Below are 72,089 nucleotides of genomic sequence, written 5' to 3' on the forward strand. Positions count from 1 at the left end.
GCATGAAGGCCGTCTGTCCATAATGGAGAACAATGGTGGTTCTTATCCGACTGGACAACTGGGAGACTGTTTCTCACAAACGACGCTGTATGTCTGAAAAATATGAAGTTCAAATAAAAAATAGCTCATTTCTGAGCGTGTTTCCTCACATCTACTATTGCATGCGTGATCAATAGGCTCAGCAATTTATTCAGCAGTAATTGTTGTTTGGTTAATTGGTGTAGACAAAATAATGCCTTTTAAATCTCTGAGGCCCTGTATATCAAGTTATGACCGTTTAAAACGAAGTGAACAATTGTTAGAGGACTTTAATACTCTGTGATCATTTTCAGAGTGAAACAGACAGAAAAAGACCCACACACCAGGACACTCCAATTGGTTGATTAATGATTTATTGACATATTCTTTTCTCCAACATGAGTTCTTTTTATACCAATATTATTTACCATAAACTGTATTTTTTTTCATTTTTAAATTACATTTATAATGATTTACTCACATACACGTTATTCAATTTCATCTTATTGCAATAAACAAGAGTAGCCAGAATGAGTCAGGTATTGCTACAGTTCATCATATAAACGCTGTCCATCCGACAATGAAATTCAAAAATAACTTTATTGGCAAGACCAAATTACATCATAGCCTCTCTCTCTCTCTCTCTCTCTCTCTCTGCCCCTGCAGGAGAGACAGAGGGCAGAATAAGGCTAAGGCTAGTAGCCGAAACACAGCTAACATGAAACACCAGCTCCGAAAATAATAATCTATTCATTATTATAATCATCATTTTTTCCATTTGTGAATAATGAACATGAGTCATGAGGATTGCTTTAAATGTCTTGCTTGCAGAACACCAGATCAGGTGATGAAACAGTTCCCAAATGTGCAAGGTTTCTTTTTCCAGTCTAGCTTTAGGCCACTTTTGAACTCTATGTTATGTCTGTATTAGACAAAAGGGAGTGAGCAGGTCCCAGCACACATGAGAACACACACAGTACAGTATGCAACACGTACCAACAGGAAGGAGAGCGCAGACCCTGGAATAGTTCCTCACTGCCAAAAACACATGAAGAACATTTTTGCTTCTGCAACAAAAAGAGCACAACGGTGGACACTGACGACAAGGCCAGCCTCTTCTTTGAGATCACCAGAGATTCCCGCTTCTTAAAATAAAAGAACTAAACACAAAACCACTCTGCCAGTGTTTTGGGTCTACAAGCTTTTGTCTCTAGACCCCTGGTGCTATACCCTGTTCCCAAAGCAGAGATTACCCAAGAAAAAAAAACAAATGAAAAATAAAAAAGGCCCTTTAATATGAAGGGTCAATCACTAAAGCCTCGCTTTCTGTCTCTCTATCTTTCTCTCTTCCCCTCTCCTAGCAAACCCTTTCAGAAACCCTTAGAAGGGCTTGCAATCCTTAGGCAGATGGACTCCGTCTGCCTGCTCCCAGTTTCTATGTACTGTATGACTCCAGACAAAATGTCACAAAGCTAACAATAAAAAAGAAAAAAATGCTCATTGCATTGCAATATTCAGACAAAAAGGTAAGACATTAGAACTCATTGCTTCACAATGAAAGGGCACAGTGTACATCCCGATAGCTCAGTTGCGGCACTGTTCGCTTTGGGGTCTCCTGTACAGTTTGAGTGGGGAGTTATCCTGTACGTGGGTCAACACTTCATAACCACACACCTCCTCCTCTTCATGTTCTTAAATCTTTCTGGACTACAAAATAGAATCGTTGTTTTGCATTTCTTTGTTATTGTTGCCTCTAATAAAATGAGATAAAGTCAATGCAAACAGAGTAAACCCGACAAAGTGCTCACCAATCTTTGTGAAGGAAAACAAATCATGGTGGATTACATGGCTTTTAGTTTCAGGAGGAAAACAAGTGTCTCCATTGCATTGGAGTAGGCTGGGGTTCTGCTTCAACCGTCACTCCAACCCAAGATCATTGCTCTTTTCGTGTATTTGGCTTTCAATAACTCTCTCCTACTTTCTTTCAGCACTCTGATTTCCAAGATTAATGTGCTCACGAGGGGAAGTGGGGGGGATGGGTTAGGTTTTGGAAAGATAAGGGTAATTCCAATTGAACTTGAAGGAGCTTTGGACACAAGGAAAAAAAAAAACTTGCTTGCTTAAGCACGCAGGGTCTAACCTCACCACCCAGTGTGTGAATGCCTGGGTCCAATGAGACGTGATTAAGATGTCTCTTCTTGAACACCCATTGTAAACTCTCGCCAAGAAATCACGGTGAAAAGGCAGCAACTGCAGTACAGCAGGAGGCATCCACGAATCACAAGATGTGGTCTGTCGTGCTCCTAGACGCAATTCCAGCAGTACTTCTCAACCGTATGGATTTGCTAACAAACACCTTGCTCCCTCTCTATTCTGTGACTGTCAGGCATTAAAGTGTGGCAAGTGTTTTTTTTTTTTTTATTATTACCTTCTTTTTACACTTTTAAGCCAGTAAGTAATGTGCAAATGTAACAGTCAACCAGTGCCCCTGACCCAATTACTGCATACCACCACTGGACATCCCAAACTGCTCTGGTTTCTACCCTTTGTGCTGCTCTTCTTTGACTGTGAATGAATTTGGCAGACTTCCTGTGGAAATATTTTTGATGGTACAATCGATTTCAAAAATACAAATTTCTCCACGCTCAACTCATCCAAAAACCTCTGATTACACTCTTCTCATCTTCTTAGGACATCACAAGGGAGCTGCATCTGTCATGTCAGCAGCTATTACATAGTTTCTCGTTACTGCTACAAAAAAGATTTGCAGGGGCATGTGCATTATTACTAACGAACACCCCTACACTTGTTGTGGCGCACAGAAAAAAAAATATTATTTCCGCAGAAGTACCATATTAAACAACATGGTCTTTGTTTTGTTTTTTGTCTTTTTAAGTGCATAGGATGAGAAGAGCACATTTTGCCATGGTGACGGGAGCAAAACAACCGGGGCTCAGAGCATTTATCTAATGATACATGTGGATTTGATGGAGCACATGTGTTTCTTTTGTAGCTATTCAGGCAACCATGACTGACTGGGCCACAGTGTAATGGAGCATGGGAGGACAACCAGGAGGGTTAGGGATGGATAAACTTTACTAGGGAGTCTGATGCATAATGAATGATTATCCCTCCTCTGCCCATTCCATCTGCAGGAAACACAGAAGTCTCTGAAATGGAGGAAGTGTTTCAGGTAAAGGGAAATACGAGAGATTTGCAGTTCGGCTTTTTTTTCTTCTAATATTTAAATACGTTTGGACCAGTTGCTGTCTGTGGATCATGTTTGTGTCTTCACAGTGTGCTTTTGGAGTGGCTCATCCCAACCGGGCCCAAGTCAGCAGGTAATGTATCAGTAAGGGGAGAAGAGGATGGGCCCGTGGGCGGTGCGGATGGGGCCCGGGGCAGGTCTCAAGATGGCGTGGCTGAGGGGCGGTCCTTGCAGAAGGTGGTGATGCGGGTGTGGCGCTGGAGCTGCTGCGCGGAGAGCCAGCGGGTTTGTGGAAGCGGCGGCCGCCATGGCCGCGGCGACAGCTAAGGGGCTGGGTAGCAGGCCGGCCCCCAAAGCTTTGGTGAGATCCTTGGAGAAGGTCAAAGAAGACTGAACACCGCAAGGGGGGACATGAACAGACAGAGGACAAGAGGGAAATGTGAGAAAGTTAGATGAGCTCCAGACTATCAAAATAAACGCTGCTTTTATTTTTTTTGGAGAGTTACAGTTGACTAAGATGAGAGAGACTTTTTTTGGAGGGAGGGGGTTTGGAGACATTGCAGATTATCATATTACATTTGGGTCTGTAAATGAGTGCATTACAGGTAGAGCGAGAATCTAAATCAAAAGTTCAAAATGTTACCGTCAAATCAGCTCCTCTGTGCTTCTTGTGCCGGCTGAGGAGGGGATTTGGCTTGCCTGCCATGCCGTCTCGGTGCCTTCGACTTGATATGTGCTGCAACAAGTTGACATGGAGAAAAAGCAGACACTCCATTATGCCTTCTATTGATGGGGGATGGGGGGGGGGGTTAAGATTAGGGGATGTCATCAATCACTGCCAACTGTGGGCCTCTCGCGACTTTTGAAACTCTTTAAGTTCCATACAAATTAACTTGACTTTTAGAATAACTGAGAATCATATGAAAAATAAAATCAAATACAGTGGTGCCATGAAATAATTTTACAACCATCCATCAATTTTCCATATCACTCATCCTCACAAGGGTCACGGGTGTGCTGGAGCCCATCCCAGACAACTTTGGGCAAGAGACAGAGTGCACCCTGGGTACGTCATATCCACATCCAATTTCGAGTCTTCAATCACCCTAACATTGATGTTTTGGTAATGCGGAAGGAAACGCAGGCACGGAGAGAACATGCAAACTCCACACAGGCAGGGTTGGATTTCAAGCGAGGTCCTCAGAACTGTAAGAGAGATGTGCTCACCAGTTGCCCACTGTGCCGCCTAATTCTTCACATTGTAATTATAGTATTATTACACGTTTTTATAAAGTACAATATTATTGGGTGCTCTTTTGCTTCTGAAAAACAATGCAGTTTTTGGAGCAGATTCATGATGTTTCCATTTATTTTAATTGGAAAAGATAGTCTAGCAGTGTTGTGAGTGTCACTGAAGGATTTATGTAAAACAAAAACAAAACAAAAAAAAACACTAGTGTATCTGTTCCACAATTCACAAAGGTCCTTGGAGACACTAAATGATCTCTTAAATAATCATTCAAGTAGGGGTTAGGCTGGACCTTTATTAGTGAGAACAGTTTGGGGAATACATTTTTTTCTGTTCCCAGTGCACAAATCAAGGCGTTATAAAGATCTATATTGACAAGCTAACTTGACTGTGGAACTCAATTAATCTACTTTTCTCCCACATACCTGTTTGAGTTGCAATTCAGAATTGACCCGCACATTGCAGATCTCACAGTGGAAAGTTCTTTCCTGAGTGTTCGGGTCCACTGGGCCAGTTCCCTGCTCCCCAGTGGGCTTGGGACCCAGGCGTGGGTATGCCTTGATGGGGCCCAACCCACTCCGAGCCTCCAAAATAGTTTTGTGTTTGGTACCTGGACATATACACACACAACACACACACACACACACACACACACACACACACACCACACACACACACACACACGGAAAATAAAAAAAATAAAAAAAAAAAAAAAAAATATATATATATATCATCTTGTAGCAATATAATAACACACACCAGTAACACTGACAATTTTTTTTTGTAATGCTCTACAGTGGAATGAGTGAACAAAATGTATATAGGGCCATAATCTTTTTGGTTCAAAGTTCTGTTTAAGACAGTTGCAGCAACAAATGACAAATGAGTTGTTGATGTAGTACTAAGCCTGTCCACTACGGGAGGCCAGTCATACATACTGCTGTGTAGCAGGTGAGCCCTCATATGAGTTTCTTATTCATGTGATTTTTATTACTTTTGTTCATTGATGTTCATTTGAGTGGAGGTAATTGTATAGAATGTGCCACACGCGTGCCATATGTGCCTGTATACATGTCATTATTGGACTGGACTTTTAAGAAAGACTAATACTGTTACATTTTAGTGCACCTTACTATACGCTCTGAACAAAAGTCTTTAATGTGTTTATTCAGCTCTAAAACACCAATTTTGCCGACGATGTTGCTGGAATAAGTGTGATTAAGGGATTAGGTATGGATATGTGAAAGTGTATATAAATGTAAATGTGAACAATTCCACCATTTAACTGCTAAAATAAAGAAGGTCATGCAAAGGATTCAATTCCATAAACACGAGCATGTAGTAACCTTGCAAGGTGAATTCGGGGATTTGTTTCTAAGTACATTAGCCACATTTGAAGATAATTGTTGAAAACATGTAAAGACTCAGACCTTTGTGGTACTCAATTGTGGAGATAAGCAAACCTTTTTTTTTTTGCTCCCAAAATAAGAACTTAAAAGCGACTTTGTTTGCGTAAGCATTTTTTCTGCCACAACTGCTACATGCAGTAAGGGAGCTAGCTATGGCTACACCCCAAAATTGCCTTTAGCTAGTCCGTTAGTGTGGCTGGTTTAGAATCCCTTGTTGTCAGCCATGAGTGCGCACATGACGCTGAGAAAGATGGAAGAGCTTGGAAGGGTAGGGGTGCATTATTTGGAAAAGTCAAGCTTGACAGCCAGTCAAGCAGGGGTTTGAGCTGATTTGGCCTCGTTGGAGCGAGCACCTCATTGCTGCAATGTGTAAAAGCCCAATGACCCAGTAGGTTGTATTACAGCCACTGGAGGCTTTAAAGCAGATATATATTTTTGTGTCTCAAATGTTTAGTTATGTAACTAGATGAAAAATGCAAAAGGAAGTAGAATCCATATTTGTGTCGGTGTCACTCACTTGATCATGATCAGGCCACACTCCCCATCAACATTTTACATCCACACCCTTTCCACGCTATGCCGCCCTGCCCTTGAAGGACTCAGACTCCACCCCCACAAAGCTCTTTGAACAGAGTTAAGGTTACAGAATGATGAAGGGTGGGGGTTGCGGGGTGAGATGCAGGAAGGCTGCTTTCACTCAAGGGCAGAAATGTTCGGTTGGGGCGTCTCGCCTTTCTTCTATTTTGGTCAGAAAATGAATAGTGCAGTGGGTTTGTTATGCTTGTAAGCTTGACTCAGATGTGTCAACCAACACGTGCAAACACATGCACAAGCACATTTCTGCAAATACAAACTTAGCCTCTGGGTTTGCCTAAATGTTTAACAACATTACACATAATTCTTTTCCCCTCAGTCTCATTTTCTCTTCCCTCTCCGTGGCAGTGCAGCGCATGCTTTTATTTTTAGACCCTTCAAATATGCACTTTTGTTTTGAAGAATGAGCGTCACTGATTCCAGAACATTCCAAGTCAATTGGAAGAGGCTGGACAACATGATTTTGATATGTTTATTTATTTATTTTTGGGCGGATTACTTCTATTCATACTTTTTTTAAACAGTGGATTTGTCATTCCAATCCACTGTTTTGACAAAATGTGTGCATTTATATATTTTGTTCATCTTAATGGTGGATTTTGGGTGTTCTTGTAAAAGTCAACACACAACTGCAACACCAGTAGTGATAAAAGTTGTTCTCATCCTTTTTGTTTCAGCAAAACAGCAGTGAATGCTACAAGGCTCAAGTGGCAAACAATTATTTGGTCACTGCAGAAAATTCTAACTACAAGACAACCTTAACCTATAGACTAAAACAATTAAATGTTGAATTGCACAGAAACGCAAAGGTGCAATAAGATGCGTCTGCAGAACCAAAACACTCCTATTTTGCAGTATAAATGGCAACAGATTTATTGTATCCTGTGCCGCCAAATTGAAGGGTATTTTATTGTTCTTTAACTGTGGTCACCTTCTGGTTTGGACTATTACCCAAATAAAGTTGAATGGGAGGTAGTGTATGTACTGGACTTCGCACTTTTGTATGAGCAGTTGTTGAATAAATACAACACCCACCTTTGTTGTGAGCCTCCAGCTGTGACAAGGAATTGACAGCCACCTTGCATAAAGAGCAGTACAGCAGCTTCTTTGCCTTGTCCTCCTCTGTCTCCGGGCCAGATGGGCTGCCAGAGGCTGAGGGCCCAGTGGATCCTGAGAGCAGGGGCAGCTCTGGGTTGAGCATGATGCCGCCTGGCGAAGAGGACGAAGTGGAGCTCATGGGAGGGATGGGAGTGGTCAGGAGGGGACATACGGAGGGTGGGTCCAAGGGTGGGGTAGGTGGGGTAGTCTGACAGGGAAGAGGTCCTGGGGCAAGCAGGACCCTGTTTAACTGCGAGAATGGCGGTGTTTCATCTGCAGAGAGAGGGGGAAAAAATAAGTTAAATATCTTGGTGAGATGTCATTCATGTTCTTGTAAAAAACGTCAAAATTAAAGTGTTTTACTATGTGGGCTCAGTGTGTTTAAATGTGGTGAAGTGAGTGTCAAGTGAAACCACAATGCTCACCATCTGGGGATCACACAAACCAGCCTAAAACACTTGCAGGTGCAAGCAAAAGTTTCCTCTCCCACTGCGCATGACTAAAGTCATGGAAAAACTATTTCCCTACATTTAAATGTGACATAAAAAAAATGGAAGTACATATTTCTGATAGTCACGGGGATGGTGTTGGGAGGTGTGTGTTTTTCTTGACACAAATGTTTATGTGCGGTAGAAAGCCAATACTGCAGCTTATCCACTTTGATATTTTCCCACACAGCTGTTGCTTTTTTTTCAGTGCTGAAGCCAAAACATGGCACACACTTTGTCATAGGCCAAGGTAGGAAGTAGTATCAAGAAAATGTAATGAAGTGAGACATCCGTGGATACTGACTTTCCCCACTTTAACTTCACTTTTTCTCACGTTATTCTTATGTGTTTCTTTTTTTTGTCTATGGAGGTTTGTGAACCTGTTAAAGCAGATACGTATACACACACATGTTTCAAATCAGCCGACGCCATGCCTGTGGTATTCACCCTGGGTGTTGTTTGAATAAGACGCCCTAAATTTGGGTGGGTTACTAACCCCCACCCCCAACAAGGAGGGAGCATTAGGCCCTTCTCCAAATTCCCCTGGATGTAGTGCCAAATGCCACACCACGGTAACGCCCCCGATGAGATTATGGCATTAAAAAGACATTATGAGATATTTGTGGTAGCAAAGTAAATGCTGATTTAAACAACTCAATTGCCTTTAAAAGATTGCTACATGCTTTGTCATGACAGGGCATAGAGCGCAGATATATTTATGTTCCATGAGCTCATTTGGGAGTTATGTAAAAGGAAACTACATCCACAGTTTCATTACATCACATCTGATGAACATGCCATCGTGAAAGCTTTCCATTCCATGGCTTTCCAAAATCACAATCTTCTCACTTTACACACAGGTTTGGAGGGTTCCAGCCCGTGTCAAACAGATGTTCTTTTGGAGGGAGCTCATTTCTTACTCTCTATTGGTAGAAGTGCAGCCCTCTCATTTTTCCCATGCTGCAAGCCAGTTTGACAGCCTCCACACGACAAATATGAGCAGGCAGCTTGCAAAGCCAAAGTGGTGACTGCAACTCAAGTCAATTAAAGTGTCATCTTGAACGGATTCCAATCTAGAGTTCAGATTATACATGCACACACCCAAATTCTGAAGCCGTAAAATGTGATTATGATTACAATTGGGATGACAATTAATAAAGTGTTCATGGAGCAGATTCATACCAAACCATCACATCTGGTCAAGCACATACTGTAGCATAGCTGAAATCCTCCTTGCATATAAACAAGGTCATCTAAAGGCTAAACTCCTCCCAGCAACACTCACAGAAGTCCTTTTTTTTGTCACTGTCATTGGCTATGCAGTGGATTAACTCAGGATTTGCTATAATTACCGTATGTTTGCTTTAAGTGGGAATGTCATGAAATAGATGATTTTTGGTATATTATTAATGAAAAACCCACAGCCAATATGGTCCCATGTGTTCTTTCACCACAAAACATGAATTTGACGTATACAGTTTTTTTTAACTCCCGCCATGAAAATCCTCTCAGGGATTTGTTTTCGAGAAGAAGCAGGAAGTGAAGTAAAGGACAGTGGCGCCCCCTAGTGGACTTGTCTGTTTCCTTAAGTTTTACCTCCGGGAAGGTAGCTCGTTGTTCCTTCGTGTTAGCCAAAATGCCGGCTCATTGCATTGCTGGACATTGCTTGAGCACTCGGGAGAATGGAATTACCCTTCATAAGTTTGAAAGAGACCCTGTTCGTTGTGAAAAATGGATTGCACAGGTGCAGAGGACGAGAGCTTCGTGGGGTCTAAATAACAGGTATGTGTGTATACAGCTGCTAAAAAAAAATAATAGTTCGGGGCAGACCTTGTAATCGGTCTCAATCATAGCGTAACAAATAATCCGCGTATGAAATGTGTTGATGTGCGCATACAGCTACTAAAAAAAATAATAGTTTGGGGCGGACCATGTAATCGGTCTCTCTCATAACGTAACAAAAGATCCGCGTATGAAATCTGTCGAAGTGCGCATAGCCTAGCCAACAATGTCTCACTGAGCCTCATCTCGATAGTGTTCACCGCGTACTGCGGCGGCTTTGAATATACCCCTAAAAGTAGCATGGCTCGGCTCCACCTCCTCCTTATATACCATTTCACTGAAAATCAGCCACACTGGCTGAGGCACCGCGTTTGGGTCACAGCTTCTGCGAAGGCTGCGTGTTGGGCTTTGCAACGGGGGCGGCTCTGAAGAACCCAGCCGAGAATGTGTTACTCAGTCGCGTGCGCGCACAAAGCGCCCCGGCTCAGTACTGCGGCGTCTGTGAGCACCCCTCTAAAGCAGCACCACTTGGCTCTGTCATAAGCCACACCGGCCGGCTGTGATGAGCCGCGATGGCTCATCTCCGACGAGGAAGTGGATCGGACAGGGATGCGGTTTGGCCGTGATCGCATATTCGATCATCTGAATATGGCTCGAAAAGAGCTTCGGTGTCAGAAGGGGCGTCGGAAAAATCAGAATATCTCTGTTGTTCGGCTTCCATGGTAGCAGGCACTGCGCGTTTTCAACGGCGGAAGTGACGATGATGTCAAGGACAGAGGACGCGACTAATATGGCGAAAACTTGGATGTCGAGGGACACTCATTTGCGCAACTTTGTGCATGGATGACGCGCTCTCCGCTCACTTTTTTTCTCGTATAGCCATTCAAGTGAATACTGTTATATGCATTTTTCATTACAATATCTATTTTAGAATGTTTATAGGGATGACAGTCCCACTTTAAAAATCTGTCAGTGAGTGACTCCATGTTCTCCAGAAAGCACTGATAGTGCGAGTGACAAGTGGCCTTCCTTCCTTTCCTGATAGTCTGCCTCAACTTCTAACGACAGAAACATTCTCCAACGGGGGTGAGTGTGGAGGTCAGCAAAGAGGGTTAACTCAATCCAGATGCTTTATAGTAGTTTGGTATGTCTGCATACTTAATCCATGTCAGGAAATGAAAGTTTTGTATCGAATGCAGTTGCTTTGGTGGTAAAGTCGTGAGATTTTTAAAGAGATCCTTTGCGTTTGAGCCAAAAGAACGTCCCTTGTTTTGCTGAGAGAAAAAGTTGAGCCGGATGCCTGAAGTGTAACATTAGTGTCACACCTTCTTGGAAATGTCAAAACAATGGGATTAGCAAACTAGGGTGTGGAAGGCTCCATCGACAGCGGATACAGTACGTCAAAGTTCAGCATTGAACAGAGAAAGTGTAAATTGTATCAACAAAAAAATAAATAAATTCAGAGATAAGGAAAAAAACGTTTTTTTTTTACCATTCCACTTTTTTTTTCTCCAATTGGAATTTTACCAAGACCATCCCCCGTCAGTTCCTGTGGGCACTCATGTGACAAACTTTAAACATGACTTTCCCATTCTTGGTACAAATGTTGCAATGAGGAGCACATAGCTAACCTTTTTACCTTATGCTGCTAGCAGCAAGGAAATTATCTATCCATCCAAGGCACATATAAACAAACAACCATTCGTACTCACATTCACAGTTACGGGCAATTCAAAGTTTCCAATCAACCTACAATAAATGTTTTCCTGATGGGGGAGGAAACCCACGCAGACACGGGGGAGAATACACAAACTCCACACAGGCGAGGCCGATTTGAACCTGTATCCTCAGAGGTGTGAAGCAGCTGAGCTAACCAGTTACTCGCCACGGTAACACAAGGACAACACTTAATTCTTTATGATGTATACGTTCTGAAACTTGAGAGTGAGTCTCACCTGGTGAGCTGATCCTCATTTAAAATGCAGGCAGGGGCCCTTTGGCCTGCAGACAAACTCTGACTCTGTCATTTAATCCTAGGCATTATACATTCATCCATCCAGCCATCCATTTTCTTAGTCGCTTATCCTCACAAGAGAGTGCCGGACCCTATCCCAGCTGTCAACGGGCAGGAGGAGGAGTACACCCTGAATTGGTTGAAAGGCAATCACAGGGTACATCAAGACAAACAGCTGCACTCACAATCACACCTAGGGGCAATTTAGAGTGTCCAATTAATGTTGCATGTTTTTTATATGTGGGAGAAAACCAGGGTGCTTGGAGGAAGCTCACGCAGGCATGGGTAGAACACGCAAACTCCAAACAGGCGGGACTGGGATTGAACCAGGGACCTCAGAACTGTGAGGCCAACACTTTCCATCTTAGCGACAGGCCGCCAACATTATATATACAGTATATATATTTACATTAATCTTGTTAATTTTGCTCCAAATTCCATGTAAAATATGAAAAATGCTTCTGCAATGATTTTATTACTATATTTTTTTACAGTACAAAAACCTAACCCTAACCCTGCGTAACTTAATACCATGGTCAGACGGTAGTCATGCAACCCGAGCTCTCACATGAAAGTCAGCTCTTTAATTGACCTTGAGTGAATGTGTGAGTGAGTGTGTGTGTGTGTGCCTGGGAGGGGAGTTTGTGGACCAAAGGGCGCAGCAATAACAAGGCCCACCATTTGAGTGGGAGTTTCAGAGAGCAGCAGGAGGAAGAGGTTGAAATTGAGTTTACCTTCCTTCAAGTTAACAGCTGCTGCTGGATCACACGCAGTGTTTTAAAACTCTCAGCTCGCCACACCAAATCCCTCAAAGCAAAGCACCTCCTCACCAAAGGTCTATTCCGATGGCACTCCAGCAAGAACGAGGCAATTATTGGCAATGAAGTTTTACTGTGCTTTGAACTGCTTTTTTGCAACAAACTTAACAACAGAGGGTCACCCCTGTCATTCAAATAAAACACGAGCCAAGATATAAACCACAAGCCTAAAGTCCATAACACAAATCATAACATGTTGTGACTTCGTGGTACCATTTTTGAAGAAATTTTACAAAAGCACAGTACTAATCCACTGACACTACACAATTTGGGATCGAAAAAAAACTTTACTTTATAAAAAGCTTAAAATAAACTCAGCGACTGATCTTTCAGGCAAAACTAAGAATGTGTACTTTGATAGAAACTGCTTCTTTTGAATGCTAAATGCCACTAAGTCAAAAGATTATAACTGCAGCAAGTTATTAGTGATAACACTACTGAGCACTGAACACATACTGGTGAGAAATTAGGAATACAAACACCCTCTGTTGTCTTACTTGAAACCATACCATCCCAAGAGCAGATCCAAATTCTTTGTACCACAGGCAATAAAATCTGTAAATCAATTGAAATAAACTAGATGCCTAGCAGGCCTGCATCAAACCCATGGGAGCATAGTACTGTACTGCATATTGTGGTGTACTGTATATTTGTCACATTACGTCTGTGGGTGTCTGATGTATGGACTATTTTTCATTTCATATGTCTGACATTCTGCCATGAAGTGAGTCACGATTGTACCACAAACTCAGCTGCCCCGCAGGAATGATAAAGTTCTCACCCTTTACAAGTAAGAATGCATTCGTCCATCTGCATGTTTATTTGGCTATGCCGTAAAATTCAATCCGTTCTTTTACACTACTGTTGTGTAATTGTTTACACTACTTGTGTAATTGTTTGTTGTCATTTTTATATAATCCTCCTACTTACTAACTCATCAAACAAACCAATGGTATTCAAAATACAAAGTACAGTTCCCAAGTTGTTCTTGTCCCAGTGGGAGCAACCCTACCGAAACCACAAACAAATGCATCGGACAGGCAAAGCAGGAAGACACGAGGTCACGAGAAGAAGGTTCTTTCACATGTTTCTACTTTGTGATCCCAATAATAGCAGGCTTTTTTATGATTTATTTTTGGCTCACCATCCTGGAATCCTCCCTAATTTCAAATCCCTCTGAGGGATGGAGACGAACCCAGGCGGACCTCTCGCTATGCTGGGATTCAGTGACTCAATAAGCTTCACTTTTAAAGTGATATTATGGGTAAAAAAAAAAGAAAAAAGAGAGAGAGTCAAAAACAGGTAAAAATTTGAGTCTGTGTTTGTCATGATCCTGCCGCTTCAGCACGAGCTGTGTGGGTGTCCGCACAGGTGCGCTGATTGGAAGGTGCACACCTGCGCCTCAGGCAGCCTGATTATGCTGTGGATTTATATGACCGCGATGACAACTGGCCGGGGCCAGTTCGTGTGATCTTCATGTCCTGTTCGTGTGCTCTGGTATCCCTGATCGACAACCCGTGTGTACCGACCTCTGCCTGTTCTCCGACCATCCCCGTAAGCCTGACTCCTTCGTTACTTCTAACTGCTTTGATTGTTCTCCTGTGTGCCGACTCCTGCCTGTCCGCTCACCTGCTCTCTTCGCCCGACGTCCCAACTACCGCTGCTGCACCGGACTGCCTGCTCGATCCCCTACCTCTGCATAAAATAAATGTGTCCCCTTGAACTACCTTGCATCTTTCGAGTCCTGCATTTGGGTCCCACTCTCGTTCCGATGGGACGTGACAGAACGAACTGGCCAATACAGGACCCAGCAGGAAAGACCCGGCGTTGCTGGGACCGACGCAAGGTAGACATTCTGCCGGAGGACCAAGCCTGTCCAATCCGGGTAGGCTCCCTGATGTCCTCCGATTCCGTGTCTTACGCTCCGCCAGCGAGGTATGAATACGTCCGAAAACGACCCGTCCGGCTCCTCATATTCTTCTGCACTCTGACTTTTCGGAATATGAGGAGGACCGTGATTTGCATGACCGGCTGCCTGAGTACGACTCCGATGACTTTGATTTTGAATCTCTTTGCCCAGCTTTTCATCCCAGTCAGTTTGTTTCACCTCCCCGCGTTTCCAGCACCCGAGCGACTTCGCCCTGTAGGTCCAAGTACACCAATCTGTACGAGGGAACCCGCTTGGCCATCTACCCGGGACCTCCGCGTGGCGGCCAGAGGAGACGCCCCGGCCGGGCGCTCCCTTGTGCCTCCCGCTGCGCGGCAACTAAGACACATTCCTCCCACTCCTCGCCAGCAACGGCGAAGCCCGCAGACCCGCAGCTGGTGGCGAAGCTTCCAGCCCAGAGGGAGGAGGAGCCGCCAAATCGCGATCCATTCTACCGTGAAATGCGGGCGGAGATAGAGCGGCAGAGCGCCGAATTGGCGGCTCTCACGGCCCAGGTCCGGCAAGGATTGGCGAACCAGCCGAGCTACTCTGACGTCGCAACGGCGACTGACTCGCTGCTGATGCAGGTTCACATGGCAGTTGGAACTGACCCGCTCCCGAGACACGCCGACATGTCAGTTTCGACTGACTCTCCGCCTGCTCAGGTTCACGTTGCCGTGGAAACAGACCCGCCCCCTTGCCAAGTGCACGCCGCAGTGGGAACGGACTCGCCACCTCGCCAAGTGCACGTCGCAGTGGGAACGGACTCGCCACCTCGGCAAGCGCACGGAGCTGTGGAAACTGACCCGCCTCCTCGCCATTCCCACGTCGAGGTTTTGGCTGTTCCGAGCAGAGTTCACGCGGCAGTTGGAACTGACCCGCTCCCGAGACACGCCCACGTGTCAGTTTCGACTGACTCTCTGCCGACTCTCGTTCACGTTGCCCTGGAAACGGATTCGCCACCGCGCCACGCCCACGTTGCTGTTTCAACGGATGCACTGCAAGCTCACGTGGCAGTGGGGACTCACGTTGCTGTCCAGGAGGTGGTGACGTCTCCACAGCCGCTTCTCGTCCGTGCTCTGGAGTAACAGTGGCGACCGGCCCGCGGACGCTCCACACTCCTGCTTCGTCGGCGACCGGCCCGCGGTCGCTCCCCGTTCCTGCTCTGTCGGCGACGAGCACGCCCATACATTCCCGTCCAGGAGGTGGCGACGGTGACACTGACGCTGCCTTCTCACGTTCCTGTCCAGGAGGCGGCGACTGTTCCACAGCCGCCTCACGTTCCCGCCCAGGAGGAGGTGGAGTTGGTGATGCTGCCTCCACCTTCTCACATTCCTGTCCAGGAGGGGGCGACTGTTCCCCAGCCGCCTTACGTTCCTGTACAGGAGGAGGTGGCACTGTTGCCGCCTTCTCACGTTGTCGTCCAGGAGGGGGCGATGGTGTCGCCGCCTTCTCACGTTGCAGTCCAGGAGGGGGCGATGGTGTCGCCGCCTTCTCACGTTGCCGTCCAGGAGGGGGCGATGGTGTCGCCGCCTTCTCACGTTGCCGTCCAGGAGGGGGCGATGGTGTCGCCGCCTTCTCACGTTCCTGTCCAGGAGGGGGCGATGGTGTCGCTGCCTTCTCACGTTCCTGTCCAGGAGGGGGCGATGGTGTCGCCGCCTTCTCATGTTCCTGTCCAGGAGGAGTTGATGGTGTCGCCGCCTTCTCACGTTCCTGTCCAGGAGGAGCTGGGGAGTTCTGTGGAGCCACCCTGGAGCTGGAGAGACTTCGGGATGGTGGAGGTCATGGCTCTGGTCCTTCTCTCCATCATCCTATTTGCTCCAGATGGCTCCCAGCCGCTTCATGACCTGGCCTCGTTGGCGACCAATCCCTGGTCGTCTTGCAACGACGGCGTGGGAGGTTCTCGTCCGGAGCAGTGGCCTGCCTCGTTCTGGTTCCTGCTTCGCCGTTTGGTTCCTCACAGAGGTCGTCCTCCCGAATCGCCCCTTGGGGACCCTGGTGCTTGGCGTCCGGGTCGTCCTCCTGACCTGTCCACCTGGACGCCTTGTGTTTGGTGGCCTGGATGGCCACCAGACTGGGGTTCGGGGGGGGGGGCGTGCCCTCCTCCGGACACCCCTTCCACCCACCCCTGCCTGTGTTAATTATTGTCTGTTTTTTCGTTTAGGCATGTCTGGGAGCCGTGCCTTTGAGGGGGGGGGGGTACTATCATGATCCTGCCGCTTCAGCACGAGCTGTGCGGGTGTCCGCGCAGGTGCGCTGATTGGAAGGTGCACACTTGCGCCTCATGCAGCCTGATTATGCTGTGGATTTATATGACCGTGATGACAACTGGCCGGCGCCAGTTCTTATGATCTTCATGTCCCGTTCGTGTGCTCCGGTATCCCTGATTGAACCTGTGTGTACCGACCTTCGTCCGTTCTCCGACCAACCTTGTAAGCATGACTCCTTCGTTACTTCTGCCTGCTTTGATTGTTCTCCTGTGTACCGACTCCTGCCTGTCTGCTCACCTGCTCTATTCGCCCAACGTCCCAACTACCGCTGCTGCACCGGACTGGCTGCTCGATCCCCTACCTCTGCATATAATAATCGTGTCTCCTTGAACTACCTCGCATTTTTCGAGTCCTGCATTTGGGTCCCAATCTCGTTCCGATGGGACGTGACAGAGCTATCAAATGCTGCTACATTTTTTGCCTACATCCTTTTTGGCCTTGAGCCGACCTTCACGTTTGCTGTGCACCCTCCACTCTCTAAGGTGTAAATTATTGGTAAACAATGAGCCATGTGCAAGATCCTTTGTAAATGTCTTCAAAACACGGCAGCTCTATTCGGTGCCTGCTGCTTGATCCGGGGACAAAGTGGTGACGCTGAGGGAATGGAAAGAGCAGCACGGAGAGAGCAGCAGAGCGAAGACACCCGGCCTGGAGGTTAAAGCTAGAAATACAAAGCTGAGCTGAGCTGACGGATGAAGATATTCTGAGAAAACTAACACAACTGGATGAGAGAAGCATGGATCATGGCTCTTGTTCCTGTCCAAATATTGCTAATGCTTGCTCAACGTCGCCAGCCTGATTGTCTTGGGTAAGTTGCTTTCAAAATGTAACATGTAACATGGTACATTTTATGTTGTTGCTATTTGTAAGTATACAAAGTCCCATTATTACCGCCTTGAGTTCAATGAAAAAAAGTTGTGAACTTCCAAGAGTGACATTCATCTTTAATGTGCCACATTACAAATGATAATCGTTTCGATAGGCCAACTCTTCATTTAACTTTTGTACTTTGGCATGAAATGGAGTATTATTTTTAAATGGCTTTAGTTGCTTCATTTTCTATCCTCTTTTTAACATCTGACACCAGATAAACATTGAAAACATTTAAATATCAGTTGGAACTGAGCAAGAGCCGATCGGAGGTGATCCTATCATGAGTGACGTAGGATGTTTCCCAATGATGCATCAACAGTTTCTGAAAAGTCAGCCAGTAACAGTGGAGACAGGCGTAAAAGGAGGGGTGGTTCAAACAGAAATAAGTTATAGCATGAAGCGTGCAGTGAGTGGAGTTCACCATTTTATACTACCCATTAAAACTGTCACATATTGCCGAAATGTTATTAGGATTGCATCAAATTTCTGTATGACAGCAATATGAAAAGCAACAAAAGTTACCGTAATCAGTGGTGGTTCTCGCGGGCAGGTCGGGGGCAGTGCAGTCCCTAACATTTTGCTTGACTTCTCTTATGGCTTCCACTATGAATGGATTTGCAACACCAACCAAATTGTTGTTGACTTCACTGTAAAAATTTGCAGCCCCCTTTCCCATCATGCATCCGGATGGTTTGAATTGAATTGATACAACATGCACACAAAATATTACAACAGAGTAAAAAATTAGTAATGTTATGGAAAACGGAGTGGGCACTGCACCCATACACCCAGGTGTTGCTAGTACTGGTCCGACTCTGCGGGACACCATGACATGAAACAGGCTTTGGACTGGATAGAAGAGACTAAAGATTTGCAGAGTCTATCTGACACAGATGCTATTCTGAGCTATATGTGGATCCCAGTACTAATCCTTCACCAAACTTTTTGTTTGAGCATGTAAATAAAAATGCCAATAAAATTGTTAAACTTTTTCCTGATTCTTCAAGAATCACCTCAACCAGATATAAAGTACCAGTAATAGAGGTTTGAAGGGTCATCGGGTTAAATCCAGAGCTCGACCTTTCTTAGTTCTCTTTTTTGTTTTTGTTTTTTTGGAATCCCCACTAGGTGCAATTGCATTGGCGTAGTAATGTATTTCTCCCAAAAAGTATAACAAAATATGAACTATTTGGACCAGACAAACATGCACTATACTCTTTGACGCAATAACAAGGGAATGTCCCGCTGCTCATGTTCAAAACAAATTTACATTTAACAGATGGAGAACATAGTTGTGGTCAGATTTGATTAAAACAAGATATTACTTCTGGCACATTTTACGAGGCGTTTGCTTTGAACATGAACTTACGAATGGGGGCCAGACAGCAACAGAAATAAAATGCCAACTCAGTCTTTTTTTTGTTATTGTGGACAAAGAAAGCAAAATAGCGTATTTGGTGTAATATAATCTGAGGAGTACGAGTGTTGTGATTTTTTCCAGATGCAAAATTTTATCAGAAAATAAATTCTTCAGAATTATACCACAGCTTTTTGCATTGCAGCAGAAAGAGAAAAAACACTTAAAGTTAGATTTTGTTCCTCAAGATAAAATTATTCAACACACGGGTTTGTAGATTTTCAGGGACCAGGGTTGGTACATACACAAGCAGTAAAAGTCAAGGCTATGAGGATAGCATACTGTATGTATGCAGTATATACTCTTTATACGTTTAAAGAAATGGGAGAAAGACAGCTTCCTATGCTTTTAATGTACATAAATTAATTATTAACTGCAATCTACAGCACCATTATATAGCATATACAGTAAGTACTGCATTGATGCAGTCCCCACAGAGTAGTGAACAATTCACCTCGGCAACAGTCAAAGAAGTCTTATTTAATATTTTTGAACAGTCTCAGTTTCATTTTATTTTTGCAGAGACAGACATGGGAATAATGATTAATTTTATTCAACCATGCATACAGGGTAATATTGTATGCTTTCTGGCTGGGAATGTGTGAATCCTTTTCTACTCACTCACCTCGTTTGAGTGTCTCGCTGTCAGAGGCGTTGCCGGCGGCTCCTGGAGGAGATGGAGAGGTGGTGGGGGTCACAGTCTGAGGCTTGTCGCCATCTTGAGAGCGACTCTTAGAGGTCTCGATGCCTTTGACCCTCCTGGCATGGCGGTTTCCTTTGTAGTGGGCTTCAGCTTGGCTCTGTAGCGCAACACACAACAGTAAACGTAGACGGTGAAGATCAATGGTGATAACACTCGCACGTCAACTGCTCGAAATATATTCCCGGGATATACTGATCATATTTTTTGCACCCGAACTCAAATCCAAGCTACTTGAGTTTGAGTATGTATATGACACCAAGTCCTGATCTGATACCTTGCCAATGCATTGAGAATGAATTTGACTGCATTCAAATCATTTCAATTGTCAGTTTTTGCTTTGAATAAAAGCATGCCAACATGACAGCTTTGTACTGTATATGACTTTAAATCTAGTGCAGTCAGCGGTTCAAACCAAAATCTGTGGTGAATGAAAAACAACCTGGCTTTTCTAAATATACTGATGCATGAAAATAAAATACCAGAAATTCCCGAGTGCCGTTACAAAATAAAGATCTTAAACAGTTCATGAATCAATGTGCTAAGCGCCACTTCCACTTTAGAGGCGCTTCACATTCAATCACAAATAAAAACCGACCTCACGATTGGATCGGGGCAGCTCATATATTTGCAAAACACTTTCATACGGGCACAGACCAACTAGGAATCAAACTGACTCTTCGAACAGTCACCACAAATCATCTCCAAAATAATACAACACTCATTATAAAGTCCAAACTTTACTGTGCAAGTATACTATACTATGCTATGCTATACTATACTATACTATACTATACTATACTATACTATACTATACTTTAGATTACAGTCATAACAATATGTGTACACATTCTTCAATTAATATAATAACTAAGCATTATTTGTCATGATCCTTCCGCTCCAGCACGAGCTGTGCGGGTGTCCGCGCAGGTGCGCTGATTGGAAGGTGCACACCTGCGCCTCATGCAGCCTGATTATGCTGTGGATTTATATGACCGCGATGACAACTGGCCGGGGCCAGTTCGAATGATCTTCATGTCCCGTTCGTGTGCGCCGGGATCCCTGATCGAACCTGTGTGTACCGACCTTCGTCCGTTCTCCGACCAACCTTGTAAGCCTAACTCCTTCGTTACTTCTGCCTGCTTTGATTGTTCTCCCGTGTACCGACCCCTGCCTGTCCGCTCATCTGTTCTCTTCGCCCGACGTCACAACTACCGCTGCTGCACCGGACTGCCTGCTCGATCCCCGACCTCGGCATATAGTAAACGCGTCTCTTCTTGAACTACCTTGCGTCTTCCGAGTTCCTGCATTTGGGTCCTACTCTCGTTCCGATGGGACGTGATATTATTTATCTTTGGAAAGGCTTATTGGCCCTTCTCATGTATGAAATAGCATCAGATTGTTCAGGTATACCTAATCATGTGATTGTGAAGTTTTCAGGCAAATGCCTATTACGTATTCTATAAATGCAGTACAGTGGGATTATGCCACAGATGGCAGGCTGGTTTACAAAGAAAGATCAATTACAAGCAGGGGACTAAAACGTTGCAGAGATGGAGACACTTGAGACCATCTTGGCCTCACTCATGACTTGTATTTTTCTCTCAACAGATTTTCCCAATTAAATATAAACATTGCTGAACAGTTGTATGTGCATGCTAGTGAATCATCCGTGCAAAGTTCATACACACAGTAAATACTGTACATCCAAGTCTTTAACTCTCTGCCAGTTAATGGCTCCAGCTTTCATTATTATCTGACTGAAAATTCCAGAGGGAGTTAAACTGTGGGTCGGTCACTGAGATGCTGTTGCACCAATTGGGTCATAAACAACCCCCGGGACCTCTTCTAAACAATCCATACTATCACACAGTATTTAATCAGTAGGTTTCTGAGTTTTATGGGCCCCAAAAAGACAAAGACACCACTTAGTAAAACGGATCCTGAAACTGCATACTTGCTTGTAGATGGAAAACATCCAAGAATATAATATCCATGCACCAAAAAATAAAAATCAAGATGGGATATAAACTGGGATTTAAAAATAAATCAGCCTGTATTATAGGAGACAATGTGTCAGATTTGTTGCAGGAGTTAATCCCTCTGAAATACTTGCCACAAGCTAATGTATTTGCTCAGAGAGTAAACAGGCAAGGTGAACCAGTCATCAGAAGGACATCGGGGGAGGCTTTGTTTGGGTATCTGCAGAGCGGTATGTGAGGTCAGCAAAACATGACGGATGAGACGCAAGCTTGCTATACTGAGCTATCGCCAGCGGTCTGGTGTCGAAGATGTGTGATGAAAACATACCAGCATACAAATCCAGTAGGTTGATGCAGGGCATTTTTACTTACCACATTTTCATTTTAGCTTTCTTTTTTTTTTTTTTTTTTTAAATCTCTGCCCTGAAGGTTTAAATATCTCAACAATTAAAAATGCAAACAAAGCTCATTCTTAATATTTAAATCAGCTTCCAGCGGCTATCTTAAAGTATGCTGAGTGATCAGATGTGCTATGCCGTCTGCCACAGTGGGTAATAAAATTGCATCAAGGGGCAACTCATGAAGTTGAAGTTTTCAAGTGGCCAGCAAGGGGGCGCTGACGGGAGGCTGACAGCTGCCACAAGTGCTGAAAGACTCCGGGAATTTATTTGACATGTAGGCCATTGACCACGGGCCTCAGAGGAGAGAAAGACCAGCTTGGTAAAGGTGGTGATGGGTGGGTGTGTCCACTCGTGTTTGTTTGCTGTATGACAAGCATAATCTGGCACTGCAAACCAAACGACGTGGCCGTACTGATTTAGAAGATCATATTTTTCTTCTCCATTATTCTGGACATTGCGGGCCCTCTGTAACAGAACCCTGGCAACAGTGATGTGTGGCGAGGTTCGTGGTTGACAGTCACATTTACAGATTTATGACACAAACGGAGTGTCATGGCAGCCTGACATTGAAAACGGGTAAACAATTATTTCATCATTTTTTTTCCCACAGATATTTTTGGGGACATAATGAGTGTTGCGCTTCCAGCGGTTTGGAGCCATTGCAATGTCTTACTAATTCAAGAGGCTACTCATAAAAGCAGCATTTGCAATAAAAAATAATAAATCAATTTTTGTTATATTTTTAATACTGTCAGTATAAACCTGACAATCGGAAAATAATATGGGAAGAAAATTCATCTCTCTCTGGTCTCATCTTGTACTGCTATTTAGAGATGGCACAATGTCTGCATGTGTAGAAGATGAATGGAAGCCATGTGAGCCTGTGAAGTCTCGTGTGCTCCCTTCAGTGTGGCAGACTATCGTCTGCCTCACAACATTTCTTTTTTTATTGGTTTTCTTTTGTCAACAGGGCAAAATATCTGACACATCAATATTAAATATATTAATTTTACAATTGAAAATCGGAGCACATATTGAGGGTGTTTGGAAAAATTGTGATCCAGATGAGGAGAGACCGAAAAAGACAGGCGCCAATATGAATCTTCACAAACAGTTGGTGAGGGATTGCACAATCTGAGGTGAGGCGATGCCACCTGCTGCTGCACTTAGCGTCTCACCAATGTAAGAATTTGGACGAGGAAATCATGGACATTGTTGAATTCAAAGGGATGGTCGGTCTAAACTCAAACCGGAGAGCTAAAACTGATGTGGGTGAAGCTCTGCCACCCCTGACTTCACATGCCTGCTTCGCAAAGTAGTCTTGAAAAGGGGCACAGCCCACGGTTAAACCTGGAGAGAGAAGTGGGTGGATTGAGTTGTGGCAAGTGAGAGATGTGACCTCTCAGATGAAGGTGAGTATGGAAAAGTATTTGGCGGGGCATGCATGGTGAGGCAGCCATCAAGGTTTTCTTAAGCTCTCTTGCTGTGCCAAACAGATCAATTGCCAGGCAGATGAGTGTCAGTGAGAGGCCTTGCTCAGAATAAAAGACATCTATACTGGGACCTACTAAACATGGACAGTGCCATGCGGAATTCAAGGGTATTTGGAATGTTTTGATCTTAAAACAGTTTCGTTTGAGCCATTCTTCAACTGTATTTGCCTACATAGCGTTATCATTTCTGTGTAAGAACAAGATACATGTGAATGCTAGTTGTTGGATTAGCATGTACTATATGAATAATTCTATATTGCATTCACTCCCTCCAGAATACTATTCAAGTCAAATTTGACTCATTTTGACCTTTTGTTCAGGTGCAACAATGTTCATCCGTAATGTGGTTCCGTGTCAACATTGAGGCATGTCTACCAAAATGCATTTTAGATTCATTTAAATCAAGTAAAATGGTGGCAATGCTTATGGGCACTACATGACTTATACTCTATGTAGTAACAGTTTTCAAGTGGTTGCTTGAAACACTCTCAAAAACCACAGTATCTGTGTTTCCAGCATATTTGCACTGGTTCCCACTGAGGTAGGCACAAATTAGTATTAGAAGGGTCGTGGGGGAAAAACATAAACAGCATATGAAATGAACATTTGTGCTCAACAAAAAGAAAAGAAGTCATACAGATTCGAGAAGATGCCTTTGCGTGGACCCAAGATCTACACCTGCAAATACAAGGAACGGCAACCGAGCAAACTAAATATATATTTGTCTTTTCTCTGTAACCTTCATTAAGGATTAATCATTCTTATATTAATGTCAGACAGGCCAGTATCATATGTTGAAAACATCTATAGTTCATAATTCAATACAGACAGGTATTATAGAAATATCTTGGGCCATCCCGCGACCCTTGTGAGGATAAGCGACGCAGAAAATGGACCGAGTTTTTGGGCCAGAGCCAAAATTGACCCAGATTTTATTTTGCGTACAAGAAAAATGAGGAGTCTGTACGGTTTAAAGAAGTCTTCGCCCAAATGTGTGCTGATTGGGTATTGGGTACTGGGTCTTTATATTGTATAGGGGGGAAAACTGGTTTGGTGAGGGTTGTTAAGTGGGAAAAAAAATCCTAAAAATGGGACTGATTTAAATGGGACAACAATCTCAAACAAGGATACAGGCTGAAGCGCGCCAGCCACATTACATATTTATTTATTTATATTATGCAGAGGATGTAAACAAAAAAACTGTGATATGACAGCAATGCTGCAGCTACTGATGAAAATAAAAAGTATGGACAGACTCAGACTAAAAAAAACAAAAACTGAAAGTGGGGAAAGAAATGACTGAGGGGGTTGGTGATGAAGGAGAAAAGAAGCAAATAAGCGGATCCTTATCGGGCTAATTCTACTGCAGCAGGCGTGATATTGTTCACTGCAGTGGGACACAGTCTGTGACATCACTAATGCAGCATGCCACCAAGGCATAGGCGATCAATCAGCACCCCATGCATCTAAACAATAATGTGGAGTCTTCCCAACATGCATCGGGGCTGTTATGCCCTTCATGAATGCCTCAAAGGTGAGAGAGACACATAAAATGGGACAAATTCTGCAAACTATGAATAACAAGAAAACAACACGGGAGAAAATCGGTCGTACAATTATGTTTCCATTACATCCTACATGCTTCTATGTTGCTTGATTCTGTTTACAAATGACCACTTTTTGAGAATAATGGGAAATGTGAATAAAATGGGGAGCTCAGTCAGACATGCGAACAACTTTCTGCCGCATCTTTGACTGCTGATTTTCTGCAGCGAGTGTTCGCGCTGTTGACAATGAAAGTGAAAGAGGAGCGGTACCGCACCTCCTCTTATTGCAGTACTTATCGTGCCTGTCTCCGTGTGTGCTTGTGTGTGTGTGTGAAAAGTAGACTCACATGAATAAAAATGACGTCCTGGAAACAGGATATGCACAAGGTGCTTATATGTTAAGTGACTCACTGGTGCGATTCGCTCTGAAAATGAGCCTGTGTACTTGATATCATTCTCGGCATTATAAAGATTCTCCAAATGGTAAATGGGCTTTGACTAGTGGAGCTCGGTTATACATGGCTGCAGGGCAACGGAGGCTGGAATCCACTCCATTACCATCTGAGTCGAGCTGCTATAACGAGAATAAATAGATTTTTTTTTTTTTTTTTGGACTGGGGGACTAGGGAGATACTGTACTCCTGTACTCCTGTGAACCTTGTGAGGATAAGCGGTTCAGATAACACCTCTGGACAATTTGGAGATTGAAGCATTGTTTGGAGTGTTTGAAGATAAAGTACGCTTGATTTGAAAAATGTTGAATGTAAATTTGTTTGACTGCAACAATACAGGTGAGAAGGACAAGGTCTTACTTTACCGTTTACCAGCATCCAAGAGGATTTTTTGGGCCTTTCTTTTAGTCGCAGTAGCATGCAAGTCTTCAAGAGTGGGGAGGTGTGTACCAATCATTTTTTCAGCAGCCCTGTCGCTGACTTTGCAGATTTTGTCCTTCTATGTAAGAGCACCAATCAAGACACAGAACCGATTCAATGACTGCTGTGTCGAACTGCCTCCACAGCTCAATGCAGGTGATGTTGGGCTCCCACCTCAGGTCTTTAGGTGAAATTTAATTCCACTTGTCCTTGCACAAAGAAATATGTTTAAATTGTGTAGGGTTCATAGCTGTTTATGATGGCCGCTTTGGGTTGAGGTATTTCCACTGCGTCCAAAGTTTCTCTATACGCAGCCAAATTTTTAGTGCTTACCTTATATTGATAGCATAGCTGATAACAAATAATTAGTGTTACAAAGCCAAAATAAACAAATGTATATTTCTACTAGCTTGTCTGTTCCAAAACTAAGTTATCCTCACGATCGTGATCTCTAATATTGCAAAAAAAAGAAAAACCCTCTCGATCAGATGATGGAAAACTACCTCTGTGTTTGCTTGAATCTTTTTGCCTTACCGAAACATTTGTGTAATTGTATGTTTGATTGGGTAAGGCCCTTTTCTCGTCCAGTATGACTGTGTGCCAGTGTGCGAAGCAAAGTGCCATAAAGCTGTTATAAAGCTTGAATAAGCTTGAATAAGCTTGGCGTGTAGGAACACGAATGACCTTTCCGAAAAATCCCCACAGAAACATTTCTACATTTGCATTTACATTCTAAGAAAGCCTTCCCAAAAGATTGAAAACTACTAGGCGTCTGAATATGTATTTTCTTTCACCTTCACTTCCTATGGCTGTAACATCCTCCCATCATATTTTTGTCCATACTATATATATATATATTTTTCGCATATTCTGATTCCTCACTAAGAACTGACAAGAATTTAATCATATAAACATTCCAACATACACATAAACAGTTCAGTACGAAGATCTAAGCGAGCGAGTTCAAGATTATAACGTTGTAGCTGCTTAACCACATGGAAGCTATGATTGCAGACTTAGCAAATATATTTAGCGCTGGTCCACTCCTTAATGTGGTCTGTGTGTGTCCGACCAAAAAGTCCGCACCACTCGGTTTTCATCATTACTGCCTACACGTTGGATATTTGGAATGTCTTGACACAATTGCACATAGAAGGCGTCTCTGTCATTACTCACAAACATAAAATGCTCTTTGTCTCCCGCTATTAATTCCAATGGACAAAGTAATTTATTTAAAATGATAATGAAACGAGTGGCACGGTGGCACAGCTGAAGAGTGTTGGCCTCACCGTTCTGAGGACTGGGGTTCAAATCCCGGCCCTACCTGTGTATAATATAATTTGCATGGTCTCCCCGTGCTTGCTTAGATTTTTTCCAGGCACTCCGGTTTCCTCCCACTTCGCAAAAACATGCATTATGTGGACACTCAAAATTGTCGCTAGATGTGATTGTGAGTGTGACTGTTGTCTGTCTCCATATGCCCTGCGATTGGCTGGCAACCAGTTCAGGGTGTAGCCTGACTCCTGCCCGTTGACAGCTGGGATATACTCCAGCACTCCAAGTGACCCTCGTGAGGATAAGGGTCTCAGAAAATGGATGGATGGATGATAATGAAACAATAGAAGTGCCAGCAGTCTAATATCAAGTCAGTGTTTCAAACATCACATTTCCACATATTTAGGATTTTAATGAAACTTTGTCAGTGTTGATGCACCACCAAAAATCTACTTGTGCACAACCTACTAGTACTTATCCCCGACCTTTGTGCCAGACCTTGCAGCTTTGTTCCACATTCTTTACTGGCTGTTTTGATGGTGCAGTACTTTGAAAGAAATTAAATTCCAATGGGGGTCAAAAGTCCCATAACAAAGCAAAGAACTACACCACATAGTCTGTGTCAATATCCGCTCACCGGTGAGAAAATACAGGAGAAGACCTTCCATTTGTTTTTTGTTTTCACGACAACATGAGAAAATGTGTATAGTACCTCTGAGTTGAAGCGGATCTGACAGACGTTACAGGAAATGACCGGCCGCTTGGTCTTGACCAAAGGAACTCCAAAGGTGTGGTTGATCACAGCCTTCTGGACTGGGTCCATCTGCCACAGAGAACGATGACGGTAAAAGAATGGGAAAAGGGTGGAGACAAAAGACAACATTTGTGATCTTTAATGTCTACAATGTAGTTCTTTGTTTCTGAGCCACACTTAATGAGTCCAGGCTGCACAGACCAAAATGCTCCTGTTTCATCTTTCCAGATTCACATTCTAAATTAGCACAATCTAACGAGATCCAATTCGAGAGCTTCTTGATGAACACAACATTCTTGTTAGTTTTTACTGTCAAAGTTGAAGTAAAATGCCCTGGGATTGGCTCGCGACCAGTCTAGGGTGTACCCCTCCACTCACCTGAAGATAGCTGGGAAATGCTCCAGCACACTCGTGACCCTAGTAAGTGGTACTGAAAATAGATGCTGAGGTGAAACTGCAACTACTGAGAAGTGTTTGTAATATTGTGGTTTTCGGTGTGCATGACTGAAGACTACAACCAAAATAATAGTGTAGTATGGTGGTTTCACTGTATGGCTGCTTGTATTGATAGATTAACTGTCTACTTGTGGTGCTCCATCATTTATGTTTGGCTATGTGTGTTTTAAAGGTTTAATTTTGCTTTTAGGCTGCTGTATACAACCAGTTTAGCATTGGAAATGAGACTCTGCTGTCAATTGCCTTAGCTGGATACATAATGGTTAAATAAAATAACTCTGTGACCTCAGTATTATTTATAGTCTGTCAGCAGTGTTCACCATGATGTGTGGACTTAAAGTTAGAATTAAGTGGTAATTTAAAAAAATAGAACATCATGTACTGTAATTCCTTTTGTTTTATGTTTAGTCCGACGGTAAAAAGTGGCAGTAGCAATAAACATCTAGAAGAAAAAATGTTCTCCATCTTCTTAACTCTTGGTTTGTGTGAAGTGAGTTGAGTTAATAGTCACCAAACAGCACTCATATCGCCAATTTTTGTGCGAAAGTCAAAAAAAAAAAGAAATTGGAGGAATCACAGTTCCTATCTCGAAAAACCTCTAAATTGGGTCACTCATATTTCAAGGCACCACTGTATCATTAGATGAATGCCTTCCTAATTGAACATTTGTGGTGGGAAGAGAATATTTCAGGATGTTACTGCCATTGCCGCAACCAAGCCAACCTGGTGGTTGTGATGTTTTCGGTTGGAGTTTCACATTGTTGCTGTGGGACTTTCTTCCAGCTGCTGCGTCAATCAGCAGCAAAGCTGTTAAGAATGTCATATACATTTAACGGACACATTAACCCCACACTAGATGCTAAAGGACCCAAACTGTTGTGAATTCATTTCACCATGATTTCAAATTGGATTTAATATTGGTCAGTTGTGTTTTTCCACTAAAGACAGGTCTGGCACTTTGTTTGGATCAAAGCAGGATGTTTGAAAGAAAAAAAAGGAGAATTATGTGACACTGTTTGGGTACACAGAAGGAGGAAAACCAAAGTCATGGCCTAAAAAAAAAAAACATTTAGTGTTGTGTTTTAAAAATCATAAGACATCGAGAGAATGTTCCGGACAGCCTTCCAAATGTGACGCAATTGTGCTGCTTTGGGAAGGTTTGCAGTCAAGAAATTACCCAATTTGGCCCATCTTTGTGTTTAATTTGGCTCATTGCCAAGCTTTCCCTTAAGTCATCTCACGCCCACTGTCAAATTCATCTATTATAAAGATATTCTCAAGAAGAGAATTTCCTTTAATACTGCAGGAATATACAACCTTAATCTATATATGACTGATTACTGTGAAAAAAAAGGGTTAAAAAAAGGAAAAGAAAGAATCAGGGAGGTTAAGATGGGTCACAGCAAGTTATGGAAATACACCATCTGGATAAAGAGAGAGGGGAAGATAAAAAAAAAAAAAACATGAACTTGGACATACTGACACATAAAGGTGACATGGAATGAAGGTCAGACACAGTAAATTATATTATACATTATAAATAAATCGCAAGAAATTTTTTTAAGAATTAAACATTTTGATCATCATCCATCCATCCATTCTCCAAGCGGCTTATCCTCACAACGGTGGCAGGAGTGCTGGAGCCTTTTCAAGCTAATCATTTTTTAAGTCAATGCAGCCCCTTCTGTTGTGTGTGACTTGGCCACAAGGGGGAGTCACAGTACAGCCATACAGACAGAAAAGAAGAAGAGTTTCACAACTACTGAATAGTAACTCGGGAAACTGTAATCATTTTACTGATAGTTGTTTTTTTCAGAGGATATAGAATACATGCCAGCGAGTATTTCTACATTATCTTTGTACAAGTGTTGATGCACCGGTTGTCTTCAAATATTCATTTCGTAAAGTGTGACCGCCACATAGAGGCTATTCATTAGCCTACCTGTGACAATTTTCTCTGTTCATTAGCATGAAGCTAAGTGGAATTTCCTAAGGCAAAGCTAGTGTATCTGGTTTTAAAGACACAAGTTGTAATTATCCTTATTTTATGTTTAGTTTGAGAGTAAACTTCAACTAGGAGTCGCAATAACCAGCTTGAAGCCTCTTTTTTGAATACTTATTCAGGATTTGCCAAACTGTTGCTTTTTGTGAACAGAGTTGAGCTTGCTGCTACCATACAGGATTCATATCTAAAAATTTTGAACACAAGTTGAAGCAGAAAATCATTCCTAAAACAGTCTGCATTATGAAAATGTGATGAGGCGGCCCACTTCAGTATAATGTATCAGTCTTGTATGTACAGTAGGATGGTCCAGGGTTATACACTGAACTCCACAATTTTCTGCAATCGTATTGCCAGCACCATTGTGCAGGTGTGTGTTACATGCTGTACAAGGGCGTCTACCCTGTGACCGGCCGTTGCCCCTTTGGAGAGCGTTTAACAAAAGCTGAGGTAACTGTTCACATGACATATGGGCTTCAGTCCAGTTCTCTGGGTGGAGGTCAGCTACGATCCATTCATTCGATTCAGCTGCTACAAACACTGCACAGCTGCCAAGTGGCCTTCGTGGAAAGGGGTCGGCGGAAAGATATAGTGTGGGGGAGTGGGGGGCTCACTCCCACAGAAACCAACCCAAAATACCTCAAGCAAAAGCAAGTAAACATTGTGATTATGTCAAGTGGTCCATGAGAGATTGAAGTTCCAAAAGCATTGATGTTGACAAGGCCCACGTTGATTCTCATTACAGTGGTGCCTTGAGGCATGAGTTTAAATCATTCCCTGATCATGATCACAACTCAAATCATCTGTCGCCAAATAGAATTTATAGAATTAAAAGGTTTTTGGCACAATTTTTGCTTCAATTCAATAGACATTGTGTAGCTCCTTCTGGTCTGCTTGCCTTGGTCACCTTTGGGGAGTATAATACAGATAAGGAGACACAGAAAAATGCGCATGGCACAATAAAAGCCAGAGCCAACACGAGGAAGCTCCAAAATGCTCCTATCTCCAAAATCACTAATTTATTACCGTGTCATTGATTAAAATGTTGCAAACACAGCGCCAAGCGCTTGCCATCCACACGACTAATATCACTCACGCCAAGCTATCATAGACTGCTGCACACTCACATCAAAATAACAGCACACAAAAATTACATTATCTTCAATGGCTAATTCAACAAACAAAAAAGTTACTAATTTCTTAATGTTCCATTGATAAAAACGGTGCAATCACAGTGCCGGCCAACATCTGTCGCAGTCACACAATATCACCATTGTACTAACGCAAATTTGTGTGTTCCATCAACTTATGAAATTGTTTTTCTGGGGTAAGTACACAGTACATATGGTTGTCTTCTTTCTGCAGTGAAGCATCACAGCAACATATTTTAACAAAACAAGCCTACTCAAATGTAACTAACATCAGTAGTACTACTACTCTGCCTATCACAACTAAACTGTCCACATGGTTGTCTTCAAAGTGTCTTCCAGAAACAGTAATTTTTCCTTGCCATTTTTTTTCTTTTTTAAATGAGCAGTCAGCTCCTGATAAGGTCCATACAGGATTGAGTACTCATAGTTTGCAGACTTACTCTTTTTACCACAGCAATAAGGTGAGAATGATCATTGAGGCCTGATTGGAGCGTGTTGTATTGTACTGAAACTGTAAAATGAAACTAAAGATATGTGATGCAATCACAATTGGGGAAAATATAACAATACTCTATGCCTGAGAATAAATAGTGTACACATGACTTGACAATAGACTGTACTAGTCAAGTATAAGTATTATAAACGTCAATTCATTCTTTTTCTATGTCGCTTACTTTGTTTAGTGCCATGGGAATCTGGAGCATATCCCGCCTGACTCTTGGCAAAGGGCTGACTACACCCTGGACTGGTTGCCAGTCAATCACCACAGTACAAATAAATACATAGATGACCATTCACACACATATACACTGTCAAAGAGTAGGAATTGAACTCAAACTGCCAGCACCAACGTCTGACAAGTGTAACACTACGCCATCAATGACCTGTGTTATAAACATTAAACAATAAATTGTCCCTTTTTTTGTTTGGTAGATTTTCTCTTGTGTAACAATGCCAATAAACAATTTCCTTGATACTGTTATTTTTTTTTTCTGTTTAAATGCTACCCGATTTGTAAGGAACATGCATTGGTGGAATACGTAGCGTCAGTGAGTCTATGCAGTGCGCCCAAAATGTGCCACCTCTTTACTGCCACCGCTTAACAGCGACTCTGCTGTTGCTATTGACTCTCCTGTTGACAAATCGGTGCCTGATTATACAGGGATGGGGGCAACATTCACCAGTGGAAAAATTAGGCTTGTCATCAGTGAAGGAAATCTCATCCCCCACAGTGGCCCATATGGCAACACTTCCCCTTACAGTAGTGTTTATCAAGACTACGAACACAGTTTGGGAATAGAAAGAATGGAGTAGCCTGTCAGCTGTCCTGACCTTAAGCCAACGTGCGGGATCCGTTTGGGTGTTCTGTTTGTGCTTGAGCAAGCATCACAACCATGTTGATGGAGTGGAATGCCATCCCACAGCAGTGTGGGACCAGGCTGAACTGCTTGCACAGTACCTGTATGCCTTCAAACACATGCTACCAAAACTGTTTGTTAAAATAAATGGTGCATGTCTTGTACTCTATATGCCATTGTAAAAGCAGTATGCACACTATATGGTATATTTTCTCTGACAAGCCTTTGTCATTCTCCGTAAAATGCATGTTGTCACACAGTAGCTTGCTCTCTTGTTTCCTTTCTTGTTTCAGTATCTTGTAGTTTTTTTCGGTTCACTTCCTTGCTCTGTTTGATCGCTTCGAGACAGCAGTTTGTTTTCATCATGTCAAAGATGAGAAATGAGGAATGCACCCAGTGGCACCGCTCTGGTACTCAAAGTGTAATCTGGACTTCAGTGGCAGCAACGCACTCTTTGAAGCACAGGTTTTGCTTGACTTGAGGGCAGATTAAGACACAGTGGGGCGAAAAATGAAAACAAAACAAAGAAACCAAAAAACATTTCCAAGGACTCACCTTCTTCTCCCCAATGTCTGTGGAAGCTTGGAGCTGCATTTTCCCTTCCGTGTGCCCGCTGCTGACACAGGTATGTGTTTGGGACTCAGAGTGTGTGAGGCTGAAAGTGCGTGATGCACTTTGCTCCCTCATTCAGTTTACTGCTCACTTTGTCAGAGATGAAAAAGAACTTTCGGCTAGTGTTGCATTGTCATCAAGATTTTTCCTTTTTGGCCCTGTTGAGATGTTGGGGTGCTCTTTTGAAACTCCGCAAGTGTTTCCACACCTTCTGTATGGCGCTCTGCTTCTGTTGTTTGCAGCTTTCCTTCGCCGTGCCGAAATGCTTGCCATGGTTTGTCCCTCAAGCTGCACTGCAGTGTCTCCTCCCCTTCTCCTTCTCGCTCCCCTCCTTCTCATGCATATTTTCTCTCTCTGGATGCGCTTGAAGGATTATCAGAGTGTTCCACTTGCCCCCAACTCGCCCCTGCTTAGCCAATCTTACAGGACCAATACAAGCTGAAACATTTGCTTTGCCCACCAATTTAGACAAATACAACTGATTATGACTGTACTGGGTTTTTGGAAAAGACACTCTATAATACTTTTTTTCTTTTTTTTGGAATGCAAGGAAGTACTTACATATGAATTCTATATTGAAACGTTCTGAGACCTAGAATGAAGTCAACAAGTTCTTACAGCAGGGCTCAGCGACACACAACTCCAGAGCTGCATGTGGCGCTCTCATTTTTGTTGCTGTGGCTCTCTGTGACTTTGGAAAATAGATCATGTGTATTAAATTTGTTCATTATTTTTTAGTTCATTCATTTTCAAATGCAATTCTAAATGTGAACCCCCGTCCTGAGAAATGTGAGGCAGATGTGCCAAACAGTCATTCCGAAATCAGAAGCCTTTTTTTCCAGATAAAATGTTCAGTAAAATTACTATAACATTATTTGACAGTTCTTTTGAGATAAACAAACTGGTCTGAGTCTCACATATTTGTGCTTATGTTTGTGTGGGAATTTTGACATCGTCTTGTGAAAACAATGGCTTGAGTCAAGCGACATTTTGACATTTTTCCTAGATAGTAGGAATTGAATTTGGATATTACAATGCCATCCATCCATCCATCCATCCATCCATCCATCCATTTTCTTAGCCGCTTATCCTCACAAGGATCGTAGGAATGCTGGAGCCTATCCCAGCTGTCAACGGACAGGAGACAGGGTACACCCTGAACTGGTTGCCAGCCAATCACAGGGGACATGGAGTCAAACAACAGTCGCACTCACAATCACACCTCGGTGCAATTTTGAGTGTTCAATTAATGTTGGATGTTTTTGGGATGTGGGAAGAAACCGGATCATGCAGGCATGGGGAGAACAGGCAAACTCCACACAGGGAGGGCCGGGATTGAAGCCGGGTTCTCAGAATTGTGAGGTCAACGCTTTCCAGTTGAACCACCGTGCCGCCCATATTACAACGTTGTTGTTTTTTTTTTCCTGGGGGGTGGTGTGTGTGGGGGGGTTGGTAATATAACTATTTTTCCTTGTGGCAAATCCAATATTCTTTAAACCCCGTTGTATCATTAAAGAATGAAACAATAATAATAATGTATAATAATATGTATACTGTACCATTATGAATACCGTTAAATCATCAAGTAAACAAATATTGTAATGTACTTTTTCATTTTCAGGGGGAGGGAAAAAAAAAATCAATCAATGACCGAACCAACTGTCTATTACACCGCAAAGCTGATCATGTTGAAATTAAGGACAACTAATAAGACAGTATAATTGCAATTTGATGACCTTTAAGCAAGCAAACAAGATATGTGTGCTTATGTTCTATATCGGGACCAATACATAGCGTCCTGTAATGCAGCCCCATCAATGTCCCAAACCACATTGGCAGTGGCAGACAGGTGGAGTATAAATCACATTACAAGACCATTAAAGATGCATATATAGGTTACGTAGGAGAGGCCATTCCTCTGTTATAGAGGTAATAACACTTAATGCGAATATTGGGCTAATTAAGACATACCAACTCAGCAAGCTCAAATACGAACAGAGACAAAGAGTCAATAGCTGCCAGATAAATGTACAAGGACACGTTTTAATATTATGGCTGCAATAACAGTGATTCTCAAGTGAAATATTAAATACAAACAGAAATCAGAACAACACCAGGAGGCTTACAAGACTCTCAAATGCTAATCAGCATTTCCCTTTCATGCAGTCAAAGGGAAAATTAAAGTGTTGAACATTTCCCCCACACTAATGTAAACGTCACCCAAGTGGAAGCACATAAACTCTGACTTGAAGTACAACATTTTCTGGAGCATCTGCAGGCAATAAATTCCTCTTTGCCAAAACATCAAACTATCCCAAAGTCGTTTTCTTATTGCATTTTCTAAACAGTTGCATTCCTCACATTCTGTGATGATGCCTTGCACACCAGGGGAGCTCCTGCCTTCAAATTCAAGCTCCACTCTCAGGTCCATTGAGTGTAAGTCTCATATCAATTAAACCACCAATCTCGTTTCTGTACCGCTTATTCTGTTCAAGGTCAAAGTGAGTTGGAGTCCATCTCAGCTGATTTGTGGCGAAAGGCCGAAAACACCTTGGACTAGTTGCTACAAATCCCCAAAGCAAACATTGAGACGGAAAACATTCGCACTGACATTTACAACGTTACTCAGTGGGAACTGAACACAGTCAACCTGCACGGAAGACAGGTAGGTGAACCACTACGTGATCAGTGATTACTCTTCTTTCCATGACAGTGTCATACAAGAAAGATGAATCTAAATATATGATATGTTTTTGATGCAAGAGGCGAATGTGCTTGCTTGCCTCTCCTGTGGCCCCCTCTGCTGGCCATAGGATCATATGACACAGACTAGAGGGATGTTGTGGATTCGACTGCTGGTTAAGTCATCGATATAAATTCCTTTTCAGGCTTTAGGGGGCCGCATAAAGTCATGTTGTGAGCTCGAACTTGCCTCCAGGCTTTGAATTTGTTCAAAAATTATATACCGATCATTTTGTTTTCAGAAGTCACAATTAAACAACAGCCCCTCCACTCAATTAACATGTGGACAAATGCCAGAATCAAGCATGAGCTTAAGCATCCGGTGTTGTTACGTTCCAAATTAGGCGAACCGAATTTTGCCAAATTTTGACTTACAGTGCATTTTTATATGGCAAATGCACCTTTTAGCTATACTATAATGTGTGTCAGGGCTCTACGGCAGATGTTTTTTTCTTTTTTGTTCATTTCACTACCATCTTTCCTATAATATAATATAATATAATAATATAATTTCTTAACCATACTCTCCAATCATTTACACCATCTGGATCAAATATCATAATGTTTAGCTTTTTTTTCAGAGGATATCTCGTCACATTTTATGAAGCGATTAGGAGCCTCTCGTTTGATCAGTGAAATACTACAACTAGAGTAGAGCGCATTCTTCATCATCTGCCATCTACAATCAAGGTGTGCTTGAATGCTGATCAAGTGGAGGCAAGCCTGACATCCTTCCTCATTGAGAACAAAGCTTAGTGGTTTAACATATTGATGAGAAATGTGTTGATATTCTGCATTGTAGTTTGGTGGAGCAACATTATACTGAATTGATGAAGTCCTGAAAGCTTCCACAGTCTGGCTTGAATTATGAACGTCTCTACAAGGCCTGAGGGGAGAAGGAAAGTCCCAGTCTGTCACAATAAACAGAATCAAACAAATTGTGCTGTTTAAAGTACACAGCTCTCGAGATATATTTTGGATTTATTGGCCTTAACAGCAGCTAACTCCTAAATTACATCATAACAGCCCTAAAAATACCATTTCTTTTGATTTTGTTTTCTGACAATGAGATGCAAAAAAAAGTATCAGTATCTTATCATAAAATGCTTTTTTTATATACAGTGATGTGAAAAACTATTAGACCTGTTCTAGTTTTTCATATTTTTGCATAGTTTTGCCCCTTTAATGTTTAAGCTAAAAAAAAAAAAAATTAAATAAGAAACAAATATAACACAAGTTCAAAAAAAATAAAGTCCGGTTTTGAAATAATGATTTTACATACGATGGAAACTCATACACTTTTTTTTTTTTTTTTTTTGAAAGTTGATAGACCACACTCGAGCCCGATTACCTCCACAACTCTTCAATCTAGAAATCACTTAAATAGAGCCTGGCTGACAAAATGAAGTAGGCAAAAACATCAAACAAAGCATCAACAAAATACCACAACCCAAAGAAATTCAAGAGCAGATAAGAAATCTCAAATAATTGACCTCTATCAGTCTGGAAATGGTTAAAAAGCAATTTCTAAAGGTTTAGGAGTCCAACAAACCACAGTGAGAGCCATTGTCCATTAACAGTGGAAACATGGAACAGTGGTGATTAATGAAAAATTAGAGCACAGCCACAACTCATCCAGAGGCTTTATTGTATATACTGTGCATATTGTAATAACATATTGTAATAACATCTGCACAAAGCCACAACATGTTGATCTGAGGCAGCCATTTTGTGAATTATAAGACACACGAGTCGTAATAACAACAGCACTGGTCAGCATAACTGCTGTGGAAGAAATTACAGATCCACTTGTGTGTCAATTACAATGCAGTAACATTTCCACAGTACCTTCAACTGTATATTGTACATCTGTATCCGACCAACAATAACAACACTTTGAGGCAATAAGTTGGTGTCAATCAATATTGTCCTGTTCTTTTGGTTCTTACCGTGCTGAAATTGTGGAATAGGCTCATGGTGTGTGGAGGAGGAGGTGTCTCCATGGGGAACTGCAGAAAGGGCTTCATGTCCAGGTGGGGCTGGATCACTGTTGGGGTCCGCAAAAATGCTGGGACCGCTGCTCCGGCGCGATTTATACCTCCTACACACAGAAATGACATCATTTTGCAAACCCTATGGATATAGAGATTTATAAACCCACCAAAAGGACATGAGTTCAGACAATGTCTCACATCTGCACCAAATAATATTTTAATAATTTTATCCATTCATCCATTTTCTGATCTGCTTATCCTCACGAGGGTTGCGGAGGTGCTAGAGCCAACCCCAGGTGTCATCGGACCGGAGGCAGGGTACACCCTGAACTGGTTGCCAGCCAATCACAGGGCAGCAATAATTTCACTCCAGAATCAATTATTAATCACTGAATGCAAGCAGCACAGGCAACGTGTGGTTAGCACTTCTGCCTCATACTTTTGAGGCTGGGTGTTGGAACCCGGGCTCCAGTCTCCACGTGTAGCATTTGCATGAGCTTGCATGCTCAGGTGGTTTTGCTTTAAGCATTCCAGCTTACTACCACAAAAGAAAAAAACAAAAAAACATGCATGTTAGGTTAATTATTTGTATGAATGAGAGGGTTAATGATTGTTTGTCTATATGTGACTTGTGATTGGCTGGTGACCAATCCGGGGTGTATCCTTTTTCCCAAAGTCAGCTGGGATTGATTCCAAATCAGCCGTAGTCCTTACGAGGTTAAATAGAAATAGTGGACGCAGCACATCAGGAACAGCTTCTCTGAGTTTTACAGCCATTTGGTTGCTGTGCAATTGCGGACATTTTGGCTTTTTCCCGACAAAAGTATGCTACGGGAATCATTAACGTGCTACTTTAAAAAACATAATTCTCTTCGAAACACCTCTAGTGCAAGTGCCCAAAGCACATTGTTTAACCCTAATTACTCTTTAAAAGAGCAAAATCACAACTTCAAATTGGAAAATGTGCAATTGAATTCAACATTTCGTAACTCAGAAAGATTCAGATTGATCTGTTGTGGTGCTCTTCAATTGGCCAATGTGTGTTCAAGAGGTGGAGCTCTCTGAAAGGTTAATAGACCTTTTTGTAGTGTTTGTACACAATATTTTCAGGTGGCATAAAAGCGGTGACTCTGCTGACCCGAACTGTAATACAGGCACAAACATCGTGGTTGGTTTGTGCCATGAAATAGACCCTAAAAGGTTTTTGCTTTTGAAGGATACATAAAAAAAAGAGAAACTGTGGATGAGGAGGATGAAAATGAGTATACAGAGAGCCATCTTGAAAGGGACAGACTGGGAACCAAAACATCAATCGGTGGGTTTGTGACATTTTCTCACAGTATAAAATATTTGCGTGGGTTGTCTTTGAGTAATTTAACCAAACATAATGGCTAAGGGCGCACTGGTAATTTCACTGCAAAAAGAGCTTGTCTGTGCCATTAATCCGAGTAACAAAAAAGAAAATTATTCAGCCGGTCCCTCAATGATCATCTTAAGTACATTTTAAGTTCTATAACGTTCGAATCAATTCACCTGTTGAAATGCAGTGGATGTAAGAAATTTAGCTCACGTCACATCTTCCATTTCCCCTGTTCCCCCAGTTGCTCTGCCCTGGTCAAGGTCATGACATAAAGGAGTTTTTTTTTACTGATGCTGCTGCCATGTAGGCCACTGCCACGCAGAAATACGCGTGATTTCACTGTGATCAGGTCTTTAGACTTTGTAGGCCAAGTGTTAAGCATGGCGGAGCAAAATGTGGACCTTCCACACCTGTGACCCCGTCAGTGTTTAACTGCCCTAAAATTGCATGCAAGACTGACATAACGATACATCCCCGCTCCCTGTGCTCATCATCTCGCTTTATCCCTCCTTGTCTCCTCTTTAACCTCTGTCAAGGATGATAGTTTTGGGGCGCACACAGCAAAACTCAGCCTCAGCAAGCTCTCAGATTAAGCCTTTAATATCCGCCACCGGATTGCGCTGGTGTTTAAATTCCCTCTGCAACTTAAATCTTTTGCTGCTCTCCTTTTGGGGATTGCTCTGAGCTTCAGTATATTTTCTCACTCTCGCTTGTCTTTTCTCCCGCTTGCCCTCGTAAAATTTTCTTGTACCTGCCTTGGTGCTCGCAAGCTGTTATTAGAGGCTTTTTCAACACCTCTGAATTTCATCAGGATTTAAGTCAGCTGAATGCGATCAGAGGAATTAATACAGCTTGTCCGCGGATGATGTTATCTGATGAACTCGACAAAGTTTGGATTAGAGAGAGTGACTTTGTCAAGATGAGTGAAAGCGCTGTCAAGTACAGATTGCCTTCTGCTGTCTATCTGTTGGCCTTGAGGTGACGAGGACTGCATCATTACCTCTACTTAAGCACTAAAAAAAACATGGCCACATTAACAACATTGCTGCAGACATTAAGACAATATTATGGTCTGATTGAGAAATTGGACAGAAATTGGCTCAGGTAGAATCAAGGCAACTGGATTGTTTTTGTTCTTGTTCGTTGAAGATGTTTCCCCTTTAATCCAAAAGGCATCTTCAGTTCTGAATTTCTGCTGTGCAGTCCCTCTAATTTTGCCTTGTCGGGTGTGTTCAAACCATCGAGGCATAATTAGAGGCACTCAGCAATAAGCAGCACTTTTTTAAGTCAGTAGTTTTTCAAAAAAGCTTTCAAGTTTTTTATTGGCACTGGAATTTAATGTTAAAATAAATGTAAAACAAATGTGTATGACATTTCTTTAGAATTGGCCACTTAGATTATTGCTGATTTTAAAAAATGCAAAACACCATTGACATCCTGCCGTACAGCATCAAAGTTCCCTTTTAGCAACAAATATTTGAACACAAAGGGTTTCGCAACACATGTAGACAAACTATAGCAATAATCACAGCCATATGTTCTTTATCCTCTGCAAATAAAGACCCATTTTAATGTAGTTTACTGAGCTGTGACCGTTTTCATATACTCTATAGCCATATGTCTGTATTATCTTCTTCTTTTCCTTTCGGCTTGTCCCGTTAGGGGGCACCACAGCGTGTCATCTTTTTCTATCCAAGCCTATCTCGTACATCCTCCTCTCTAACACCCACTGTCCTCATGTCTTCCCTCAAAACATCCATCAGCCTTTTCTTTGGTTTTCCTCTCGCTCTTTCGCCTGTCAGGTCAATCCTCAGCACTCTTCTACCAATATACTCACTCTCTCGTCTCTGAACATGTCCAAACCAATGAAGTCTGCTCTTTCTCACCTTGTCTCCAAAACATCCAACTTTGGCTGTCCCTCCAATGAGCTCATTTCTAATCCTATCCAACCTGTTCACTCCGAGCGAGAACCTCAGCATCTTCATTTCGGCTACCTCCAGTTCTGCTTCCTGTTGTTTGTTCAGTGCCACCGTCTCTAATCCGTACATCATGGCCGGCCTCACCACTGTTTTGTAAACTTTGTCCTTCATCTTAGCGGAGACTCTTCTGTTACATAGAACACTAGACACCTTCCGCCAGCTCTTCTAACCAGCTTGGACCCGTTTCTTCACTTCCTTACCACACTCATGATTGCTCTGTATTGTTGACCCCAAGTATTTGAAGTCATCCACCCTCGCTATCTCTTCTGCCTAGAGCTTCACTCTTCCTCCTCCGCCCCTCTCACTCACGCACATATATTCTGTTTTACTTCGGCTAATCTTCATTCCTGTCCTTTCCAGTGCGTGCCTCTATCTTTCTAATTGTTCCTCCGCCTGCTCTCTGCTTTCACTGCATATCACAATATCATCTGCAAACATCGTAGCTCAAGGGGATTCCAGTCAAACCTCATCTGTCAGCCATTGCATTACTACCGCAAACACAAAGGGGGGACAGCGCGGATCCCTGATGCAGTCCCACCTCCACTTTAAATTCTTCTGACACACCAATGGCACATCTCACTGCTGTTCTGCTGCCCTCATACATGTCCTGTACTATTGTAACATATTTCTCCACCACACCAGAATTGTCCATGAAGTACCACAGTTCCTCTCTAGGTACTCTGTCATAGGCTTTCTCTAGGTCTACAAAGACACAATGTAGCTCCTTCTGTCCTCCTCTATACTTTTCCACGAGCATCCCTCAAGCCATATGTCTGTATTCTATTGTCCCTAAATGGCCAAGGTTAATACAATAAAAGTAACAGCAGGATCTTCATTGAAATGATGCCAAAAGGTGTTAAAAACAATTTGTTTATATTTTATATTATTATATAATGTAAAAATGGCTTTTTGGAAGATGGGATAGATTAATGCAACTTTCCATTTATTTCGGAGAAAGGTTAGTTGAGACATAGATGACATGCTGTGGCGACCCCTAAGGGGACAAGCCGAAAGGAAAAGAAGAAGATAGTAGTTGGCAGTAGTAGTATAGAGTGAGTTATATAATAGTTTGTACATAACTGAGCATTAATGCATAACATGATTAAGTGTATGTCAAATGTGGCACTTGAAAAGAGAACCTTGCTGGAGAAGATTATTTTCTTTGCTTTTCTTTATCACAGAACTGTGAATATAGGCCAGTACAGTCCTTTCCAATCTCAAGAAAACCTAACAGGCATTGCAGGTTGTGTCGCACGTCCACTTTCCCCACAGGATGGCAGGCGCATTCAGGGGAGAACAATGGGCACAGGGCAAAGTGGGCAAGCAGACTCAGACTTGCTGGAGCTGCTGGCAGCAGTAATAGCAGGAAGGAAGCGCCAGCTCGCCTCTGTGCAGAGCCGTGAAGCAGCCGATCGTCCGCCACATGGTGCGGGGAGGTAGTTCGGGTCGACACGTGATGTACAACTTCGCTGCTGACGTTTGATGCTGGCATTCTAACAACAGGAAGGCTGGTGGGATTTGGAAGAAAAAAAAAAATCTCCCACTGCAGATTTGCATAACAAAAGCGAAGCAAATAGATATCATCTTGGTCTTTCTTAAAGTTCTTTGCCAAGGAGCAGCTTTAGTGAAGCGTTCATAATTTATGTTATCAACTCGAGATTTCTGCTGGCTTTGGAGCCCAGGAAAGGATTATAAAGGATTGTACTTCAAAATTCAGTTGAGTCATTTAAATGATACAGTACAAAGCAGTTGCTTTATATTGGGACCATTTTCACCATAAACCCCCCCACCCCCGCAAACATGATCACATTTGCATTTTTAAACATATTAGCCATATAGAGCCACGCATGCATCACACTTTCCAAGCGTGCCAACCTCACCTAAAGGGAATGAATGAAATGATACACCTTGATTGGCAGCAATGAAGTACCGTGGGCTGTGTTCGAGACCGGACAGGCCCACGTCTGTGAGACCACGAAAGCCCGGCCACTCACAGTTTACGCTCGTCATGATAATAGGGCCCACAATGTTTTTTTTACTAATGAAAAACGGACTCTGTAATATATTTGTTAGAAAAATAATATCATTAAACAGAATGCAAAGAATTAAACAGTTTGTGCATCATTATTCATTGAGACTCAGGGGCCCTTTTTGATGTGCATGCCTTGGCAACATGGGGACAGTATTATACATCAATCCATCCATCCATTATTTGACCTGCCCATCCTCACAAGAGCCCCGGATCCCAGATATATTTAGGCAGGAGGCAGGGTACACCCTGAACTGGGTGCTAGTCAATTGCAGAGGACATAGAGACAAACAACCAGTCACACTATCACACCTAAGGGCAATTTAGAGTCTCCAATTAATCAGTCTTGTTTGGACAATGAGATATGCAGTACATGGAGACAGACAGGGCGGTCAAACTCCTCAGTAATCTGCAGTAATATTAGTTGTTTTTAACACATCAGAAATATTAAATACCTGCGAGTATTCTCTGGCTACATGTGTGACTGTTTATGTGCTATTTAATAGGCAAGCTATTGTGTTTTGGATTGCTTGCTAGCATTAACCTAAATGGACTTTTACAAAAAAAAGTTCAAACTTGTACCTCTTTCACATGTTACTTGCATCGCAAGGCCATTTAAAACTCCACTCCATTTAAAAAAAATAACGATACAAAATCAATGAGCTATATGCTCCTTTGCAAACTCACACAGCAACCGTGATGGAGATATGATGAAGATAATCTATATTTTCCTAGACAAATGCAACATACGAATACTCAGAATTAGGTTTGCAATTCTAGGTTTGTCTTATGTTATTTGTGATTCGTTTTCGTTCCTCGCCTCCCTCATGATACACTCAGTGTGCACACACCTGAGCCCAGGTTGAGAGAAAATAGCCAATTTGATTCACCACTTGTACATTTCAAACACATTGCATGAAGACGAAATGTGGCCCTGTACTATTTAGAATGGGTACCAAATCCTACTATCGAGGTTGCTTCCCAGTCACATGAGCATGGACGCAATGGTGGCGCTTTAAATAGGCTGAAGGCAGTAGACAAATGCATCTGACTCACATACAGTGTTACAGCAGCAGAGACAGAAATCCCACGACAGCTCGATGAATTTAAGGATATTGGCTAGTCCACCAAAAGGCAACATTCCTCTGACACACACATGACTGGATTTAGACCTGTGTCCAAGATGAAGCAAATTATTCCATCAATCTGCACAGCATCATTTTCAAACGCACTCAAATTCATATGAAAATATGGCAGTAAAACCACAGTTTAAAAAAAAAAAAGGTCCTCTGTGTTAATCGTGAGGAGTGAGGAGTTTCCCGTAAACTAGTTTGTTTGTCACCCAGCTGTTGTCGTATAAACACACCCACACGTCATTGCAATATAGATTGAAGAGAGTTAAGGTGAATGACTCCTAATCTCTTGTGCTCTGGATCTCTGGGTTTGAATCTCATCTACGTCCCCCAACCCTGTCTTAACACTGTACTTTTTCAAACTCAAACCCTAGGTTGAAACCCCAACCCAACTTGGAAACACAAACCCTACTCTACTTTGAAACCATAACCTTACTATGAAAAACTAAACCTACCTTTAAACCCTACTCTCAAACCTTACTTTGAAGATCCTAACCCAGCCCATGTGAGATGAGGTCGGTGAGAGGTTAAAAAGAATTTCTGCAGGACTGCATTTGTCCCTCAGATCCATTCTAAACTCTCATCTTTAATCAATTAAAAATTAAATATATGTACACCTTATTGGAGGCAGCAGAGGACCTTTCCATCTTTGAGACAGCAATCCTGGATCGCTAAAATTTGAGCTAATTTGAGTTGTAAATGGCCACAAGAGGGTACTGCAGGGGTGAAGTTAAATGCAATGTAGGTGAATACGCTGATAAAGATCTGCTTATTTAGCTGCATGGGATTGCTGCTGATATGCTTAAATGTGAGGTTTATGCAGGGAATGCTGGGAAAGCTCAAACGTGTTTCATTTCCACAAATACTAACTGGAAGTTGCATGTAAAATATGTGTGCATGCACAGCATATGTGCCAAGGAGGGCGTGTTAAAAAGGTCACGGGCGTTTAGTTGCTGTGAAACCATCCAGAAATCTCTGCTCACATATGAGTCGCAACATGTCCTCATTTAAATAAAGCGTACGCAGTGTATGGGCGCACACAGACATGAACTCTTGTTCAGAACCCCTTTAAGTATATGCGTCAAAAAGGGTCTTAAATGCCCCTCTGTGATCGTAGTCTGTTCCTTTTAGAGTTCAGGCAACAGTAATAAGTGAAAGCGCAGACATGGTGGCTTTGTGTGTAGTAAGAATCACAAAGGTCATCTTGGTTCATTAACAGCAACACCTGAACCCTCCATCCTCATCTGGCAGTTTTCCAAAAGGGGAACTTATAAAAGCACGATACAGCACATTGGAAGTTTTGAGGGAGGTTAAACCTTGAATTTACATGATGTGTGTAATGAAAGGGCTGATGCAATAGTAATGACACCCTGGTGGGATTAATATGACAGTTGCAAGTGCCCCAAAAGCCCCCAGAAAGATCCCGCTTTGATCTCCCATAAATCGCTGATTCAAGGCGTGGAGGATTTAATTGACAGTCTGCTACTTTGGAAGAAGACACGCACAAGTCTTCTGACATAAGATGAAGGAAAGAAAGAGTGGAGCCGAGGAATCATGTTAAGAAAAAATTATAAAAGAATGACTAGCTGTGACCCACCTATCTCACCTCACTATACCACGCTAGAACACTCACACACACACATGCATATGCTTGGACCAATGCACGTGAACCACAGATGCACACCCTTTAATCCTTGAGATAAAGCTCTTGCTGGCTCTTGGGTTGGCAGCAAGTGAACCTTTCGAAGTGGTTGGCTTTTGTTACCTAGGACTTGAGGGATTGTGTGTGTGGGTGGTGGAGAGGGAGGAGGGGGGGGGGTTCACCTCTCAAAGACACGCTCGCAGGGTGGCATGCACATGCATGCACACCAATCTGGTGGATGGCAAATGCAACAGAGCTTAATTTGTAGCTAAGGTGCAGTCTTCGTCCGCGTTGCACAAACACGTCCTTTGACTTGGTAACTGTACTAACCAGAACTTTGCAGCTTTACAGTAAATATAGCGGGTAGTAGGCCCAACTGTTCACCAGAAATAAGGTAGAATCTATAGTTAATGTTATTGTAAGCCACTGGAACATTATTCACAATTTGCACATTGACATTGTGCTTTAATGTGTGTATGTGGTGGGGTATGTATTTAACTAATTGTAATTGTATTGCACATAAATCAAGAAAATTAAATTATAACTATAGCAGAGAAGCAAAAATTTTAAAAGATTGAATGCAAATGTAGTTTACATAAATTTTGAATAAAATGTAACTACAACAGATTGACTGTGCTGGATTTAAAAAAAAAGGATTAAGATACTGTAACACTATGCACAGTTTGAATATTTTAGTGATTTGTGGCACTAGAGAGAGGCAGCTGCATACCATTAGTAGTACTCGTACCACACTTTGAGAACCACAGCATTACATTACAGTATGTGTCTCTGGGGTTTTATCCGGGCCTCATGTCACAACATGTTCTCACTCATTCAGCACCAGATATATATACTTGAGCGAAATATGCTTCAATTGGCTCAGTCCCACCACATTCCAGAAAGATACTTATCTTCGATGGGTGATAAAAAATCAAAAATTAAAATTATAAAAACATGTAATCAAGGGTGAACCCCAGACATGGCACATACTCATTTTGTGGAGCAAAAAAGGCTTAGCCTGAGTGCTGCAGTATTTATGTGGTGACTGAGAGTTTTTGCGCTGGTTTGAGGTCAGTCACGACTGACAAATAGCTGCCAGGGCTATTAGGAGAAGACCGTCCGGGATCACAGGAACACGGAATTAATTGGGCTTCATGTGCTGCACGAGCAGACTGTAAAGTAAACATACAGTAACGATGCTACACTGTGTACACTCAAAAATATACTCACAATAAGAGAAAAACATTAATACAGTCCTGTTGGTTTGTCCTTTTTGGGATAATCTCTCAGATTATTTTTTGTCATAAATCTCTTTGGGTAGTTCCGGATAATTCTGTAACCAATTTTATATCTAATTTACTCGTACAGCAAATTAAATTTCCCAAATGAGATGTACTGAAATCACATCAAACAGTTCAATCACTTTAAAAATCAACACAATGTATGAATGTAAACAGAGTATAATGTTGTGATATATTTTAAACCTTCAAACAACACATACTGAGCTGTCCAGACTGTTGTATCTATGCGTACCGTCTTCTATGGTGGCTATTATTGATGTCACGAGAAACAGTGTACACCTGCTGTAATTTACTGTATCACTTTTTAGAACAAAATGAATGCGCGTTGTAAAATATTGCATTTCGCAGGATGGTGAAGGGTTGAAAGCTCCAGGTACATTAAAATGACAAACAATGTGTGTTGTTTTGAACAAATGACCTCAAACATAAAAATGATAATGCATAATATGTTAAAACATGTGTTTAAAATAACTGATTAAAAACAAATGTTATGAATATGCTAATGACTATACAGTATAACTGGGCATGAAAAGAATTGCTCTTAACTTCAAGTCTGGCTGGAGTTTTACCACCTCATACTACGGTTCATTTAAATCATGATAGACTTCACAAAAATTACTCTGATTTGTTTGTGTTCCAGTAAAATATATACAATCTGTCTAAACAATACAGAGAGGGGGGGGGGGGATGTATGCTAGTTTTCACATCATGAATATACATTTTTTCCCACATTGTAATACACATCACAGGGTTGAAGAAGAAAAAAAAATACACTGTCATTATTTCCCCAATATCGTGCAGTGCTTGCATAACACTTGGGGGAGGGGGGAGTTCTAATAATACAATAAGTGAGAAAGTCAAAATATAGTTTGACAGACCCAGGAAAATGCGATGGAAATATAAAATCAATGTTCTACACAACTTTGGAGGCAGGTGTGGTAAATGGGCCAAGGAAAACTGTTAGTTGATAATACAGTACAACAAAAATCGTCAAGCGTTACACACATTGTAGGAATACATCAGATTAAGTCCTCGTGTACGCAATGTTATGAAAGATAAGTGATATTGATATTTTGATGAACATGTAGCAAAACTGCATAATTGTTGAACAGATTAAATTGAAGTTCATTCATTCAAGCAATTCCAAAACATCAGATATAACTCCATATGAAATATTAAATTTGTTTTTTTTTTGTGTTGTTTTTAATCCTGATACTGTAGCTGTGGCATGCATTTTTATTTTTGATGGACATATCTTTTTCTTAACAGGTTTCATCTGCCTTTTGCATGCCAGGTCACAGCAACCTAGAGCTTAAACTTGCATTTTTTGAAGATGAAATTGTTACCGAAAAAACTTATTATGTCGTGATGTCCTTGGCTGTGCCCTTTTTGAGCCCCAAAACAAGATAATTATTGTTACTGACAATTACGAGCATCACTGTACTTTAAGTTGAATGTTGAGGGACAAAAAATGTCACAGACTAAAAATGCATTAATTTCTTGTATGTTGTATATTGGATGTATGTTCTTTTTTTGTTAAATGCTCATCCATTGGCTTTTCTCAAAGGATCACAAAGAGAATCACAAAGCTGTCCTAAAGACTTGCTTGAACGCCACGGGCTGCAGGCAAATTTTGAGACAATGATGGATGAACTGCAGAAATTCAGTTCAAGAGGAAGCGCAGCGTTATTTTGTTGTGTCTGTTGCAAGACAACCATCCAGTGCAGCACTAGGGGATTAGACTTAATGTCCTGTACATCACCACAGGAAGAGATGGATGATGGAAGAAAAAAAAGGGGGGGAGTCGACATAGTGGCAAAACAAGGTCACACAAGGTGAAGAGCCGCACCACCACCTGCCCTCTATTGTTCCTTGTTTTCCACCACATAGCTTCCTCAGCCCCCCACCCCCACCAAAAAAACGCTCCCATCTCCTCCACTCCTTCTCTTTTTTGAGCCAGTGGTCTCACACCCCTGCTGGAACAATAGCCGGCAACTTTATTCCCAGGAACCTGCGCCCTCAGGTGTGGAATTCTATCATTTAGACCAGCCCAAATGCACTTCAGTGGACAGTCACAAAGGCAGCAGATTTTCTCCTCGATTAGACCCGCAGGCCCAAGCGGAAGGACGCGATATGGGTGATGAGGGCATTCAAAAGAGCACACCTGTACTGTTTGAGGACGACGAACCATAATGTGCTGATGCCCACTGTTTGCCAATCCATTTCTATCCTCCAAGGAAGCGAAAGGGCAACATCCTATCAGCCTAATAGAGTAGGGAAAGAGACTGGCCGTGTATTGTCTATGAATATAGAGTCGTCGAATGAAGAAGCATGTCCTCTAACATAGAGCTCCCTGCTCATCCCTCCAGTGTGACCCAACTGGAACCCAATCTCTTTAAGTGCCAGCGGGTCTACTCTTTAATGTCACTTGTCATCGCAGGGGCTGCAAATGACAGTTTTGTTTAAATCAGCATCCATCAGCATGAGCCCCTGCTAAGGAGTTGCGTGAGCAAGAGGAGGACGGGGTAAGTCACTATGTATGTTTTCTAAAGTCAAAGCAAAAATAGTACTTTCAACTTCCCACCAACAGCTGGCAGTGAAAGAGAAGAATCAAGGGACACCTTATGAATATTAATTTCCCCTTCACTTCTCATTTTATAAAAGACACATCCTACTTGACCTTGAGCTCAGCTCATTTGTCAAAGTGAAGAGCCAATTGTTCGATTTTCCCAAAGTTTAGTGAATGTTCACTTCCCACACATTCAAGTTTTGCCACATCCCACTCAGCATATCAGTCCATGAGTGCATGGAATGCATTATTTAAAGAGCCATGCTTGTTTCTGCCTGTAAGAATTTTCACTCTGCGACTATGGATGAGATGTCACCGAATGTTGTAAATAAGCGATGATTTTTTAAAAATGAATAAATAAAATGAACAAGCACCTACCACATCCCAGTGGTGAAATCTTCTAACAAAGCAGGCTGTGGATTAAAGGTGCATTGCAGCTTTTGAAAATCTATCCCCAGAAAAGGGCGGGTATCGAAGGTCCAGAATTTGGACCGTACGTGAATCAGTCACTGCAGTCAGGAAATCGTTTCATGAAGAGAAAACGTAATTGCGTATTGGAGGGTCCATGCCAGCCAGTCAAGACACCTAATTAGCAAACTCAGAGGAACTGGCTAAATGTAGAGAAGTAAACAAGAATTTGACAGCTGCGAGAAATGTCAAATATTCTTTTCCTGTTATCATCCACATGTTTATAAAGCATTGGCTATCAACTGCTGACAGCCTGGAACACACATTTTTCTGTTGTCACAAAATCCTTCCTGTGGTTCAAATACAGAATCAACAACATAATGCACAAGACTTGTATTACAAAGCGCGAGTATGATGCTTTTAATTCCTTCAATTCTATTTTGGAGTACAACAGTAGTTTTGACTTCAAAGAACTTAGCCAGCAAATTAGTCTTGCGTCGTCAACCCTAAGTCAGCAGCTTGCTATTCAACAACTTGGTGCTCCCAAGGACTAAATGAAAAAAAAAAAGAGGAAATGAGGGTTTTCATAAAGAGAAAAGAGCAAGTCCAGCGCTGTAGCTTCTTAGGTGCCGCATGCCACTGCGGCATAAACTCGTTGTTATTATGATTTCTTTCATAATGAGCAGTGCCACTGCCATACAAAGGCCTGATTGAATCTGGCATCCCATTAGCATGTTAAAGAGGCCCGGTTTCATCTGTGAGCTGCTGACTGACAGTGGGAATCATCTCCGTAATTGTGCCTTACACTGGAGCCAATGCTGGCGCTGTTGAGAGCCACGTGGAGCTGGAAAGAGGAGGGAGTTGAAAAAAGGTGGAGAGGGATTAGGATTTAAAAGGGGAATCAGAGAAGAAGGGGAGCCAGTGGTAAAAAAGTAGCCACGTTTCTGTGCATCCGTTTGATTTCAAAGTTCATTCAGGGTGCTGGCAATAATTGCTTTGAATAGGGTTGAAGTTTGTTCTTCTGACAGTTATGAAAGCAGAGCGTTTTGTCAAGGAAGCCCCGCTAATACAGAGGCGTCTGATGAAGCCTCACTTCTGACGTTACAGCACAATAATAAAAAAAAACCATGGTGGAATATCCATCCCCAGAAAATGAAAAAGTCACATTACTGTTCTCTAACAACTTGGTATGAGTATACCAAATAGAAGCAGAGCAAAGAAGCATCACCCTATGCTCTTTTGGGCCACTCAATTCTTTGTTATATTTTTAAAATGACACCTTGAAAAGATGATCATATCATTGGATAAGCAACTAAGGGAATGTACAGGTGGAGAGGATTGAGAAGCCGCACAGAATTAACAACATTCCTGCTCCATAGGTAAGTATAACTGCTTTTTGATTATTAAATGACTCTCCCTTTAATGGCTTTTATCTGTACTCTTTTCAATAGAATATTCTGTATACATCCATCTCTCCATCCATTCTCTGTACTGCTTATCCTCACGAGGGTGAAGGGTGTACTGGAGCCTATCCCAGCCATCTTCAGGCAAGAGGCGGGGTACACATTGAGCTGATTGTCAGCCAATCACATGGGCACAGGTAAACAAACAACCATTCACTCTCACATTGACAGATACGGCAATTTAGAGTCTCCAATTAATGCATTTATATGAAAAAAGGATGGCTGACTTAGAAACCAAAGTCACAGCGAGAGGAGTGAAAGGCTCCAACTGAGTAAATTAAATTACAGCTGATTTTAATTCCCAGCACGTGCTTTTTACATGACCAATAAGTGGAAATGTCAGTGATATGAGACCTGAGAGAAGACCTGCTGGCTCGCAAGGTCTTTTCTAGCTAATCACCAAGCTGTTTGATGGAGTTGAGCTCGAGACTCGATGGTTCCTCCAGGGCACGCTCATCCAAGCATACCCGTATCGCTCTTGCTTTGTACATTTGGGACACAAAGCATCTTCACCTAAATTGTTCCCACCGAGGTAGAGTAATGGTACAAAATGTTAGGATGAAGATTTAACAATGTGGGGGAACCATGAGTTGTCCCTACTTAGATCTGTGTCTCAGTGCTTTTGTCCACTTAGTGCAAGTGGGACTTTCTCTTCTTCACCTCCAAATAAAATAAATGTCCTTGCTTACACTGGACTCTCTCTCTCTCTCTCTCTCTCTCTTCTCTCTCTCTCTCTCTCTCTCTCTCTCTCTCTCTCTCTCTCTCTCTCTCTCCTCTCTCTCTCTCTCTCTCTCTCTCTCTCTCTCTCTCTCTCTCTCTCTCACCCTCTTCCCCACGCTAAATGTTAATTGAACAAACTGTGACAGTAGAAAAGACGGTAATCACATGTAATCTAAACTAGGCTGATTCTGCTCCCGCCCCCTACTTGCGCTCTCTCTCTCTGTCTCTCACTCTCTCTCTCTCTCTCTCTGTCTCTCTCTCTGTCTCTCTCTCTGTCTCTCTGTCTTTTTCTCGTCTTGATTCTGCAACGGCTTGCAGTTCCAACAGTTTTGTCATGATTGTGTAGAAGGACAGCTCAATGGTGTTTGTGTGTGCGTGTGTGTGTAAGACTGCGATTTGCAGCGCAAGCACATTTACTACTGGGTGACATTGAGGAATACGTATTTACCACACAAGAGCATCTTCTCTTGTCCCCAAAACGTCACCAAATAAATGGTTCACATATTCTTACAAACCACTGCAGTAAAAATGTTAGAATTTTTTACAGCATGTGTCTACTGTCCTCACATAAATCAATAAATGTATGGTATTATGCAGTATTGATTTGAAAATGAATCACACATTTAATACACAGACTCCTGCTACTTACTATTCAGAATGTGCACATAGCGCGAACTGACGGGCTGCACTATCCGCTTGCTGCTCCCCTGCAATGTATGTTTTATTTAAATACTTGCTGCACGTGCTTGTCAGCGTTTAGATCTATCACAATTGCTTCCCCATTAGCACTGCCTTTTCCAAACCGTGAGATGTGGTATTCTATTACTAGAACAGATCCTGCTTAAATACACTAAATGTCAAAATTTGAGACACGATGGTTTGATTTGGTTATGAACGTTAATGCTCATGTAAAATAGTATTTACAGTATTTTTCAGATGTGGAGCGAAAGACGGGCACATGTGGTAACAAACAAATGTGATATAGTTGTGTCTGTCCAGCAAATTTAAAAAAAAAAAATCTATACTATTATGTCATTCTATTTAGATGAACTTGGGAGTTTGGACATCCGAGATTTATGGATTGTAGCTATAAAATGTTTGAATCTCGGCCCTGGCCATTCTGTATGGATAAAGCACGTTCACGTTAAAATATTTTTTATCTGTGACAGACCTCACAAATTAAAAAAAAAAAAAATCTGGTACTTAACAGTTTTAGTTACATTGTACTATAATAACGTCAAGACAGAACTGCACTGAACATGCACTGATGTTTCCAGAATGTTCCTGAAGTTTATCGGCGCCATGGGCCTTGTAAAGCGGCCATTTAATTGAGGTAAAACTGTTCATTATTTATTCGCAGTTAATTGAATTATGCTATTACTCTGTTTACATGAAGCACCATATTAAAAATTTTATTTTTCTTATTAAAAAGCGCATTACAAACGTGATTTAATTGGGGGTGCAGATGGTGCAATGAATCAATGAATCAATCAATCATCATTTCAATGCAGAAAAATGATTTTAGGACATGGAATGAATTTTAACCTTGTAGCTCACGGCACTGGTGTATTTTTATTTAATTGACATATACCCACTCAAAAGTCAGATTACATTACTGGTAAACGACTTTTTGGCACTATTGTTTTTAATTTGTCCTTTTTTTTTTTTTTTTTTACTGTGAATAATAGATACTTTGCCTTAGCTCCACTCAGATCTGATGAAATTCAAGACACATAATGTAGGTTTGCATGTGAGGCCTGCTGACATGTGACGGAATGTTTTGGAATTCGCGTTCCTCTCCTAGCTCCACGGCAGCCCAGCCGACAGATGTGACAGCGACAATAAACCATTATGGAGGTTTTCCTCTATTCTGCACACACTCGCACGCCCACTCGCGTTGCGTTTCTTCTCCTTCAACTCTGCCACGATGTGAGGCTCAGACTGCGGCAGTGCTGGGCAGTGAGACGGAAAATACTGTGATTGTCGCTGACAAAAATAGAGGAGCTCGGTGAGAGGGGGAGGGAGAGTCAAAGTATGACAATGCAAGGACGTGAGGAGAATTGAAAGACTGGAATAAAAGACAAATGGGGCAGTAAAGCGTTGGGGGATATATGAAGTGTCCACTCCAAGAGAGCTGCGTCAATGCTCCAGATTTTGAGTTGATGTGTGATGTAGGTGGGAGCCATAAAAAGTCTCACCTTGTTCTGCACCATGCACACGCAGCAACCCAGCTGTCCAGCTCCCTCTCACCACGGGGTCCACGGGGACATGCATCATTCATGAGCAGGGGTCTATTTGGCTGCGTCATCGCCTCACATTCTCTGCCATTGGATTCACCTTTATTCAGCCCTCAGGGTCCGACAGCAAATGTGTTGCGCGTGAAAACATTTTTTTTCACCCCCACGAGATTTATGACGAATTTAGATCAATGATTGATGGATTTGTATTGTATATTCTTGCAGTTTTGTCTGGTTCGATTAAATAAAAAATAAAAAAATTCCACTGTGCAATGGAAACAAACGCTGACCCTAATGATGTCTGAGAGAGAACAATCCCTCGAAAATTATCATTGTCAAAACTAATGTGGCATATTTTATCATCACCATCCTTTTGCCAGCCCAGTTTATGTCGCAGCTTGCCTGCTTGCCTGCTTGCCTGCTTGCCTGCCTGCCTGCCTTGAAGATCACCCTCCCTGCAGCTATGGATTACACAGGCGCACACTCGGGCAGAATATGAGACTGCCCTTCAAGGGAGGTCTGGTATGGGTTGGTAAGGACAAGCCCCCTGGAAGTTCTGGACTCCAGTTAGCTCTGTATATAGTTTGCCAAAATGTTTTGGAGAAATGTGAATAGTGAATTATTTGGAATGCTTGTCTTAAAAGTAATATTTATTCCAGGTCAGTTGTTTATATTAATGAAAGATTACGTGACGTAGGCTGGTATTTTAATTGGCTTTAAAAGTTAGTGCTGTTGTGACACCATTCGGTTTTAGTTGGACATTTGGAATCCCTACGAAACAAGTTGCTGACACTCTCCAACTCGTTGCAGGGGCCTGCACGACACGTCTGAATAGTTCCTTGGCATTCCTGGCACTTGGTGTGCGTCTAGCTTAAGAAATCTCGACTGGTATTGGTACAGTAAACATGACTACATACTGGAGTATTGTTAAATTCATCCTCCTTAGTGTCACTAATGCAGAAAATAGAGCTTAGTGAGCCATCCCTGGTGTGTTTGCACACCAAAAGCTAAAAAAAAAAAAATGAAAAGAAACCCCCTCAAAGACTTTAACCGTTGTTAGATGTTCACTGAGATGGAGTCTCACAAGGTTTGTTTTTTAATCAGCTTAATATATATGATATATTTCAAGAATACCTCATTTGGTTCATCTTTCGGGTTAGGTGTTCGGTTTTAAAATGATGCCCCCCTCTTCCCCCGCCCCCCTTGGAGTGTGCCAAATACTAATGATGTGAAAATGAATCCAAAAAGTGATGGACCCTCTACAGTTGAAGTTGAGTCCTCACAACTCCTAAAGGAGGCAAGAGTGGGGTATATAGTTCTTTGTCAGGCATTATCAAAGAGTCATTTACAAAGCATTCATGTCCGTCCCCGAACCTGGATTCAAAGGAGCGGGCATGTAACCTTTTATCTCTCAATATGGCGTTTCAGTTTTCTTTGGAGTGGGATAGGAGTCATTTGACACCAACTCTCTCTGGAGTCATGCCAGTTTTTAGAGGTGAGAGGAGTTGAAAAACAATATGAATACACTTACATTTAGTGGATCACATTGTGCTTTGCTGGCTTGGTCATCCCTGCTGTGACCTTAATTTGTTGTGTCTTGAGTAGGCGTGCCAAACGGGCAGCTGATGCTCCCCAAGGGGACACATTGACAAGACGTGTGAGCGTTATCCACATGCCTCTGCTTGCATGTGTAGGATGAGATCCAAAGAGGAGAGATTGAGATGTTAAAATACATTTTATATTTACATACTATGTACACTGTATATGAATATGAGAGTGTAAATATGGGAGAAACTTGGTCAGTATGTGCTGGATCCTGGACAACTGATGAAAACAAAAGAACAATTTATCGCCCTGCTGGCTAATCCTCTAAAAGAAGATTTTTGCTAGTGGCTGGTGATAATGGCTAAGCATTTAAAAAAAAAAAAAAAAAAATCATGGCTACTGTAAATGCAATACCACGTTTGAAAACAAGCCATCACAGAATCAAATGAGGAAATGACACTGCTGTTACATTTCAGTGACATTGTCAGGCCCCATACAAGAGCTGGATCCCCCAAAATATGCAGTACTGTGTACCGATGCAATGATAATGCTCAGTGATTCTCAACTAGTCAAGACCCGAAAGTAGGACGCAGAGGCATTTAGGGAGGGTTTTACAGGCAGTGGAGTTACAGGGGGTCCTCGTTAACAAGGGTTCCGACATACAACAGCCGGGGTTACAGACTGAATATGTCTTTACATTGAACTAGAAGGCTACTCAATTTGCACCGTATTTTTCTGATCTACATTAGATTTTTTAACATCTATGGCCTAGAAGTGTTTTTGTACAAGTATTTACTCCAATTGTGACCTGAGTTCTGCATTTGTAGTACATCACAGCAGAAACATTTCACAGTTCTAACTTTCCTTTAATTTAGAAAATAACATTAAATTACATTTCATGTTAAATAACATTATTTTGGCAGGAATGCCTCAAAAATGTTGTTACTTGGGGTATAAATGCAAATTCCAGTGGCATTTAAACAGCCTGTCACATAAAAAAATGCCATTAGAGCTTTTATAGCATGATAATTCAGACTGTTAAAACTGTTGCATCGTAGTGCTGTCCCAAGTTGACAACAGTTGAGAACCAGTGAGTATCCCTTGATGAATTATAGAGTAATTAGTAGTTAAGAGTAAAATACATCAAAATTCTTAGTGAGACAATGTTGAGTCTTTCACCACTGCAAATTTCACAGAGAATACTTCTGAAAGCGTTATCAGAAACAAACTTATTTCATTCATTTTTAAAATAAAAAATATTATTTATCCAGATACATTAGGTTGGGAAGGCATAGAAAAGAGAAACCACATTCCTTATTTGTAAAACTGTATGCAATATGCAATCCCATCTCCAACCCAAGCATTCACAGCATCATTCAAATGTAAATAAAATGTGAATGCAGTGTTTATGCCGCTTCCAACTGCATCAATATGCTAATTTTGCAGGGCAATGCTCGATTCCATACTTGAATAAAAAAAAAAAACGTGAATTGGGTGAACAGAATGCTGCGTGTCTGTTTTTCATTGTTAGCTTAATTTGATGAATCCCATAAATGCAGCTTCAAAACATTCTGATGCGGCAAAAATCCCACAATAGAAAATTCAACTTTGCCCTTGTGACCACCACAACCAACGCAAAGCTTTAGCCTCTCACACACACTCGCACACACACATGCAGCCACACATGTAGTAACTGCATGACCTTAGCTACCACTTTGCCCCTGATAGCCTTCTTAGCCACTCCTCTGGCATCTCCCTACACTGCCCCTCCCTTCCCTCAGGCTTCAGGCAGGGGCAGGGCGCTTTATGGTGCAGGTCCTAGCAAAGAACCCCCCACCCCCACCCCCACAGTCCCCTCTCACTTGCAAGGAGACAGGTGTGCATACCAGACGCCACTCCACTGCATCCTGCAACCACTTCTTCTCATTGAACTAAATGTCGAAATAATGCCTTCAAGGGCTGTGCGCTCGCTCGCTGTCGATAGGCTATCAAACTCTTGGCATCGTTGCATCAACGGCCCATTACAGACCCAAATTAAACACCACGGAAGATCGAGATGGTGGTGCCAGCGTGCAGGGGTGGAGATTCTATTTTGAGAATGTTCATCTAACATTAAGCATTAGAAACCATAGAGTAGCTCAGAAGAAGCTACTACAGAATCTATGTGCATGGTTATGCTAAAAATATATATATATTTTTTTTTAAATAGCCATTTGGATGGGTTCGGGTCACAGATTGAGGTTATGTCCTTGTGGCGTTAGGATGATATTCGCAACAGTATGTCATGGATAAAGCTCATATCAGATAGATTCCATGAGTCAGATGATTCAACAGAGGCTCTGGCTATATGTGTGTGAGTTGGGGAAAGGAATCCGTTTCTTCCCGTAGGCCAGCCTTAACTGAAAGACGATCATCTGGCCCCTCTCTATCATCTTACTGTTTGCTCATTCCTATACATCTCTCTGGCAAACCCTCATGCTTCCCTTTCCTGTCCAGTTATGGCAACACGATCACCAGTGAGACCTTGCAGGGACTCAAGGAGAATTGATTTCTCTTTCGGTCTTTGTGGGAAACCCTATCTCAACAACACTCTGGGGAATTTCCTCTGATTCCTATAAGAGCTAATTCCCTTTCATGGAGACACTTTTCACTGTATGGAATCAGTCTGCCTTTCTCTCTAATCGGCTTCAGAGTGAACAGAAATAGAGCAGCAATGAGTAATGGATCATTTTTGGCCGCCAAACGTTTGCTTTGCTCAAGCGTTTTATGCAAGGCTGCTGCTTGGGGAATTGTTATTATTGTTATATTCCCACACTGTTACTGAATTAGTTGATCGATAGAAAACTCAGGGCTTTTACTTTCCATGAGCATGATCGGTACTGACAAAATATTCTGCTTTCAACTACTACATATTGGACAGGGACAAAAAAAAAATAAATTCCAAAAGGTCAATTTCCTAAAATGTCTCATTTCTTTGATGAGAACCTTTTCAATGTAGCCTTGTTTGTTAGTGTAACTGCACAATAGTTTTACAGTTTATATTTGAATGTACAGTTTACATTTAGTAAGCCATATGAGGAAGCTTAGGTAACACACACACATGCACGCATGCACACAACACACACACTTCTACTGTGCGTACTACAGTATTGAGAGATGAGAAAGAAAGAGAGAGAGAGAGAGCGAGAGAGAGAGAGAGAGAGAGAGAGAATGTCAGGATATGTCTACAAAAACAGCAGGACTTTATTTGGGTTGCTCAAAGGCACTCTAAATGGTGGCAGGGAGGATGTGCTACTCTTACTCAACTCTTATACGCACTTATTCGTATCACCATATCTCATATTTTCATACATCTCTACCAAAATTTCAAATTGTGATATCATAAATGATAACGTTGAGATATTATAAGCATTTCTATGCTACAAAACATGGACAACAGTTGAAAACCCCATTACCCTTGACTTCTGATTCCAAAACTAGTTCATAAACTTCATGTATAAATATGATGAGGTGATTTAAGATTTTTATGGTTTCAGTCATAACGGCCCCGTGAGGGAAAACGTAACTACAGTGTGGCCTGTGAAAAAAAAATTGTTGGACGGACGATCAAGATAATCATGTTGTCATGTCAGAATTGTCAACAAATATTCCTCAACACGATGCCAGTGACGAAGGCGCCCAGCAAACACTGGAGTGTCGCTACGTCATCTGTGCCTATTTCCACTGTGATCACAGCGCCCGTTGAAGCATAGCGAACTGTGCTTGGGCTTCAACTCCCAGGTGTCCTCTAGCCTGAGGATTCCTTAGTGAAACCACTAATGTGACACCATAATCACACACAGGTGCATGTGGCCGCCGCGGTGAAGTAGCACAACTCTGGAGGCAGGTGTGCAAAGCTCGTGTGTGCATGACACTTCTTCACCTTAAATGTTAGGAAGGGGTTGACAGGATTACTAGTTGACTAATAGCCTTGTTAACCTAATTTACCCTTCATCAACATTCAAAGCTTAAAGTCAACTCATTAATAATAATAAAAGTGCATTTGTAGAGCAAAAAAAAAAATGCTTTCAACATTGCAAACAAAATCATTCCAATAAAACAAAAATGATCATTAATTGGTTGAAAGTCAAAACAGCAAATAAAACCCATTTACTTGCCATATGCACAGCCAAGTAGACTGCTGGAACTGCTGGTTGAGTAGGAGCCTGCCCTGTCCTCAGCTTTTGACACCGTAATAATCAAACTCTGATCTTGATTAAAAATAGGCTACGATCATTTGGTGTGAAAATATGGCTATGTTTTTCTAGTTTTTATAATTGCCTAGAGAAACAGAAAAAAGTGGCTGAAGTCTGAGCTTGACTGATCACAGAGAATTGATTTTGGAATCATTTCAGAACCATTTCTTAAGCATCTCGTAGGAGAACCTGAGTTAAAATGTGGGCTAATATACAAAAATTACAACATCCCCCACTCTCTGACTGATCAACTGGGATGTGCTGATTTTTAATCTTTTCATGGAACTCACAATATTTGGTGAAACATACCGGTACTGCCTTAATGGTGACATGACCGTGATTTTAATTATTTGGCTATGTTTAAGTCACTTTTTTCCCCCCGCAATATTAAAAAGAAACATATCTATGCTTTAAAACATTTACATAAAAGAAAAGAAAGCCTCACTTGCTAGTGTGGTCAAACTTCCTGTCTTCGTGCATCTGTGCAGGTATAAGAGTAAGAAAAAAATGAGATGGTTCTGGACAAGTATCACAGTTATCCTCACGCCGCTGTCTTCAGCTAGTCTGAGCGCCGCGACACTTAAAATATTCATACCACTGGAACCACGGGGCTGCTACGCTACGAACATAGGAACCGGCTCTGTGTCGGGCTCCCACTAATGACAATTAGTGGAGTGAATTGGTCTTTGAAACACAAACAGGTTGGGGGCAATGTACTGTGCTGAAAAATGTCACCGATGTAATTGATTAACCAATTTTGATTGGACAGTCATTGCAAAAAAAAAAAAAAAGTAGTCCTTTAACCCTAGTTTGACATCCTGCTAGACACATGCGTGAGAGACAAGAGTGAGACAAGCGGGTTTACTGAGGAGACAGGCGCTATCTTGGCTTGCTGACCTAAGAATGTACATCAAGTTGGCTGAAAGAAAAGTGGTCAAGTGCTGCTGCATCTTCATCTACGCAACACTGACATCCTAATCACACACACACAGACAGATGCAGAACACTCTCAAATGCGTTAAGTGCCACATCAGTCTTGCATCCTAGGTCACTCACATGACAAGGACCTTATTTCGGTTATGATGATGAAAGTAGGCCGTTCCGCTGAGTTTATGATTGCACAGATGAGCCATTGCAAGGTGAAGTAGGTCAAATGCAATGTAATATGTCATAATTCAATACCATATCATAGTCAGCATGTGGTCATGGGGGGATATTTTCTCCAAAAAGAACAAATTCCTGTTCTTGCATTGGTGTTGCATGATGATGGTTAAAAAAAACAGTGTAAAGTCAAATCAACAGTCCAACAATTAAATTAGTTTTAAAATAAGTTTAACCATCCCCAAATATTAGAGAATATGGCTCAAAGTTTCCATGACCCTCATGAGGATAAGCAGCCCAGAAAATGGAAGCAGGGATGGCTCAAAGCTGCACAATATTTAGGCAGTCAAACAGTCACCATGCGGAGTTGGAGCTCACTCGAATTTGAGCCATTCTAGTTACAATTATAATTCCTTATTTTGATTCCGGTTCCAAACGGTTCTCAATTCTGGTTCTTTTAGGCGGCTGGGTCAAAAAAGTTTTCATGGTTTAAATAAACGGTGTCCAAATTCTGAACATCCATTTTCTTAGCAGCCCACACCATGGACTAACAGGACTTGAGGTTCTTAACCAGTATCGATAGCAAACCTATGAACTAAGGGAGTGACATGGTGAACAAATGCATACAGAATTTGCCTCACAGTTCTGAGGACCATGGTTCAAATCCCAGCCCCACCTGTGTGGAGTTTGCATGTCCTCCCCATACCTACGTGGATCTCTCCGGGCACTCCGGTTTCCTCCCAGATCCCAAAAAACATGCATTCATTGAAGACTCAAACTTGCCTCTGTGTGATTGTGAATGTAACTGGTTGATTGTCTCTAAGTACCCTGCGATTTTCTGTCAACCAGTTCAGGGTGTACCTTGCCTCCTGCTCGAAGATAGTCGGGATAAGCTCCAGCACTCCCGCGACCCTCGTGAGGAGAAGTAGCTCAGAAAATGGATGAATGGCTGGATGGATGTGTATTAGTTTATTTGTGTTGCAATGACTTAAAGATGCCATTGATGACAAGGAGAAAATGTGACCACGTAGGAACATGGAGAGGTGCTGGCTGCTTGGTGCAATACTAAAACAACAATTAGTAATAAAATGAAACTGGAATGTATACTGTCCAAAGTCAGCTGTGCTAAGTGTGTGGAAAAACTCAACTCGCAGCCACCTATTTATGTCTCCATCCAGCACACCTTTTCAAAGTCATGCGTGGTGGGACATAATGTTATTTGTTCACTATACAACTGTTAAACTTATTTAAAGCTCTTATATGACAGTGAGGAATATTAAAAACCGCACTATATGAAGGCAGTTGCCTGTCGTAATTTCCTCCCTTCAATTCGGTTCACTCCATTTACGTCACACATCATCAAAGTGTCAGTAATTTTCATCCATTGTCTATTTTCCAAGGCGCTGGAGTGCTGGAGTCTATTCCAGCAATCTTCTGGCAAAAGGCAGACTACACCCTTAACCGGTCGCCAGTCAATCGCAGGTTCAGTTAGTTTTATTTTGTCTTTTTACACAACATTTAACATTTTTACACAAAGTACATAAAGGAGTAAATTGTGAAAAAAAATAACAATTATGATAAAACAGGCACAAGCTGTGAATTATGTGAATAGTCATAATTTGGTGATTGCTTCACTAAATAGCGATTGTATAACTCTTAGTGCGGTATAGTGGCGCAACTGGTTAAAGCGTTGGCCTCACAGTTCTGTGGATCAGAGTTCAAATCCCAGCCCCACCTCTGAGGAGTTTGTATTTCTACAGGGTGTGACCCCAAAACTCATTGCTGTTTTAATGCTTAGCAGGTATATGGCACTCAAAATCGGTTATAGAAAATGGATTGTTGAATATTCGACGCAGTGAAACAAAACCACCTTTAAATTACAACAAAATGGAAATGGGGTAATGTCACAAAAACAATTATGTTCAAGCGCACATTCCATTATTTCAGCAAGTTTTCATCTTATTTGGAATTCCCAGGTCACTGCTCCTCTAAAATATCCCTATTATATCTTGGATTTCCAAAGAAACCCAAAAGGACAAAGTGTGCCTGCATGCATATCAAATGTCTGGCTCATTAAGGCGTTATAATTAATGTCATTTTGCCAAAAATGCACGGGGCTGAATATTGGCAAAATTGGGGGGATGCTGTTCTGCACAAAGAACATATTCACTTTCTCTCATGTAATTTCTAGTTGACCTCCAGGAGTGCAGCATGAGCAGGGAGTGTACATTCATGAGTGAGTGAGTGAATTGAATTTGCGTCAGGTCAACGGTGAGGGAGATTTAATGAAGAAAGATTGGGCCCTCAAACCAAAGAATGAGCTGAGGCTGGATGAGCATCTTCACATGAGTGGGGTGGGGATCAGACATATGCTACCATTTTAATCAGTGACATTGGATTTTTTTTTTTTTTCAGCAAAATGAATTAGCGATTGGCATTGGCCTCACAGTTCTGAGGTCCCGGGTTCAATCCCGGAACCGTCTGTGTTGAGTTTGCATGTTCTCCCCATGCCTGTGTGGGTTTCCTCCAGGCACTCCAGTTTCCTCCCACATCACCAAAACATTAATTGGACACTCTAAATTTCCCCTAGGTGTGATTGTGAGTGCGGCTGTTAGTCTCCATGTACCCTGCGATTGGCTTGCAACCAGTTCAGGGTGTACCCTGCCTCCTGCCTGTTGACAGCTGAGATAGGCTCCAGCACTCCCTGCGACCCTTGTGAGGATACGCGGCTAAGAAAATAGATGAATGGATGAATTAGTAATTGGTAATTTTGGCATGGTGTTGTGTTGATGTTAGTATGCAATGGTGTATCATGGGATCAAGCAAGATGGCTTTTTTTTTTGATTGTGGTGAAATGGGGATTCTGGCAGAGAGCAATGCAGTTTTTTTTTTTTTTTTCAAACAGCAACACCATGCCAGTCTTGCCATATGCATGTTTTTATTTGCTTCCAGTTCGCAAAAGAAGTCAGGCAGCCACAAAGCAAATACTTGAGAATGTTGTGAATAGCGTTATTCAGTTTGGCTTTCTGTTGTGTTTGTATGGTCAAGGGAAATCATACTTCTCACTGTTTCCCTGCCTTGTCCTCTCCAATTTTGGTAAGCATGTGCAATTCCTCAGTCAAATGGGACCAATTGCCACAAGACTGAGCTACAATTGATTGACTTTAGAATGCAGGGGTCGTGCTGGGACAGCCAAAGAGCACAACGTCCACTGGCATCATAATTGAGTCATATTTAAAGATAGAATCCTAGGCCCTGGACTATCATTACAATGCTATTTTCTCAAAGATTGACTCCTAAATGCAAAATAAATAGGGGACAGGTGAAGCAATCTTATGGGATGCAAGCTCAAGGTCGTACAAAACAAACAGCAGGCACAGATTTTTAGCAAAGCAGACACAACTGGTGATGCAGACAGGAAACACAAGCATTTGCGCTTTACATGCACCAGCACATGTTATTTTATTTAATTACCTTTTGTTCATGTTCTATCAGCACTTGTCATTGTATGTAAAACATTGCAGATTTGTATCACACAGCTCAATATGATGACAGAAAGTCCACCTCAGCCTGCGTCAGTCTTGCAAAGGTCATTACAATGACATTACCCTTTTAATCAAGGATGAAAGCCAGAACGGTCAAATCGTGCACTAAACGTAAATAGCAAAATGGTAGGCAAATGGTAGGGAATCATTCGCTGAAAGAATAATGGGCGGTACACGCATACCTGAATGACAGATTCATAAGGGGAACTTGAGGTGATCTTTGGAAGACTCGCCACCTCATCAAATGCAATGAAAAGCACACTGACTTGGTGTGACTCGGCCATAAATGAACCGGAGAATTCTGAAGGCATCAAACTAAAACTGACAGTCCTCAATTTGAATTAAACGCTGGAGTTCACTGCACAATGTTGTGCTGTGTGTTTTGCTTCTGTTTTTTCACAAGCCATTGCTCTCTGCTGATTAAGTTTGTCACTGTTGAAGCTGAGCGGTAATTCTGCTGTTCACACATGCCAGCCAAATATAATTTACAAGAGCTGCCCCCAGCTGCAACCAGATCAGGACAGTGCATGTCTAACTGTTAAATAGTCACTTTTAGGACCATCCAACCGCAGGCACTGGCCAAGAAAACATGAACAAAAATGTGTACACTCACCATAAATGACAAACAAATGAAATTAAAGTCAAGCCCGTGCGAATTTGTTCTTTTCAAAGTCTGCACGAGTCGCTATAATCATTAGAGACGCCTGTTTGAAAAACATGTCTGCCCAGGGAGCAGAAGGGCAGAGCCTGAATCAGTCCAGGCATGCGTTAACACAAAGTGGCGTCTCCGGCAGTGCACGCAGCGACGTAATTAACACACACACACCCTGGCACAACCACGCACATATTACCATGTGTATAGATGCGGGCAGGTACTACGTTGTTAGTCAAATGCATAAACGTGGCCTCTGTAGCCTTTCCACAACATGCATGACTGGTTATCTGGATTTACAGCGGCAAGCTCACATCCTCCATGTGAATGCACAAGCCAGCTATGTAGAGCGCCCAGGATCCCTTTCTCAGACATGGCCACTATGAGACCAGAATACTAAATCAGAAAGTGCTGGCTGAGTCAGAACACAGTAAGTCTGCATACCTAAAAACAGAGAACTGAGTTTTTCCACATGATCTTTTTAAATGGGATTTTGGACACCCACAAATGTACAAAAATGTTACACATTGGTGCTACATCATTGCCAGGGCCAAATAAATTAATTGAGGACTTCATCACAACATATTACACCAGTCCCCAAAAATCATATGCCCCAAAGTGTATTTGAACAGCATAGGAAATGACATCACAGCAATCTGATTGGACAGACTTGGTGATACTATGGGGTCATTACCAGATCATCTTGCTCTCCCCTTATTTTCATGTTAAAAAAAGGTCCCGCTTTCAGGCCCTGTAAGTGTCTAAATTGGGGAGAGAACCTCTAATGTAATGTAACTTTTTAGGAGGTTGGATCATAACAGGATTGTGAACAAGTTTCCAGGATATGTATCATTAATTATCGGTTGATCTAAAAGCATCTTTATCTTCTCCGACGGGACATGTGAGCCTGGTCATGTGACCAAACACCCCATAACCATCCAGTTCATCTCTAAACAGCTTGACCTTCCTTGTCATCACTCACACCTGCTGTATTAATGGTTCACTGTTATGATAATTACAAGCCCTTGCTGCGGTTTAAGGGTTTATCCCGGCGGTCTGTGCTGACAGATGTGGAATGAACACCACCCGGCGTGTACAGTACTACTAATGAAGAGCCGTAAGCTTAGCAAAGGAATTAGTGATCCGACAACATGACTGACCTTCCAAGCACCAAAAAAAGATTTTTTTTTAAATCCACAAGCTCACCCAAAATCATACTGTCTGCTGGCTCCGAGTCGTCCAATGGCCCCTGTCTCTGAGTCCTTTAGCCAAGGGACAAATACCTCCAAAGTCCTTCCTCAGAGTCCCCCCTTCACACTCCAGGACGAGGCAACTCAGAGAGACTGATGTGAGGAGAGTCAACTGCTGCTGCGCATGCTGTCCGCTATGCCTGCACTCTCCAGGTGAAAAGCGAAGTGTCTGGACGTGAGAGAGAGAGAGAGAGAGAGAGAGAGAGAGAGAGAAGAGAGAGAGAGAGAGAGAGAGAGAGAGAGGAGAGAGAGAGAGAGAGAGAGAGAAGAGAGAGAGAGAGTGCAGCTGTGGCTCAGGTAAGCCTGAGGACGCTATGAAGGGGTTTATTTGTAAAGGGGAGCAAAAGAGAGAGAAGAGAGGAGCTGAGAGGAGATTCAGGGGGTGTGGGGCAACCCAAAGTGAGGTAACCAATCAGATGAGGTGAATCCATAGCCAAGATATTCTTCTCCCCATCATTAGCCAGGAGAGATTGCAGTGATCTCCAAGAAACGGCTGACAGACAACTTCTTCCCAACTATCATTTCTGTAGATGCTTTGTGGGTGGGGAGAAAAGCTCAGTGTGCTTTGCCTGCTTTAAAAACCTCTCTCTCTCTCTCTCTCTCTCTCTCTCTCTCTCTCTCTCTCTCTCTCTCTCTGAGTAAAAACACACACTCAATTCCACAGCTCTGTTTCTTCTTTTTGGGGTTGTGTATAACCTAGAGGCATCTTGGTTCTCTTCACTCTGATTGGAGGCAGCCACCACCAATGGGAACCACAGCAGACACTTGTCATCATGCAGGGTGGAAGTCATGAAAGGAGAGAAGAAGCTTTACTGACAACCCTGCCTCCTCCCACCAGCTTCTCACATTCATTTCCCACAATCCCCCACCCCCTTCCACACATACACATGCACGTGTGCACACACACTCCCACACATCACCTCCCTGCAGGCTCTTTTATTGTCACTTCTGTTTATTGTAAGTGTTGTCCACTGGGACCTCTTCTTTCTGTGTTATTTAACTTGGTGTGTCTGTGGACTTGCCAAAGGGATTAACCTTTTCTCTATTTAAATCTTCGCTTCTACTGTTTCTCTTAACCTACTCAGGCAAGGTTACAGTACCTGTCCAGGCAAGAAGGGGAGATGGCCATGTGAAAAGAAAAGCTAAAATGGAACGTGATAGAGCAGAGGAAAGAGTAAGGGGGGGGGGCGCACACAGATTAGACTAAATCCAATGCGACAGCGGAATGAAGAGATGTGGAGTGACAGGATGAGAGGATGCAACGCGGAGGCAAAGTCACGGGAGAAAGGCTGCAAAAAATGAAACGTTGTGCAACAGAATCCAGGCTTGGACTAATTGAAGAGGGAGCTCTCAGCAGTTGTCTTCGCACCAAGAATCACCACTCACTCCGACAACAGGGCAATTTTCATGCTCTGTCTTCAGTTTCGCAAAGGAGAGGAATCAAAATTGAAGCAAAGCGGGGGAATCTTTTGAAAAGCACACTGGCGCAACGTTACTTGCAAAGCTCAGCGCTTTAAGAGAAGGCTTAACCAAGCTGTCAAAAAATTAAACCCCCTGGGCGAGCATGCTTGGAAACGCAGAGATACAAACACGAAAGCCTGGGGCTGTAGAAAATGCCGCCTGATGTTTGCAGCGCCTCCTCTCGTTCTGCATGCACCCCCGCTCGCTTCTCTATCAGCCAACCCCACCAGCGACAAACGCTGCTCTACCCCAAACCACCCTCCTCACCCTCCCAGGTGGAGACGATGAGTCACTGGGTGCTGGAGTGAATACCAAAGACGTCTTCGCGACAACTCAGTTGTATGCAAACACTGACAACTACCACACTCACAATGTAGGCGAGGGTAAAATCCACTGAGGGGGAAAATAGCAAACAACAAGCTTCTGCTTTCTAGGTCAAGGAAGGAAATATATGTTGTAAGTCAATGGGTACTACAAAAGCCTTATGATTACTCCCACCCAACCGGTATAGAGAGGTCATGTTAACAATAGGAAGGTCATTATGATTAAAGAAAATCCCAGAAAAGGGGAATATACTGAATCTCATTACAACGGGGGTGCCTTAAGATAAGTTTAGTATTATTAGTATTATCTGCCCCCCAAAGAACACACTGTTAAAACATAGTCACAAATGAAAACAGTGAGTAAAAATATTGTGAAGTATAGTGACATGACATGGCTTTGTCCTGGGCAGAAAAACTACAAATAATGGAGGATAGTTTAAAAAATAATAAGAATAATAATTTCTGAAAACCTATTTTGTAAATGCCAAACCATGGATATGTTACATCAATGCAATACTGCCAAAACCATCAAGATTTTTCAATTTACAGCAAATTCTTTGCTATATTGTTATATTGCTTTATTACTTGCTAAATGACTGGGTCATAATTGCTGCAGAATATAAAAAGCAATTGTTCCTTTTGTACAACTGATCCACTGAAAATATTCCAGGTTAAAGACTGAAATACGCAAAAGCGAATTGATCCAAACTGTCACATGTGAAGGTTTCTCTCTGAGCTTATGCGTCAGGACAAAAGTTGTGATGGAGTTTCCTCATTAGTTGTGTTGCTATCAATAATTCAGAGACGGTCCTTGTTGCCGTTCAATGGTCCTCGTGCTAATGTGTTGTGGGGTCAACGGGGACCTGGGGTCCAGTGCCACTCGAATGGATGTCATGATGGGAAAGTGAAATAGAACCATTGGAGAGCCGATGTTATCAACGGACAAGCACACTGAGAAGCAATGGGCCGTGGGGGAGTGGGGAGGGGATGGAGGCCTCTAGCCAGATGATAGATGGTGTCATTGGACAGTTATAATACAGTATGTGAGCACAGGGACAAGGTGATGGAATTGGGCAATTAGCTCTTTATTTGCAAGTGCTTGAAAATCAGTTCTTCTCCTAATGATGTGAGGACCTCATGGGAAACACGTCAAGAAACTACAGGCAGAACATTTTCAATGAATGATAAATTGCTATTGTCCCACCTGCGCAGTCTTCAGGGACCGATCTCACTATATTGTCATGACGATGACAAATGACCTTTTCAAGGACATCAGAAGAATAGAATTTATTCATTTTCACACTCTACTTTCTCAGAAACAGCTGCAGTTATTCAAACTGGGAAGATCCATCCATTTTCTTAGCCACATCCTCCTCACAAGGGTCGCGGGAGCGCCCGAGCCAATCCCAGCGGTCATCAGACACGAGGCAGGATACACCCCCAACTGGTGGCCAGCCAATCGCAGGGCACATAGAGAAGGACAACAGTCCCACTCACAATCACACCTATAGGCAATTTAGAGTTTCTAATTAATGCATGTTTTTGGAATGTGGGAGGAAGAAAACCCACGCAGGCATGAGGAGAACATACAAATTCCACACAGGCCGGGCCGGGATTGAACCATGGACCCTGAGAACAGTGAGGAAAATGCTCTAGCCAGTTGCCCCACCGTGTCGCCTGATAAAGGGCAAATGGACTCAATTTTAAATTTCCCGAGTGGTGATGGATTATTAACCTTACTAAGCTTTGCTGCTCACTGCTGTTGTGCAAATGATAACATTTCAGTAATTTAAAAATTTGGTCTGAACGCATCAAGTTCCTGCAGCTTTGACATTTGTTGGAGGTTCCAGAAAGTAAGAAGTTATTTAATGTGATGCCAGTGTATGAAACAAGGAACCAGTCACGTGATATGATGAATTGTGCTGCTTGCATCATAGACAAAATGCAATTAACCCGGTAAACAATCTTGTCACAAAGGGAACTGTTTTAATTGCCGTGTGTATGAGTCAATGTTGGAGTGCCATAAGCACAGGTGTGTAGCAAAGCGTACATTTACTCCGTTACATTTACTCAAGTAACATTTTCCATAAAATGTACTTGTTAGAAAACATTTACATTTATGAAAAAAACAAAAAAAACAGAAATACCTCACAAGTCACTGAGTAGGTTTACTGGGGGACTTCCTTACTCTTAGTAAAGTAAATATTTGGAGGACTACATTGGAGGACTCCTACTACTACTACTCAGTCATATTATTTGAAAGTAACTCTTTCACTCTACTCTTACTTAAGTACATTATTTGGCTGTTCTACCCACATCTACATCATTTTTACACAATACAGATTATAAAACCCAACCAAACATCATCCAACCTTTGCACTCCTTCCTGAAGGGTATACACCAGGTCACTCTCCACTTACTACTGACTACTTAAGTATGTACAAGTCAAATGCAGTGTCAAGAGACAACTTTTGCTGCAGTCATATATCAAGAACCTGCAGACAATTCTGTCCGATAGTGTGTCTTTACTCTGCATGTGTGGTATGACGTAAAGGTTTGACGTTGATGCAAAGTGCGTGCTGAGGTCATGCTTCATGGCTGTGGGGGGGTCGCTTGGCGCTGCAGTGATGAA

General features: G+C 42.2%; 1 protein-coding gene across 2 annotated transcripts; it reads right to left on the reverse strand.

Annotated features, from left to right (window-relative positions):
* Positions 1–2,533: 2,533 nt before the first annotated feature.
* On the reverse strand, positions 2,534–34,040 carry znf385a (zinc finger protein 385A). 2 transcript variants are annotated; one of them, XM_061828778.1, is made up of 7 exons: positions 33,712–34,040; positions 28,148–28,258; positions 19,791–19,965; positions 7,514–7,849; positions 4,901–5,085; positions 3,870–3,962; positions 2,534–3,616 (listed from the first exon to the last, which is right to left on the reverse strand). In XM_061828778.1, the coding sequence occupies exons 1-7, from the start codon at positions 33,841–33,843 to the stop codon at positions 3,368–3,370; spliced, it is 1,281 nt and encodes a 426-aa protein (XP_061684762.1). In that variant the 5' UTR covers positions 33,844–34,040; the 3' UTR covers positions 2,534–3,367. The 2 variants fall into 2 exon arrangements, with proteins under 2 accessions (XP_061684762.1, XP_061684771.1); XM_061828787.1 differs by lacking the exons at positions 28,148–28,258; positions 33,712–34,040 and adding an exon at positions 20,469–20,504.
* Between the last annotated feature and the right edge of the window lie 38,049 nt (positions 34,041–72,089).

The sequence above is a fragment of the Syngnathoides biaculeatus genome, chromosome 2, assembly GCF_019802595.1.
Source record: "Syngnathoides biaculeatus isolate LvHL_M chromosome 2, ASM1980259v1, whole genome shotgun sequence".
Lineage (NCBI taxonomy): Eukaryota > Metazoa > Chordata > Actinopteri > Syngnathiformes > Syngnathidae > Syngnathoides > Syngnathoides biaculeatus.

What these genes read in the sequence shown, in the direction of transcription:
- znf385a (XM_061828778.1), bottom strand. Translation starts at nt 33,843, where the DNA reads ATGAGGGAGCAAAGTGCATCACGCACTTTCAGCCTCACACACTCTGAG. An exon ending in CAGCGAGACACTCAAACGAG is followed by an intron (nt 7,850 to 19,790) that starts GTGAGTGAGTAG and finishes CTCTCTCTGCAG; the next exon opens with ATGAAACACCGCCATTCTCG. An exon ending in CTGAATTGCAACTCAAACAG is followed by an intron (nt 3,963 to 4,900) that starts GTATGTGGGAGA and finishes AACTTGTTGCAG; the next exon opens with CACATATCAAGTCGAAGGCA.